The sequence below is a fragment of the Camellia sinensis genome, chromosome 10, assembly GCF_055761805.1.
Source record: "Camellia sinensis isolate YWXY chromosome 10, ASM5576180v1, whole genome shotgun sequence".
NCBI classification, from domain to species: Eukaryota; Viridiplantae; Streptophyta; class Magnoliopsida; order Ericales; family Theaceae; genus Camellia; species Camellia sinensis.
This window is the reverse complement of record NC_138970.1, coordinates 37590636-37662724: the sequence shown is the minus strand read 5'-3', so window position 1 is coordinate 37662724 and position 72089 is coordinate 37590636. Positions and strand designations below refer to the sequence as shown.

Sequence of the window (72089 nt, the reverse complement as noted above, 5' to 3'; positions counted from 1 at the left end):
TATTATTAATCAAGTTTCAGTGGTCGTTTTATTATGTTTTCCTACATTACAACCTCTAAAGAAATTCTTAAAACTACCAAAAAATATCTACGACATTGCCTAATTTGTTTGTTATTTATAAAAACTGATTTTGTCTGAAGATTTACTTCAAATCAAATTTTTGCTAACAAGTGTACACTACTTTTTCATCACTGGAAGAGAGTTAATATATTTATGTCAAAATTATATGGGAAATTCCACTATACACACCTCTTGAAAGGGGTGCATTATATGCACCGTAGTTATGTCATTTTTTCTTTAGTTATAACCAATTTTTTTTTTATTTAGTGATGACATTATTTTAGTTATAACTCATAAAATCTTTGATTATGTCTCATATGATGTTTGATTATGAATTTTTTTTTTTAGTTATGACTCCAATAATATTAAATAATATTACTTTCTTACTTAGTTATAATTTATATATGATACACACATATGTATATTTTGATATATACAGACATGCAGATATGATAATTTTTAAAAATACAAGACATGGTATTCAAACAAAAATTTTATATAAAAATCTAATTTCGAATGATATGACTGCATGAGTACCAAAATTTATAATCTACAATGGTGTATGATTAGACTTACAATGAAAGGCAAAAAGCCCACAGTCAACCACATTGTCTTGTATTAAAATTTTATACAAAATTCATTACTCATAAAATAATTTTATGAATTATCACAATCAGACACATTATTTATAAGATAAATTGCAACAATAGTCCTTATACTTAGTCCTTATGTTATTTTGGTCACTTTAATTTTAATTGAATCGATTTTTATCCTAAATTTTGTTTGATACAATTGCTTCCAATTCTTAACATTTTTTTATGAAAAATAAGCATATAAGTGGCATGTGTCATATTTTTTTAAAGTAAAATTATAAATTTACTAACATCAGTGAGTTAATTTCAACCAATTAGATGATTATTTTCAGTCAAAAATACTAATGACATTATCAATTTGACCAAATTGACACAAAATTTAGAATTAAAAGTCAAAATTGTGCCAATTGAAAGTGTAGGAACCAAAATGATACAAAGAGCAAAATGTAGGAACCACTGGTGTAATTTACCCTATTTTATATCAAAATTTTATACAAAATTCATTATTCCTAGCATTATTTCATGAAATATAGGTGTATCCTCTTTCTTGACTCTTCCTTCCTAGAGCTGTTACAGTTTCTTCAATTTATTTGAATATTTGAGTCTAATGAATCAAAATTATTCTAGAAGGTGATATTAATCAAAGCTAAACCAAAAATTATTGTAGTAACTTTTTGACTTTTTACGAAAAGAAGTGCAAAAAAATAGAGAGAGTGATGTGACAACTTATAACAACTTTTGATTTTTTTGACTAAAATAATTACTCTCCAAACGAGGCATGTTAACCAAAAGAAAAAATCAAGTGACAAATTAACTCAAGCATATATCAGTCTATTCTCTTACATAACAACGATAAAAAAAAAAAAATAAATAAATAAAACAAAAGGCAAACTTGCATAGCATTGTTGTAGATATTTTACAGTCTAATGATGTATGAATTAATCAGATATGAAAGATAAAGAAAATGTACACTTAGACATAAATAAAACACAGAAAGTTTCACAAGAGCGGCCCCAACCCTTCGTTTCTCTCTTATGAAACTTTTTGCAATTTATTTGTGTGCAAATGGCATAATTGAAAAGAAAATTTTGAAGGGCCAGCACCTAAAGAGAGTACCTAAATTACTCGATTTCAGCAATTTGCACATTGGTGGAAACCCTTCTCCCAAGTAGCATCTCCTTAATTAAATGTAGTTTGTTTGCCGCATCAACAATGGTTATTCTTTCTCTTGGTGATTCTTTAGAGCACTCAACTCCAACCCTGAGTATCAGAATTAAGCACTCAATGAATTTTTCCCTTTCTATTCGTGTCTTGGAATTTGCTTTGCTTGTTTCCTCCTCTTTTACAGTTGATATAAGTTTCTGATCAATAATCTCCATCACACTTTTTGGCAAAGCTATTTTGGCTAATCTGTGAAGGTTCAAGCCATCTATAAACATGTCATCAGTGGGTCTTTTTCCTGTGAACAATTCTAACAAGAGGATTCCATAGCTGTATACATCACCATGAATGGATACCCGTCTCCCCATGCCATATTCTGCAATGCACATATGATAAATTTTAATTTATACTTGCAAATGCTTCTGTACGTTTAAAAATAGGGGTGATATTTTGCGTAACCAGGACATTGAGGTGATATTGTTAGAGGCATCGGTACACCACCTCAATATATTGATCACACAAAATATATTTTCATAGGCATATATGGTGGATTACCTGGTGCTGCATATCCAGTAGTTCCTCTTATACCAACAAAGCTAGTTTGGCTTTTTGAAAGTTCATTGTTGGGTTGTTGTAGGAGTCTTGCTAAACCAAAATCACCAACATGGGCTGTCATGTCACTGTCAAGAAGAATGTTGCTTGGCTTTATATCACAATGTATGATCGTGTTATAACAATGGTTGTGAAGATAATCCAAAGCAGAAGCCACATCAATTGCTATGTTTAATCGCTGAAAAAGGTTTAAACTTCTTGGTTGCTTATGGGCAACACTTGTTTGTGGAGCTGGATGCAACCAACTTTCAAGGCTCCCATTTTCCATAAACTCATATATGAGGGCTTTGAAGTCATTACCTTGGAAATCAACACTTGCACAAGCATTTATAATCTTGACAAGGTTTCGATGCCTGATGTTTCCCAAAGTTTTGCATTCAGCGATAAAACTTCGTGAAGCTCCTCTATTTTCTTGATCTAATAACTTCACTGCAATAGCCTTTTCATTTGGGTGAAGAATTCCTTTGTATACTGAACCAAAACTTCCACTACCAATCAAGTTGTCTGAAGAAAACCCATTTGTTGCTTTGAAGAGCTCTCTATATGACATATCCATAGAAGAATCCATCAAACAAGATGCCACAATAGATTGCTTTCTCATCTTTCTAAGCCAACAAAGCAATAGAACAGATAATGCAAAAATTATACCAAATACCCCACTAACTATAGGAATAATTAACTTTCTTGCGTTTTTCGAAGCACATGACTGCAATTGTAGTGTAGATATACCACCGCAAAGCTTATTATTTCCTAAAACTGAAATTGCAGTTGCATTTTGGAACACTCCCCCTGTTGGTATCTCTCCCTCAAGATCATTGAAAGAAAGGTTTAAAATGCTTAGAAAGGGAAAGCTATTTAAAAACTTAGGAATTTCACCTGTGAGGTTATTATGAGAAAGACCTAATTGTTCAACGCCCTTTAGAGAACTCAAGGATTGTGGAATGGCTCCTATTAATACATTGTTGTCCAAATAAAGGTATTCCAAAGTATGACAGCTACCAAGGCTAGTAGGAATTTCACCAGATAACTTGTTGTAAGAAAGATTTAGTTCAACAAGATTTCTCAAGTTACCGACTTCCAAAGGAATAGGACCAGTTAGACAGTTTCCAGATAAGTCCAAAGATATTGACAAAGATGAGAGACCAATTACTTCTCGTGGTAAGCTACCAGACAAATTATTACAATTAAGATGCAGCTCTATCAAACCCAAGAAATTTCCAAGACTTGAAGGTATGTTTCCCTGAAAATGATTTTCTTCTAACCAAAGCTTGGTCAACAATGTTAAATTTGCAATGGAGGAAGGGATTTCTCCAGACAATTTGTTTTTACCAAAACCCAACTGTTGAAGCTTATCAAGTTTACCGATAGAGTTTGGAATTCTTCCTGTCAATTGATTGTAGTGCAAATCTAGAGCATTTAAGCTTACAAGATTTCCAATATCTGCTGGTATGCTTCCAAATATCTTGTTTTTCGCCACAGTTAAATATTGGAGTTTGGTTGAGAAGTTGGCTAAGGAATTTGGCAAAACACCTCCAAAATTGTTTTCTTGTAATTCTATCACACCCAATTTGCTACAGTTGGCTAAAGTGGAGACGAAATCAAGGTCATTGGCATCCCCGGTTCCCAAACCAGCTGTAAATAAACTCAACCACGAGAAATTCATTAGGTTTCCAAAATTAACAGCCACTCCAGGGGAAAAATTGTTCAGCGATAAGTCAAGGTATTCTAGTTTTGAAGCATTTGATATTGAAATCGGAATCGATCCACTTAGTTGGTTTCCCCAAAGATTAAGCCTTTTGATATTTGGCAAAGTGAGGCCTAAATTTTGAGGAAGACTTCCTTCAAGTAGATTATTTGGTGCCTCGAAAGCAGTCAATGATGAGATATTATAGATAGATGGAGGAATGGTACCTGTTAGCTTATTTGCCGATAATGAAACATATGTTAAGCTTTTCAAGCTACCAAGTGAGTCCGGAATACTTCCCTCCAACAAATTCTTTTGCGCCAAGAAAAGTTTGAGAGTGGAAAGGTTCCCAAAAGAAGGCGGAATTGATCCTAACAAATTGTTGGAGCTCATATGAAGCTGCACTAATTGAGTGAAAGCATCTTTAGGAAGATTTCCTATCAGCTTGTTGTTGCTTAAACGAAGGACCCTCAAGTTACTGCAGTTTGAGAGGCTTGCTGCAATTTGTCCTCCAAACAAGTTACCGTTCAAGTTTAGAACTTGCAGCCTGAATAATCTGCCCATTTCACGAGGAATTTCACCTTGGAAGCTGTTGTTTGAGAGATTAATGATTCTGAGGAAACTAAGGTTTCCAATGGAAGGAGATATAGAACCTTCTAAATTGCGGGACTCTAAATTCAAGGCAGTGACCCTTTGATGGTGACGACCACATGAAACGCCTGCCCACTGGCAAAAATGGTGAGAATCATTCCATGAGCTTGTGACTAGCATTGGATCACGAGTTATTTGAGCCTTGATTGAAAGCATGGCTAAGTAATCGGTCTCATTTCCACCTAGTATGATGCTAGTGGGTATGCACACAGACAGAAGGATAAACAAGCGAAGTACCCTAAAAGGCTTAAACATATTGACTGCAAGATTCTAAGAATTTTTGCATAAAGCTATCTTAGCTTAAGTATGGACACAGAAAGAAGAAACTTCAGATTTAACACTCACTATTTGCATTATTGAAAAGACCTGCAATATAAAAACAATGACGTAAATTGTCATTCTGCTAAATCCTCAAAGTCATCCCACTGTTCTATGCCGGTCTTTTTCCAAGTCATGCTAAAGAGACTTCAACTTGAATTGCGAAGAGAAGTTCACACAAAATTAATGTGTGCCCTGGTGTGATTCCACTATAATAAATATGGACCACACATTAATCTTTTGTGTATTTCTTTTTTTCTTTTTTCTTTTTTTTTTTTGTTCTTTTTGCGTGTAGCATAGATATTTCTATTCGCAAAAATTTGGAAAAACTAAAATGTGAAAGAACGTAAACAGAAAAGTCAGTGTATGTTCTAAATTTATTCTATTACACTCTTAATGAATATCGGCCGCACATTAATTTCTCTATACAGTTTGTGTGATTTTTTTACGTACACGTACCATTTAAGTTTCTCTTCGTCAAAAGTTAAAAGTGCATACAAAATGTAATTTCATTGTGTGATTATGGACCACACATATTAAGTAATAATAATATGTAACCTTTTTTTTTCACCGTAAGTGCAATTCAATCTGGCTCTCTTATTTTGATTTTTTTAACTACATAAATATAATATCAAGCACCGGTTCTTCTTGGTCATAATTTTTGTAGGTATTCTATTGCGTGATCATCACTGTATATGTAGACAGAAAATTATTAAATGAAGTTTCATTGTATCCTAAAAGAAAATTTATTGTAACTCGTTATATACAATCTAGTAGGTTCAAATATTGCCTTTTAAAAAGAATATTGTAACGTAACTCGAAATATTTTCATCAACCCAATTTAGTAGAAGTTCATCACCAAACTCAAGGAGGCTTTGATCTAAGATGAAGGAAAATATGCATAAAATTAACAGAAATGCTTTAGTATAATCTTAAATGAATTACTAAATATTTATATGGGTGAGACCCACATTCATGGAACACATATGGGTTTCACATACATAAATATTTGATAATTCATTTAGGATCTCTAAGCATTTCTTTAAAATTAATGTGAAATGATTTATCTACTGAATTGTTGTCGTCTGAAATTGTCCAAATTTGTTGATGCTGGTCGTCTAGCTGTACGACCGATTTCATTCTCATCTACCTCAGTCGTCACCCTGTCATCTGAACAACTAGCATCAACTACTACAACATATAAGAGTTTTAAAAACTAAATTTTTTAGTCTCTAAAAGTGAAAATTTTGTTGCAAAAGACATTTATGAACCAATTTCTATCATCATGAAGATAATCGCTAAAAGGTTCTTCCGAAAAGTCAAAAATAAACCTTTTAGTGGCAAAATTTTGAAAATGTCACTAATAAATACACTTTTAGGGACAAAATAATTTAGTCTCAAGAGGTTTTTTTTTAGACAAAAAATTTGGTCTTAAAAAGATAATAATTCATTACTAATGTCTAATTTCTATTACTAAAAATATAAGGGCGATACTTTTCGTAAAAAATATATATATATTTAGTCCCTAAAAAATTACTTTATCCTTAAATTTTGGATACTAAAATTTTAATTTTTTTTAGTGAATAAATTCAAACAAGTGAAACCAAATTTAATGTAACATCACCAAAAACTAATATATAGTTTAAATTCTATCTCATAATAATTATGAACCACAAATTAATTTTTTCTTTACACGTAGGATAGATATCTTAAATGTATTGACACAGATTGAAAAATTACAGACTTTTGACATCTTAATTGTATTGACACAGATTGAAAGATTATCAGACTTAACAAAAAAAAATTAAAAATTAAAAATAAAAACAAAAATTCAATTCTTGGAAAGACCGGCACTTCAAAAGTGATGGTACAAAAGTCTCTATATGTCCTTAAAAGTCAAGCACGTGTAGCACTCAAGTAGAGATGAACAGTATCTTGCTTGTTGTAACGAGTTACTATAGCTATCGTAAATTTTGACAAGCTGCAAACGAGTTTGATAGAATTGATTTTTTGAAGTTTATTAGTTAAAAAATGATTTTGAAGAGTTTGATGAAGATGCTCTTAGACCATGCTTGTTTACAGTATATGAGAGATGGATATGAATATTTGATTAGATATACTACGAAAGGAGTCTCACATATTTTTATTTTTATTTTTATATAGGGAGTTTGGTTAATATATAATGCAAAAAGAAAATATGTAATACCATCTCCATGATATTGTATATTCTCACTATAGTGATATAGGGAATCTTTCATTTAAAAGTCAAAAATAATTTCTCATTTTATCCCATTTTATATCATATTTTAACCAAATATAGTATAAGTGATCTTACATTATATATAATTCATCTCATATCTTATAACATATTATATTCTATCTTTCTCTTTAAGTATTACATATCATTTTCAAACTCCTATGTTCAATCCGAACAATCAAACGGGGCCTTAAGGTCTAGTCTCAATTGTCATTTTATTTTATTGTGTGAGTGGACCCTTTTTTGATATAAAAATTTGTGTACTATATATAAGTTGTAATATTTATTGGTTTGATTACCATAAGAATTAATCTAGAAATCCAAAAAATTGTTAGGATCAAACACACCCAGAAATATATCTCACACACACAGGAAACACAATATTTACGTGGTTCGGCCCAATGCCTACATCCACGGACAGAAATGAGAAGTTTTCACTAAAATGGAGCAAAATACAAAATACAGAGGAGGAGATGAAACTCACTCAACTCACAGCTCTCACTCTCTAATTTCTGATCTGTATCTCATCCTCTCCCTCGCGTCTCTATTTATACACAAAGGAGTAGGTAGGAGAGCCTTCATTCTTGACTTTTGACATGGTTGGTGGCCACCAAGCTTGACTTGGTTGGTTGTCTTCCTTTGTTGACATGAGGATCACCCCTTTCACATGGGGTGACCTTCAACAATCACCCCCTCAGCCCATGTGAGGTGATCCACAACAAAACCTGCTGCCAAGGTATCAAGCACCCCCTGATTGGATGCCCTGCACCCCCTGCTCGGGATACCCTTGCATTACCGTGCAGCTTCTTGCATGATGAAACACGGGAGCAACTAGAAAACTTCAGAGTTTGACACATCAACATCTTCAATTTTCCTTGCTCGGAGCTTATTTCTGAACAACCAGCCTTTGCTTTCTGCACTTCAGAACAACTTCCCAGCGATCTCATACGCCCGTTGTCTGTGCTGCAATCCCTGATGTTCGGTTCTGTCTCACTTGTACGTCCGTTCTGATGTTTGACAGTTAGCCCTTCTGCCAAGACACCTTCCACCGGTCTGTACAAGTTACCACTATGCAACTCCGTGCATAGTGCTTGCACCCCCTTATTGGAGTGCATTGCAAAGCTCACTTTGCGACTTGAAATTGCATCCCTCCCTTGCATCTTTTGAGAGGTTGCAAAATGTCTTTAACACGGGAGCAAAAGAAACTCTCTTCTTCACTGGCATAGTTTCTACAGACTTGGTTTCTTTGCTCTGAACTTTCTTCAAGATTGGCTTCACTGGCTCAGATCTGTGCACCTTTGAACTGCCTCCTTGCGTTCCCGTGCACCGTTTTCGACATTCCTGATGAAAGCCTTGCTCAATCATACGCTTTGGTTGCGTATGTTCTCTCTTTGTACCCTTTGACTGGCATTTGACAACACTCATCTTTGTCAAAGCTTCTCCTTCCAGTCTATACAGTTTGTTGCACAATTTGCCTTGCAACATTTCTCTATCACCTCTGCGTACATGAAGAACCCCGCTACTAGATGAGAAACAATTTCCTTTTAGATCTAGCATACTCAGGGAGATTAGATTCCTCCGTACTCCTGGCACATGTCGGACCTCAGATAAAATTACTTTTCTTCCATCCTTAGTAAGGAATCGCACTGTCCCTATGCCGACAACTCTATTCACTGTGTTGTTGGCCATCCGGATAGTGCTACCGCTGACTCTTCGATAAGTGGAGAAAAGCTTCTTATCCGCACATATGTGGAACGTACACCCTGAATCCAAAATCCAGCCAGGTGTCTCCAACTCTGACGAGATTGTAAGCAACACCTCTTCATCGTCAGAGGAATGCACTGCAACTGCTGTAGTTGAGGGACCTCCGTGTCCCTTAGCCTTCTCTTTGGCTTGTCTGTCCGCCTTTTTCTCTGGGCAATCTCTTATTACGTGATCCTCTTGATCACAGTAAAAACACCTCCTCGTGTTGTCCTGTCTGAACTGTGAACGCCCTCTGCTTTTACTTCTTCCTCTACCTCTGCCCCTTTCTCTATCTCTGCCTCTACTTTCTGTGACAAGGGCATGGGACTGCTCTCCTTCCATCTCTTTCTTCCTTGCCTCCTCGTTGAATAAGGCGTCTGTGACCATTCCCATGGTCAGCTTCCCTTCGGGTGCAGAATTACTGAGAGAAACCACCAACGTCTCCCAGCTATCTGGTAAGGAACTGAGTAATAATAATGCTTGCATCTCATCCTCCAACTCCATTTTGATTGATACAAGCTGGTTCACAAGGCTGTGGAATTCACTGGTGTGTTCAGCAACAGACACACCATTCTTCAGCTTCAAGTTTATAAGCCTTCTCATTATCAAGGCTTTGTTCCGTGCGGTCTTGGACTGGTACATGCTCTCCAATTTCATCCATAGGGCATAGGCGTCTGTCTCTTGGGCAACATGGTGGAACACACTGTGGTCAATCCACTGTCTGATTTGACCGACAGTCTTCCGGTTGGTTTTTATCCAGTCCACATCCTTGTCTCCATCTGGTTTGACCCCCTTTAGCGCTATAGGGTCAAACAAATCTCTACAATACAGGACGTCCTCCATCCGCGGCTTCCATATCGCATAATTAGAAGCGTTCAACCGAATCATCGGCCCTGAAGCTGATGTGGATTCCTCCATCATCCAGAAAGTAATCTCTGTTTGAAAAACAGGCTTTGCTGCGAAGTCCGGACTGCTCAAATTAGCCGGAAAAACACTTCGGATTGCCAAAATAAAAACTGCGAATTTTTGAAAAACTTATTTGCAAAATCTGACCGTACGGATGTGTCCGGAATACTCCAAATAGTCAGAAACCACTATTGGATCACCAAAAACGGACTTCAAATGGCTTAGATCAAGCCAAAACAATTTTAACGGTGCAGATCACCAGAATCTGGTGCGCCTGCGAAGCACCAGATTACTCCTCCAGTTATGCTGACGTCAGGCTGGCGTCATCGGCTCAGTCAGCGGCTCGGTCAGCGGCTCCGGCTCGGTCAACGCGGCTCCTGCTCGAGCGGCTTGATGCGCGCGCGTGCGGCGCGTGTCGCGCGTCAACTCACGCGTCGTCTACCTTCGTCCGCGCGTGTAGCGCGTGTCTGAGACTGTAACCACGCGCCGGGAGCCTGCACGGCGCGTGTAGGCGCGTGACGCGACTGGGATTCACGCGCCAACTTCCAGAGGCGCGTGAGGGCGCGTCCTGCCTCCGTTGGGTGTCTGCTTTATATTTCTGGACTCCTCTCGTCGAGCCCTTGCTCCTGGTATGCTCAAAATCTGATTTCGAGCAATATGATTTCTGGGCAGTTTCGGAACAACACTCTGTTTTTCCGCAAAACGCACAACACCGGCTCTGATACCACTTGTTAGGATCAAACACACCCAGAAATATATCTCACACACACAGGAAACACAATATTTACGTGGTTCGGCCCAATGCCTACATCCACGGACAGAAATGAGAAGTTTTCACTAAAATGGAGCAAAATACAAAATACAGAGGAGGAGATGAAACTCACTCAACTCACAGCTCTCACTCTCTAATTTCTGATCTGTATCTCATCCTCTCCCTCGCGTCTCTATTTATACACAAAGGAGTAGGTAGGAGAGCCTTCATTCTTGACTTTTGACATGGTTGGTGGCCACCAAGCTTGACTTGGTTGGTTGTCTTCCTTTGTTGACATGAGGATCACCCCTTTCACATGGGGTGACCTTCAACAAAAATGGGTACCAGAATTTACCTAGCATGCAGATGAATGGTGGAGATCGGATGAGTGTATTGTGGGGTCTATATGTAAAATAAATCTGAATCATATGTTAAAAATTCTAGATAAATTTTGAACATAAAATTCTGGTTTTGTAGCATGATTTTAAAGAATAACCAAATAACTTTTAACATTATAATTAATATCACCATAACCAAACACCGTAAAAGTCATGACCAAGGGTCCATAGGTACACACACGAAAACGTTATTCATAATTGAATGTAATTTTTCTATATAGATGTGGAATCCCAAAAAATGTGAAATGCAGCTCATGAGAAGGATTATGTCTAATTTGGTGCTTTTTTACATTCCTAAATTTTTGGCAAACAAAAGTATGCTGAAATTAATGTTAGTTTGATCTCAGGTGAAGAAAAAAAAAAATCATCATAACGATCACGTGTCAATGATGAATAGTATGGTATTGAAGTTTTATTCCTTATCAAGTAACCCATATATATGTCTTGTACCTGGTTTGTTTGGGAAATTATTCAATATTTTTGAAATATTATATCTGTATTTTTTAATCAATCATCATTTAATATATTTTCTCATATTTTTTAATCACTTAACATAATATCTCACATATCTACCTTCTCCACTAATCATAATACTATAGAATACTACATGTCTATATTTCAAAATTACTGAATAATCACCCTTTTTGATATGTGTATTAATATATTGGTTAGTGCTTTTAGCATTTACTGGACCCATAAATATATTGAATATGGATCACATTAATTTTTTCACAAATTATACCACTGGCCCTAGAATAACTCTTATGTCAATTTAGTCTATGTAGTTTTAATTATACCAATTTTACTTTTAAATTTTTACACATTATCTCAATTTAATCAATTAATAAATTATACAAAGGATGAATTATGTTAATAGTTTTTATATTTTTTTTTCTCTGTGTCATTTTTATTATCATAATTTCGATTAATTTGATTTTTGTTGGAAATGGTTATTTTTTCCTCAAGTTTGGTCTATTTTTTATGTGGGCCCCGAGTGTCAATTTACTCGGGTCAAAGTGGTAACGCGTTCTATGCCGCGTTGTGATTCACGGGGTATATTTGGTTGCTCAAAACCATTACCGAGTGAATGGGAAATTGAAGCCAAAGTGTGCTCCATGGAAATGGAGTTTTGGTGGAAATCCCTTAAGGTTGTAAATTGGCTTGTCCCACATTGTTTTGGTGGGAGGTTTTGAAAGGGTTTATAAGGCTTAGGGTGAGATACTTGGGGTGTGCCCCAAGGGGTACCCAAGTGTTTTAGAGGGAGAGGTTATGGGCAAAATTGGCTAGACCCATTGGACCCAAAAAATCACCACACACACGCGCGCGCCGCCGCCGCCGTCCGGGCGGCCTGGGCTTGGGCACGGGTGCGTGGTGTGTGGTTGGGTTGGGCTTCTAATCTTTTTGGGCCAAAAACATTTGAATTTAATTTTATTTTTTATTAAAATAAAATCCATAATTCAAATTAAATTGGTTTGGATTATTTGTTCATCCAAACAGGGCCCTTCCCGGTTTCAAACAGAAATAAACTGTTTTGGAATTAGTGCACACCCAAACAGGGCCCTTCCCGGTTTCAAACAGAAATAAACTGATTTGGAATTAATGCACACCCAAACAGGGCCCTTCCCGTTTTACTATCTGTTTGAATTGATTCAAATCTGTTTGAATTCAAAACCCAACAGGTATGATACCTGTTCAATTCAAAACCAAGAGCTACATACCTGTTTAATTCAAAATGAAGAGCCACCTTCACATCTATAAATAGGACCACCCTCATTTGATGTTTGCATTCAGAAATTTCGTATTTCACTTCTGTTTTCTATTCTTCATCTTGCTGCATTTTATTTTCAAAAGAAAGAGTGTAAACACTTAGTGTGTTCGTAAGGCAAACAATTAGTAGTGCTGCTATTGTTTGTGGAAGATCATTTCATCCTGGGAGATAGACGTCCGAATTCTGAAAGCACCGTGGAGAGGACGAATCTGTCTTAAGGAGACAGTGTTAAACACTGGACTTGATCAGAAAAATAATTCGAAGAAATTAAATCAAGTAAGTTATTTAATTACTTTCAGTGTTGTTTTTTATTTGTTTATTTATTCAGATTTTAATTTTGTTTTTGTAACAAAATAAAATCTGTTTTATTTTTATTTATTTATTTTTATTTCGAGTTTGATTTTTGTAATCAAACATATTCTCTCCTTTTCTTTATTTCTTTATATTCTGGTTGTTGTTTTGTACACAACAGAATTAAATCTTTTTAAATACAGTGAAGTTTGTCCAACAATTTTAACCTTATATTTTAAATTACGTTTCGTTTCAGTCCAATCGATCAGGTGGGTTATTTATTTTATTTTATTTTTTTTTGACAGAATTAGCCCACGTGCATAGCATGTGCCATGTTTGTAAGGTTAATGCTGTAAATTTAACTGTACGTGAGTTAAGGCACTAGATTTCTCCATGTCTCATAACTAAGTGAGTTAACTCACTTAAATAATAACCAGATTTTATTTTATATTTACACGGAAAGGGGAAAGGAGGGAGGAGGCAAGTCGTGAGGCGGCACTAGGGAAGATGGAAGACGGTGGCGAAGACGTAGGGAAAGGGGAGATACAACGGAGGGAAGAGAGGGCTTTGAAGGGTTAGAAACCATTTGTGTTGCTTTGAATAAAAGAAGGAGAAACAGAGATCTTTGTTTACATTTCTTCAATTCTAGTTTTTTTCTTTTCTTTTCTTTCATATCTTATCAATTCTAGTTTCTTGGCAATGTTTTAGCAATGAATCTTGGATTTTGATTGGTGAGTTTGGAAATTGGATTTTATTTTTATTTTTTTTGATTGAGTTTTGACATTGATTTTAATTTTGCTTTTGTTGGTGAATTTTGATTGTGATTGTGATTGTGATTTTGTTTTTGTTTTTGTTTTTGATGGTTGCGGGTTGTATTGTTTGGTGGTGGTGGGTGATAGACGGGTGGTCGGAGCGGTGGTCAGTGGTCGATGGTGGGTGTGTGGGGTAGAAACTGGTTGTTTGCTACAGAGGAGGAAGGAGCTGGGAGGAGTGGGTGAAATATCTATTTTATTCCCCTGAAAATGTTATATGCCATCTATGTACATTTTTCTGTTAAATTTTTACAGATGTTCTTTATTTGACCAAATTGTTACAAAATATAAAATTTAAGATTAAAATTGAGCCATTTAAAAATATAAAGACCAAAATGATAGGAAGAGCAAAGTTGATGGACTATGGGTGTAATTTGCCTTTATACAAAATTGAGGGTAAAATGATTCTTTGAAAAAATTATAAATCATTTTAAATTTGACACTAATTTCTCAATCACTTTGAGAAACATGAATATTTTGATCCTTGATTCTAACCTAGTTTTTTAAAGATTTTTGGTAAAAAAAAAATGCTATAGATTTCAAATTTTCTAGCAAATAAATGACAAAATATGTAGGGTCTACCACATCTATGTGAAACATTTGGGTTTGGGGTACCTGCTGTACTGATTTGGGGTGTCTACTATGCACTTAGCACAACAGACACTGTTGTTCAGCCCTATGGGCTTATTTCGGGGTTTATTTTAATAATCCGAATCGTTCACATTTTAGAGTACAACGAGTAGAACATACTTGTAAAAAAATTAAGTTAATCGAATATCGTTAATCATTTCATCCACTCACATTTGCATCTTCAAAAATAAATGATATTGTTATTTAAAGTATTAAAATGAATACAAATGTGAGTGGATGAAAAGGTAAACGATATCCGATTAACTTAATTTTTTTACAGGTATGTTCTACTCGATGCACTCTAAAATGTGAACGGTTTAGTTTATCAAAACGAATCCCGAAATAAGCCCATAAGGCCGCACAGCAGGCATGCACCCCAACTCCGAAACATTTGGTAATTCATTTGGTAGAAAATTTGGTATTCCCAGCATTACCCTTTTGGTAATAAGTTCCTCAATTTCAAACTTTATTGCCAAAAGGATAAATTAAAAATATTTAAGTCATTCAGGAAAAAATTCAAAATATGTAATAAATATGACAATAATACCCTTAACTTTTATCATTTTCTTACATTACCCCAACTACCACCGACTATTGTATGCCATCATCGACCACTATCGGCCACCGTTGATCACCCTAGTCGGTGACAATTTTCCAACAACAACCATAGGTCGGCACAAATTTTCCAGCAAGATTCTCTGGTGATAGTAAAATTTTACTATTTACTTTAAACATATAAATAGTGAATTTTTGCCATTGTTATCACTAACCACCACACTTACTATAATTATTACCATTATTCATATAGATATTAAATGAGAAATTAGTCAGAACATTGAATTAATAACGTTAATAGTAAAATTTTACTTTTACACAGAGTAAAATTTTACTTTATATTAGAGTAAAATTTTATTATTTTGCTATTGAACGTACTAAAATAATATTTTCGTTTGAGATCTCAAAATCAATATTCAAACTAAGAATGACAAAAAAAATGCACTAAAATAAAAATATATATATATATATATATATAGAGAGAGAGAGAGAGAGAGAGAGAAAAAAAGAAAAAGATAGAGAGATAGAGAGATAGAGAGAACACATATATTGTCTCAGATCTGGTTCAAACTAGAATAAAATCTTTCTGTCTAAAAAACAAAGTATCGTGAGGAGACAAAGAGAAAGAGAGAGAAAGATATAGATATGAGATGATGGATATCATATTTTAGGTCGTCTATCTCAAATCTAAGGTCATGGAGGCGAAGAATAACGATAGTGGTTTCCAGTGGTATGGTAGACATCGAATGCCACCTGTGGTTGAGACTGTAGTGGTGAAGACAATGGAGGGAGTGGAAACGGTGGTGGTCATGGTGGTGGTGGTGGTAGTAGTGTAGACAGTGGTAGTGGTAGTGAAGAGAACTCTTAGAGAGAGAGAGAGAGAGAGAGAGAGAGAGAGAGAGAGTTGGGACAAATTGAGGGAGAGAAAGATAGAGAGAGTGTGTGAAGGGGTAAATTTGTCACACAAAATATAAATCTAAATTTTTTTTTTCTTTCTTACAAGATTTCTTTATTTTAGAATTTATGAGCAAAAAAATTAGAGTTTGTCCTTTTCAAGAAAAGGGGCTCCAGGAAGGAGTTATGGCAAAAAATCTCAATTTTTTAAGGGTCATTATCAATTATACTAAATCAACACAATATCAAAACTCAAGAATAAAATTGATACAATTAAAATTACAATGACAAAAGAAAGTTAATTATGGTTTAAGAATAGAATTAATTATGATGTTCAAATGAAAGAAAGGAAATGCAAACGGTACACTAGATCTACTAATTTATTCATTAATCAAACGAGACAGGGAAACAAAATATACAGAAATAGAATACATAAAATTATAAAATAAAATAAAAAATAGACAAGGGGATGGGCCCCACATCTTGTCTATCTTTGTGAAACTAGGACGGAGACTTTTTCAATTTTAAAATCTTAACTTGACCATCATGTTAGGGTTGTGTGGCCATTACGAATTCTGTTTCAATAATCCAATTCGTTTAACTTGTACGGTTCTTCTTGTATATCATTTTTGAAAAAACACTAAGTCGATCCAATAATTATAATATTTTTATTTTATCACGTTTGTCTCCAAAAAAATCAATGACTAATTTTAAAAAATATACTTGTCATTTATTTTTTCAAAGACAAATGTGATAAAATAAAAATATTACGATTATCAAATAAATCTAATTTTTTTTCATGAATGATATACAAGGAAGACTATACAAAAATAACAGTTCAAATCATTCAAATAAGGTCCATGCCAAACATGAGGATGAAGTTTAGATTTTGAAATTGAGAGAAAACACTGAGAGAGGACCTTTATTATCCATTTTGAGCAGTTTGCACATTGCTTGAAATCCTTCTCCCAAGTAGCATGTCCATAACTAAATGTAGTTCCTTAATCGCCTCAACAATGGCCATTCGTTCTCTTGGTGATTCCTCAGAGCATGCGACTCCAATCCTGAGTATCAAAATTAAGCACTCATGGAATTTTCCTTTTCCTATTTGTTTCCTGGAATTTATGTTGGTTGCTTCCTCCCTGATACAAGTTTCCAATCAACAATCTCCATTACTCTTTCTGGCGAAGCTGTCGCGGATAATTTGTGAAGGGTTAAGACATCTTTAAACATGTCATCAGTTGGTCTTTTTCCTATGAATAATTCTAACAAGAGGATCCCATAGCTATATATATCACCATCGATGGACACTTGACTCCCCATGCCATATTCTGCATTACACATACAATACATATTAAATTCAATCTTCCACACCATTTATTTCTATGGGTGGAAAAAAAAAAAAAAACATACGAAATGTTTTCATGAATTTTTTTTTTTATAGAAAAAATATTTTCTTATGTTTGATTATGACCATGAAACTAATGTGCTAGAGATTATAGTAGTGGTAGTACTAGTGTGGGGGTAGTGGCAAGGTGGTTGTCATTGTGATGATGATAGGGGTAGGGCAAAGGTGGCACTAGCAGTGGGTTGGCAATGACTGTAATTGCTGGCAGTAGTGGTGGTGATGGTGATAGTGATAGTCCTATGGCGGTAGACGAGTGATGGCTTTGAAAAAAAACTTCAATCTGAAAAATATTTTTCACCTTTCAAAAGTAAAAACATTTTCTTTCTAAATAATTTTGTTTTCCATTAACCACAAAAAGCAATTTTTGTAGGCTTTCATCTTCTGTTGAACCAAAGGTTAGAAAATGCCAAAAAAAAAAATAAATAAAAATCGCCTAAACAAACTGATTATTAATTTATACTTACAAATGCATACATATATATATATAGACATATAGGTGAATACATCACTCAAAATATAAGGTATATTGTGGATTACCTGGTGCTATATAACCAATAGTTCCTTTGATACCAACAGAGCTAGTTTGGCTTTGAGAAATTTCATTGTTGCAGTGTTGTAAGAGCTTCGCTAAACCAAAATCACCGACATGGGCAGTCATGTCATTGTTGAAAAGAATGTTGCTCGGCTTTATATCACAATGTATGACTGGGATGTGACAATGGTTGTGAAGATAATCCAAAGCATAAGCCACATCAATCGCTATCCCTAATCGTTGAAAAAGGCTTAAACTTTTCGGCTGCTCATTGGCACCACCACCACCTGCTTGTGGAACTAGATGTAACCAACTTTCAAGGCTTCCATTTTCCATGAACTCATATATTAGGGCTTTGAAGTCATTACCTTGGAAATCAACACTTGCACAAACACTGATAATCTCGACGCGGTTTCGATGCCTGATGTTTCTAAGAGTTTTGTATTCAGCTACAAAACTCTTTGAAGCTCCTCTGTTTTGTTGCTCAAGTACCTTCACCGCGATAGGCATTTCATTTGGATGGAGAATTCCTTTGTATACTAAACCAAAGCTTCCTGTACGAATCAAGTTAGTCAAAGAGAACCCATTTGTCGTTTTGAGAAGATTTCCATATGATATTTTCAAAGAAGAATCTATCAAAGAAGATGGCACACAAGATTGCTTTCTCGTTGTTCTAAGCCAACAAAGGATTAGAATAGATGATGCCAAAATGAACCCAAAACCCCATAAACTATGGAAATAATTAACTTTCTCGGTTTTTTAGAAGCACAAGCCGAAAACTATAGTGCAGGTATACCTCCACAAAGCTTGTTATTTCCCGACACTGAAATTGCAGTTGCATTCAGGAACACTCCCCCTACTGGTACCTCTCCCTCGAGATTATTGAAAGAAAGGTGTAAATTCCTCAAAAAGGGAAAGCTTTCTAAAAATTTGGGAATTTCACCTGATAGGTTATTGTGTGAGAGACTTAATTCTTCGATGGCCTTCAAAGAACTCAACGATTGTGGAAAGGTTCCTTCAAATGAATTGTTGTCCAAATAAAGACGTTCCAAAGAAGTGCAACTGCCAAGGCTGCTAGGACTTCCACCAGATAACTTGTTATGAGAAAGATTTAGTTCAACAAGATTTTTCAAGTTACCGACTTCCACAGGGATAGAACCAGTTAGACAGTTTCGAGACAAGTCTAGAGATATTGACAAAGATGAGAGACCAATTACTTTTTGGGGTATGCTACCAAACAGACCATTACCATAAAGATGCAGCAGTATCAAACCTTGGCAATTTCCAAGACTTGAAGGTATGTTTCCTTGAAAATAATTTTCTTCTAATCAAAACCGGTTCAATAGTGTTAAATTTCCAATAAAGGAAGGAATTTCCCCAGACAATTTGTTGTCACTAAAACCCAAGTCTTGAAGCTTAACAAGTTTACCAATAGAGGTCGGAATACTTCCTATCAATTGATTCTCGTCCATAGCTAGAGCATTTAGGCTCACAAGATTTCCAATATCTGCTAGAACGTTTCTAGATATCTCGTTTGCTGCCACTGATAAATGCTCGAGTTTTGTCGAGAAGTTAGCTAAAGAATTCGGTAAAACACCTCCAAAATTATTTTCCTGTAATTGCAACACTCTCAATTTGCTACAATTGGCTAAAGTAGTTAAGAAATTAAGGTCATTGGCATGCCCAGTTCCCAAACCACTCTTATCTAAACTCAATCAAGAGAGATTATTTGGGTTTCCAAAATTAATAGCCACTCCAAGAGAAAATTTGTTAAGCGATAAGTCAAGGTATTTTAGTTTTGAAGCATTTGATATTGAAAATGGAATTGAGCCACTAAATTGGTTTCCCCAAATATTAATCACTTCAACATTTGGCAAAGTGAGGCCTAAATTTTGAGGAAGACTTCCTTCAAGTAAATTACTTGGTGCCTCCAAAGCAATCAATGACGAGATATTATAGATAGATGAAGGAATCACACCTGATAGTTTATTTGAGAAGATAGAAAGATATGTTAAGCTTTTCAGGCCGCCTAGGGATTCTAGAATACTTCCCTCTAACATATTCAAATGCGCCAAGAAACGTTCAAGAGATGAAAGGTTTACATAAATAGTTGGGATTGCCCCTGTCAAATTGTTGGAATCAATATAAAGTAGCACCAATTGGGATAAGGAGCCAAGCTCTTTAGGAAGATTTCCTATAAACTTGTTGCCTAAATGAAGACTCCTCAAGTCATTGCAATTTGAAAGGTTCGCTGGAATTCGTCCTTCCAACGAGTTACTAGTCAATACCAGAACTTGCAACTTGAATAACCGACCCATTTCATGAGGAATTTTACCTTGAAAGCTGTTGTTTGAGAGGTTAGCAGTTCTAAGGAAACTAAGGTTTCCAATAGAAAGAGATATAGAACCTACTAAATTACGGGACTCTAAACTCAAGGCAATGACCCTCTGATGGCGATGGCCACATAAAACACCTTCCCACTGGCAGAAATGGAGAGAATCATTCCATGAGCTTGTGACTAGCATTGGATCATGAGTTATTTGAGCCTTGATGGAAAAGCAAGGCTAAGTGATCACAACCAACAAAAAACCAAAATAGGGGAGAAAAAGGTCATTTGTCTTACAGGATTTGTGTTTATTGTTTTGGGGGGTTGCTCCTGGTCGGTGAGCCACTTCCAAACTTTCACCAAAATTAAAATATCGTGAACTGCACTAAAAATATAATTAAAAACCAAAATAGGGGAGAAAAAGATAATTTTAGTTATGTGAATTCTTTGACAAAGAACATAGGAAGCTCCTGATATAGAAAACATATGCAAAAAACAAGTAGTTCAAAGGCCACTAAGGTTTGTAAAAGACTCTTGAACTGCACTAAAAATTTAAAAGGATTAAAATTAAAAACACCAAACTTTCACCAAAATTAAAATATCGTGATAAAAAAGGACTGATAAATAGTTTGATGAATGTCTTGAGTATAATATGAATTCAAGTTTCATTCACTTGTTCCCCCCGCCATCAATTTTAGCCTTCATGGTTTAAATCTTACATATGCAAACGCATTGCAGCCTTGATGGCAAAGTCCTCTATATGACAAAAACCATTTATATGCAAATAACTACATGTTTGTGCGAAGGTATGCATCTGGGCCTCCAAAAAGTAGCAAAATTCAACTTCTAAAAGTTGTGGCAGATCATAAACATCAAACATACTGAAATTTAATATTAGATTGAGAACCATATATATATATATATATATATATATATATCAAAATACCCCACATGGAGTTGAGGTCACAAAACACAAATTACAAGCATAGCCCAATTTAATAACAAACTTAGCAACCTATGCATGGAAATGAAGATATGTGAGCATCTAAATCAGCTCTGCATAAAAATAAATAAATAAATAAAAATAAAACACAAACGTGAAGATTCCAGTAAAACCCAATTCTAGAGTCATCAAATTTAATAAAGAGCTTCAATTTTCAAACACAAAAACATGAGAAATTATAAGTAACACAATACTAATAATAGTAAAGTACCAGTACCCAATTGGCCTTTCAAAAATATATACCCATGGGCTAAAGATTGAAGAAGAAAAAACAAAGGTCAACAAAATTACCAGGTCAAGAACATCAACAAGGGATTTAATTCCATTTTCATCCATGGAATTGATATGATCCTCCACCCATTTCCCCAAAATCAAATCTAGTTCAAGAAACCCTCTTTGTCTTCTTCTGTATAACAACCTAGATGGACATATAGAGATGGAAATCACCATCAAAATCACCTGAATACTTAATACACAAATGGCATTTTTGTAAAACAAACCTGTTGAATAAACGCCTTTTGCTTTCTTTGTCGGAGAGATCAATATTTAGGGATTTAGTAGAAGAATAAAATCGACAAAACGAACCAACAAAATTCTTGAACAAATAAAAAAGAAAAATAAATTAATAAAATGAATAGAAGGATATATATATATATATAGAGAGAGAGAGAGAGAGAGAGAGATTGCCTGGAAAGAATCCCATTTGAAACCAGAATGCAAAAGTAACACAGAGCTACCAAGCATGTTACAACAAAGCCAATTGTGGAAATAAAGAACAAGAAAGCCAGTGGTGAAAACTCTGTTGACTGTTGAGTCCAAAACACAATGCTATAGAAAGCTTATCAAACATAATTTGGCAAAATCAAAACTCTAATGCTGTGTTTGGTTGATTGAAATGAAATGGAATGGAATGATCATTCCTATACAATGGTATATTCCGTTTGCAATGTTTAACAGATATGGAAATGAACAATTTGATGGAATCATTCATTTCATTTCATTCCATCGAACCAAAAACTATTTGACAGTGAAAACCTCATTATATCCTAAATTTTGAGAAATTGAAGCTATCAATCTTTAGGGTAAAGTTCTATCAATTAGAGAAAGATCATCCAAAATTCGAACAGAGAATCTGTAAAAAGAAAAACATGGTGCTTATACAAATACATGTATGTGTAAGTGTGTGTATATATATATATAAGCATGTATCTATATGTAGTTGAGAAAATAGATGTAAGGGAAGGGTTACTTGAGAGAGAGAGAGAGAGAGAGAGAGAGAGAGTCGGGCAGAGGGAGAAGGGGCTGGACTGCGAGAGATGAGAGCTTTTTGTGAGTTTGAGTTGTAGAAAAAGATCTTGAGACTGATTGCAAAACAGAAAAGAAGAAATGGAGAAAAGCCTATCATTCCATCGACTGGTTTCCTCTTGCTCCGACTCGATCGGACTCGATCTCGGTCCCTGTCTCGATCCCGATGATCTTGATCCTTCTTCACTCCTCAGTCTCGTAACCCCGTCGATTTATGCAACTCAACCGAACCATCTTCCTCTACAAAATCATTAGAATCAGAATCAAGAAAACCAAAAAAACCATCAAGAAATTTCAAACAAATCGATGCAAGAATCAATGGATTTAGAATTAGATCTGATCCCTGGTGAATCTCTCAAGACGCATGAGGAGACAGAAAACCCTAGATCTAGGACAGAGAGAGAAAACAATAGAGAGAGATGAAGAGAGAAAACAAAATGACGGAAAGAGAAATGGGGGCAGAGGGACACGGAGCACCGCTATTAAGTGGAACATGCGTGTCTTTAATTTCACTTTAGGTTTTGCACAGCGTTTTTCAAAAAAACATTATCTAAAAAACGTGGTTATAGACAAATTTTGTTGCAGTGAGAATACCGAAAATAATGACATCAACAATAAAGCAATTCAAAATAAATAAATAAATGAATGATACCCAACATTGGAAAGAGAATAAAATAATTCAGAATTTCATTAATGGTCAAAATTGTTGGGCCATAGGTCTTGCATGTTATTTATAATTATACACAAATATAATCCACTATGAAACAGTCAATAAGACAATTACTAACTAATCACAAAATAAACTTTGCACAAAAAAATAAAATAAAATCTTAGCCAAACTCAAATTTGTTTATATCAAGAAAAGAAATCTTTTTTAAAAACAGAAATTGTTCAAATAAATCTAGCCACAATCAGAAAAGAAATTGTTCAAATAAATCTTTTTGTTCGAATAAATCTTTTTGAAAAACAGTAAAATTGTAAAACTAAAAGCTTAAAAGATGAAATCTAGGAAATCATTCCATAACTGCGGCTGAGCTTTTTGGATATTTTCAATTCAAGAAGATACTGTAGTTAGTAGACGCAAAATGGAGCATTCATCTTCAGGTGTTAAATTGCTTCTGGTGTATCTGCATCATGCAACTTTTGTTTTGTGCATTAGCTTCAGCCCTGGAAATGAAGCAACATCCATATCCAAATCCCAATGCTTTCAAATATTTATCTAGAAAAGCAAGGTCAAATGTGGTCAAACTGAAATTCTAATGCTTGTGTATTAAGGTATATCAAAACCCCATTAATGCATCCAAAGCTCTCTCAGCAGGCCATTCTCTTTCATTGCTTCCAAAAAGATTTAAGCTCTGAAATTACTCAAATGAATGTTCTATATCACAAGACACACATCTCAAATGGCAATCAACAGCTAAACATGCAACCTAATTGCTTGACTATAACACACAAGGTGGACATGCACATGTTGTATCACACACCAAGATAATAACCTAATTGCTTGACTATAACACACAAGGTGGACATGCACATGTTCTATCACACACCAAGATAATAACCTAATTGCTTGACTATAACACACAACATGGACATGCACATGTTCTATCACACACCAAGATAATGAATGGAAAAAGAAGGGAAAAAAAAAGAAAAAAGTGATTTAGGGAAACATATAGAAGCAATGATGAACAATAATTTTGAATTCGTTGATTTACACATGAATGCCAGAAACAAAATCTTGCTAATTTTACAAGAATACTGAGAAGGAGAAATTCATTGTGCACATTCTTAAAAAAGAGTACACAGTAAGAAATGTTAAGCCACTTAGTGGTAATAGTTACAAATGATTGAATCTATGGTTACACCTCCTAAAGTGAAAGTTACAAACCATTATAGTTATGTTATGAACAGTCTCGTGAAAATGTTAGCAGCTCCCTACCAAGAATAAAATAATTAACAATGCTTGATTCATAAAGAAATATCATTAATCATAAGTCACAAGAATAGAACTTGGTTCAACTTAAAGCCACAAGATATGCATTTTTCTTCTAATTACCATAAGTCATAGGTGTTGGTTGAGCAGTCTCTCTCTGGGTGATTCTTAGCTTTTCAGTCCTATTCAATAAACATCATAACAATCTAAACAAAGTAAGTATGTACAACAATGTTCACACCCTGTTTTTTGCCAGATGCCAAACGTAGAATGGGAATCTGGCTCAAAAATCGTACGCCAGGGCAGCTGAGCTTTTTGGATATTTTCAATTCAATTAATGCTGCATTAAATTCAACACCTATAAACACCTGCTTGATGCTGGCCTAAGTTTTCAGAACTAATCAAGAAGATACTGTAGTTGGTAGTCACAAAATGGAGCATTCATCTTCACACGTCAAATGGTTTTTGGTGTGTGCGCTTCATGGAACTTTTGTTCTGTCATTGAGCTTAGGCCTGGAATTGCTTGCAAGAGCATCCACCTCTGGAAATGAGTCGGATCACTTGGCCTTGCTTACTTTCAAGAGTCATATTATTCAGGATCCACTGCAAATTATGAGCTCATGGAATGACTTGCTCCATTTCTGTAACTGGGCAGGTATTACTTGCAATCCTTCCAACGGAATAGTTATGATTCTGAACCTGGAAGCTCAGAAGCTGGTTGGCTCCATACCATCTTCTGTAGGAAACCTTTCATTGCTCACTGGGATCAACCTGCAAAACAACAGCTTCCACGGTGAAATCCCACCAGAGTTGGGCCGTTTGTTGCACCTGCAACATCTCAATTTGACTGCAAATTCATTAGGTGGAATGATTCCAACAAATCTGACCCATTGTACTGAGCTCAGAATCCTTAAATTGAATTATAATGAGCTCACTGGACCAATACCAGACTAGCTTAGTTCACTTTCAAAATTATTGATTCTGAGCCTAGGTATTAATAGCCTCGCAGGAAAAATCCCAGCTTGGATTGGTAACTTTTCATCACTATTGATTCTTGGACTCACCCAGAACAATCTTGTTGGTAGCATACCAGATGAGCTTGGCCATCTGTCACAACTAGGGATTTTTCAATTGTATGAAAATCAGCTGTCAGGTGTAGTCCCTCATTCCATTTACAACATCTCTTCCATTTACTACTTCTCGGTTACTCAAAACCATTTACACGGGCAGATACCAATAGACGTTGGCCTTACTCTTCCTAATCTCCAAATTTTTGCTGGTGGTGTCAACAATTTCAAAGGAACCATTCCTGTATCGATATCAAATGCCTCTGGACTCCAGATACTTGACTTTGCTCAAAACAATCTCACAGGAACTCTGCCCATGAGTTTAGGAAGGTTAAGAGCTTTGTATTGGCTAAATTTCGATGAAAATGAACTAGGATATGGGAAGAATGGAGAGTTAAATTCTGTAAACTCCCTGGTCAACTGTACAATTCTGTTTAAGTTGGGCATAGCTTGAAACCATTTTGGAGGAGAATTGCCCGGTTCAATGGCCAACCTTTCGACACAGATGGCAAAATTTACAATGGGTTCCAATCTAATATATGGAAACATCCCTTTTGGGATTGGAAACCTAGTCAACTAGAACAATCTAGCAATGGAAGATAACCTTTTCACCGGTAATGTCCCTGATGTTATTAGAAAGCTTCAGAACTTACAAGGATTGTCATTGAATGGTAAAGATTTATCCGGGCCAATTCCACCGCTATTTGGTAACTTAATGAGCTTACCCAAGCTTCTTATGGAGGAGAATGGCTTTGATGGAACTATACCTTCAAGCATCGAAAACTGCTATAACTTGCAAACACTAAATCTGTCCAGGAATAATCTAAGTGGTACTGTACCCATACAAGTTATCGGTCTCTCGTCCCTCTCAATTTCTTTAGACATTTCTTATAATTCTTTGACAGGTCCAATACCATCTGAAGTGGGCAATTTGATAAACCTCATGGAGTTAGATGTGTCAATGAACAACTTCACCGGTGAAATACCCAGCTCCATAGCTAGTTGTACTAGTCTGGAGATCCTCCATATTGAGCATAATATGTTTCAAGGAACAATTTCTCAGTCTTTGCATGCTTTAAGGGTCTACTAGAGATAGATCTTTCACATAATAACTTGTCTGGGAAGATCCCAAGCTTTCTTGGAACATTCTCTCTCAAGAAACTTGATCTTTCTTTCAATGATTTCGAGGGTGAAGTGCCTAAAGAAGGGATCTTTGCGAATACAAGTGCACTTTCAATTATTGGAAACGACAAGCTTTGTGGGGGTATCCCAGAATTACTTTTACCAACATGCTCTAAGAAGCTTCATTCATCAGGAAATCTTCTTGCCCCCAAAGTACTAATCCCTGCAATCACTGCAATCATATTGATATCTATTATGTTTTGTTGTTTGGTTGCATATTTAATGCTGGAAAAATCAAGAACCAGAACTTCAATTGCATCTTCTTTGGAGGGTTTGAGATCAGGAGTTTCTTACTCAGAGCTCATGAAATCAACTAATGGCTTTTCCACGAAAAATCTGATTGGCTTGGGAAGTTTTGGTTCGATATACAAGGGTCTAAGTGGTGATGGAAAAGTTGTTGCAGTGAAAGTACTAAACCTGCAACAAGAAGGAGCTTCAAAGAGTTTCATAGACGAATGCAAAGCCTTGACAACTATACGACACAGAAACCTCCTTAAGATCATAACTCTGTGTTCAAGTATGGATCTTGAGGGTAATGATTTCAAAGCATTGGTATTCGAGTTTATGTCTAAAAGAAGCCTAGACCAATGGTTGCATCCAAGGGATGACGACGAGCAACCTCGAACAAAGAGTTTTAGCATTGTACAGAGGCTGAACATAGCCATTGATGTTGCTTCTGCCTCGAATTATCTCCATTACCATTGTCAAACACCAATTGTTCACTGTGACCTGAAGCCAAGCAATGTGCTTCTTGATGAAGATATGACAGCCCATGTTGGAGACTTTGGATTGGCAAAGTTCCTCCTTGAAGCATCATCATCAGCCATCCCCTCAAGTATGTCTGTTGGGCTGAAAGGTTCACTTTCAGTTCAATTGGATACTCTTCATACCGTTACATCGTGACCATAACAATTCGTCTCCTCTATCGCTATTTAAACCTTGACATATAGATACTGTGTCTATGCAATATTATAAGGAACAAAATATTCATTTACCATTGACATAAAGAATATTTGACACTTGACAGTACTGTTGAAATGCAAAGTATGGTACGGGTGGCCAAGTGTCTATACTCGGAGATGTGTACAGCTATGGGTATTCATACTGGAGATGTTTACTGGGAAAAGACCAACCGATGACATATTTCAAGATGGTCTCAGTCTTCACGAGTTTGTCACAATGGCTTTTCCTAAACGCATCATGGACATAGTAGACCTGTCATTGCTCGTTGGAGGAGAAGAAAATGATGATGAAAATGGAGAAGTAATACGAGAAAGAGAAATAATCAAAGAGGATGATACCCACACAAGTGCAAGAAGAAGAGAAGAGTGTTTGGTTGCAGTGATATGAGTTGGCCTGTCATGTTCAAATGCAGAATCAGGAGAGCGTATGACAATGGACGATGTTGTGAACATAATGCATGTGATAAGAGATTCGTTTCTTGGGTTAAAGAACCAGAATTGGAGAAGAATAAGATAGGTCTTGAATTTCAAAATTTTGATCCTTGATTGATTTACTTTGCTATTGTATCTTCATATGATATGCATGGAATAGTTTGTAATTGTGTTATTATGAATGATATTAGAAGTTTGCACTATGTCATAAACCACAAAGAAGAAAATATTTTTTGGGCAATATATTAAAGAAGTTGATTTAAATTTTACTGTAACATGTTTAGTGAAAAATCCACAACCTCTTATGAGTTGTGAGTCTTGTGATTGTTCTTTGGGCTCAATATTTGATCAAACCAATTTGGGACTGCGAAGTCCTATAATTTTGGATTCCAAATACTCTGATTTTGAAACTATTTTTAAAATATGTGTTGTATACATTATCACTGCCCCTTCATCTTCTTCCACATCTACCCTGCAACATCAACAAACCAACCAAGCACATCCCAAAAACCAACTCTTGAAAGAAATACTAAAAATGCAGATCAATTATTAAACAAATACTAGTGGTTAATGATTCGTGAGACCTCGTCGACGAACCACATATAGAGGCGATTGTGGCCTGTAAAAGGGTTATACCTCTTGGGGATTTTTACAGGATATCCATCCATGGACGAAGAAACCTTAATGGAGACGATTGGGTCGAAATATGACATTTTCTAGGGTATGGAAATGTGAAATGCTGAAGCTATCAACCCCAGCCCCATCTCTCTCTCTCTCTCTCTCTCTCTCTAGATTTTGATTGGTGATCGAATTGTAAGGGGTTTGTGTAGCATTCTGTGTGTTCGTTTAAGGAAGGATTGACCATATTTATAACCAATAAATGGCGGGTAAATGTTGGTGATTGATGGAGGTGAGTTTGGTAAACAGAGAAGTTAGTTAAAAAGTCAGTTTTTTTTTTTTTAAAAGATATATAGCAAATAATAAAAAAAATAAAAAAGCAAATAAAAAATAACTAGATCGAAGTTACTAAACGCATCCAAAACTTCATTATACCGTAATCTTCAACTTGAAATCTAAAGACCCCACCTCCGCAGGTCAAGATGGGACATTAAAGTTGAGATGGTCGCCTAACATGAAACGAATGCATTAAACAACGTTGGTATTCTGATTGTAAGAAAATTTGAATTAGATCTTAAAATTTTAGGCGCGAGGGTGAAAGTTTGGGCGCAAGCCAAACATCAGATCTAGAAGATCAGAAAGAGAGAGGGGCAACACCAACACCGACACCGATAGTCAGAGGTAGATCTGAAAAAGATGAGGTAGATCTGAAAAAGATAAGGTAGATTTGGTAAGAATGGATGGAGGCAGGAAGGTGGCAAATCTAGTGACAATATGGTGGTGGTGGTGCTGAAAATGGTTGGAAGGACAAGCTTCCAAAATCATTAAGCAAAAAGACAAAGAAAATAAGAAAAATTGGATGGAATGAGGAAAGAGGAGACCAGCGGCCCCCACCTCCAGCAGTACACCCAATAAAAGGCTTAGGGAGGGAGGTTTAGGGAGAGATGCTCTAAGTTTTGAGAGAGAGAGAGAACAAATTACTTGAGAAGGGTTTTAAGGATTTTGTTAGCATAATTATATTCGAACATTATACTTTATCTTAGTGCACACTATTAATGCTGTTAGAATATTAACTTTTGAACAAAAATGAAAGAGAGATTTATTTATAAATCTCATTTAGTGAACTTATAGCCCAATAAGTCCATAAAATTTTCTAGTGTCCATCAAGTCTCATATATTTAGACCTGTATTCTAATAGGTTATTTTTTCCATATTAGAATAATTATGTGGATTATTTTACCTTTATAGACTTTTATTATAATATATATATATATATATATATATTATACTATATATTTATGGAAGAGAATATTAATTATTTGATATATTTCATTTATAGTATATAAAAAATTGTATATAGAATATGGAAGATTATTATTCTTAGTGTTTTCTTTGCCTCAATATGAGGAATTGATCAAGGATCTTCTTTCACCATTTTTGCATAAGATTCTACTATGGTAGAATATTTGAAAGAAAATGTTAGTTACAGACCGATGACAGAGATGATGATGAACTCACAATAGATATGATGGTAAACTGGCGATGAACAATCATTTTTTTGCCACTGTTATACATAAACTGTAGTCTCTTCATCGATTTGTATAGTCACCAATATTGTATAGTTTATTCACCAGTATTATACTGGTGTTGATTATATATAGATTTTTCTAAAAATGTGCGTCAATATATATATGAACTATTTAATGTTTTTTATATATATGTATTGTCTGATGATTTTTTGCATATTGTTTGTCAATATACTTGTTGGTTGAACAATTATTTTTGTTACCATTGAACCATCAGAATAGTCGATTCACTCTTTTCAATTTTGTTTTCATATTTTCATGTTTCAGTGTGAATGTTCACATTAGTATAAATTTAATTTTTTTTAAGGTTAGTTGTATATTAATTGTAAACTATAAACATTCACATTGTATTGTGGTATGAGTTTTATTTTTTTGAATGTTTTTTTTGGGTGAATAATATTTTTTTGAATGTTAGTTGTATATTTGTTGTTTTTGTTACTATGCTTGTTGGTTAAATAATTATTTTTGTTACCATTGAACAATCGAAATAGTCGACTTTTATTTTCTCGTTACAATGTGAATGTTCACATTGTAATGTGTTGCAATTAGTGTTGTGATCAGCACATCATTAATCAATATTAATATTCACATTCAGGAATAGTCATACAAGCGCAAACAACAATGTGTTAATATTCACATTCAAAAATAGTCATACTAATATAAACAACAATGTGTTATTTTGGTCACAAACGTATTATGTATATAGAAATGTGAATATTCACATTCATTTTGTAATACAAATAGGTAATCGCATCCAATATTAATGTTCACACACTCATTTAACATTGAGTGTGTGTATTGTTCTATGAGGGGATGTTATTTACCAGCATACATTTGTAATATAAAAGTTCCCATTAGCATTTAATGAGAGATTTTTAGAAGGTGGACAATTTAGGATTTTGAGAATGTAAGAGATTTTCTCTATGGAATGAAGGACTATTGTTATTTTTTATTATGTATTGATTTCAAAATGGAAACATTCACAAAAACTAAAAAGGGTGATTTGGTCATATTATATTAAATAGGACCTAATTGAATACTAAAAAAGAAGATGGGTTAGATAGAATAAAACACTTAGAAATCAGATTTATCAAAAAATTACCTTCGAATATCAACTTCTGGAAAAAAAAAAAAAAACAATTGTTCGAACAAAAATTCCGTTTGATTGTTGATAGCTGAACATTTCTATTTTGTTTAGAAATCGATATCCAAACAATACAAATTGCGTATTGGGTAAATACCGGTGTGTAAATCCCATACCATACCTGAAGGGTAAAAAACCTTAAAAAACATATTGTACATTTTGAAAATGTGAATTGTATTGACCATGTTTGGTTTCAGAAAATTGAATTCACTTTTCAAAAAATTGAGTTTTTTTTTTCATATTTTTTTTTATTTTTAATGATTTTTTAAAATATTTTACGTAATTTTATTTTATTTTTTACAATATACTTAATCTAAATACTAGGTCTTAAGTGGGACCGGTGTGACCCCTCTAGTCTTCCTAGAAACTTTCCTAACCATGTTCAATTCTAGGATAAGTGGTAAGATCAGTTTTGAATTAAATTTTAGACTTTGAGATTTTCTAGTGTTAAGTTTAGTTTCTGGAAAAACTGAATAGTGAAATTCTGTTGTGATTTTTCAGAAATGGCTTCAAGAGATGATAACAGGAAATGTTGTTCCACCTAACAACCTTAAACCTTGCGAGGTTCTTAGAGGAATATCTATAGAGATCAAATGTGATTAAAGGCAATCATAAGATTGCATGATGACATCTCTGAATTTATCAGAGGCAATTAGAATGTTATCCTTGTGTCAATTATAGCATGTATAATTGATATGTGACTTTGCTTGAAAGTAAAGATGAGACAATCCGTTAAGGTGGGTGAACGTATTTTTTGAATTTTTATAATTCTAAATATTTTCTTAAATTGGTACTAATCACAAAGATAGAAAACTGGTAGTTCCTAGGAGGTGTTAGACCACTAGCTACACAATTACGAGATTGTGGTTCCTAGTAGTAAAAGAGTCTACTGATCATATGTCAAGACATGATGATTCCTAGCAATGAAATGGTCTACTGATCCTATGTCAAGACATTGTAATTCCTAGTAGTAGAGTGACTACTGATCACATGTCAAAACATTGTGATTCCTACTAGTAGAGAGTCTACTGATCACATGATGAGAAATGAGTGATTCCTAGTGATAAGACTACTGGCCATGATATGAAGTTCCGAATAGTAGACTATGGATCGCTAGGTTAGTGATTCCAATTAATAAGGCTATTGACTTTAGAGTGACATGTTGGACCAAACTATTTTGGTGCCTTGAATTCGAGAAAGACCTAATTCGGTTAATTACGGTCTAGGAATATGTTTTTTTATGATATGATTATGAGAGTCTCATAATCATTATGACATAAAGAATTGTTTAAAGATGCTGTATGAATTTTTGAAATAACCACCGAAACAATAGCATGAGAAATTTGACGACACTATATTGTCAAGTGGGTATTGACAAAATGTGTTTATGTCAAAAACACTGACAATAATGTCATTTTGTGTCTGTGTGTAGGTGACATACTCGTTGTTGGTAGTTATGAGAAGATGTTCAATACTACCAAGTGGATGTTAAACTCTAAGCTTGACATGGGCCTTGTAGATGTATATCTGAGAATTAAGATTTCCTGACCATTTGCTGGTAGTATACTTTCTTAGTCTTATTATTTTGATAAGAGTCTTGAGAAGTATAAGTCAGATACAAGCATGTTAAAGACTTCGGTAGCTTTAGTTTCCTTTTGACCAAGAATATTGAAATATTCTCAGGTCATTAGAAGTTTAAAGTATTTGATAAGGTGTATGAGGCCACGTATAACCTACTTATTTAGTAGGCAAAATAGATACACGGGTAATAAGGTACTTACAATGAAGTCGGGATATCTGATATAAAGACTACAAATCCATTAGTGGATTTGTTTTCACTAGTGGAGGTACAGTTGTGTCTTGGAAATCTTCCAAGCAGATGTATATCACGAGATCAATGATAGAATTGGAGTTCAGTGATTTAGATAAAGCTACCGAAGTAGTTAAATGGCTTTGTCATTTTCTTAAGGATATTCCATGTTGATCGAAACTTGTGCTAGCAATTTTATATACTTTGCGACAACTAAACAAGTATTGGTAAGGCACAGAGTAATACGTATAATGGAAGGTCTAGACATTTTCGTTGAAGACATAATTCCATACGACAGCTACTCTCTTGTGTTGTCACTATAGACTATGTAAAGTCTAAGGACAAAATTACGGATCAGTTAACCTAAGGGTTAAATGGAGAGTTAGTAAGAAGTCGTCAAGAGGAATGAGGTTAAGGCCTTTAGCGAATGTTACCGAAATGGAAAACCCAACCTAGTTGACTGGAGATCCCAAGATCTAGGTTCAAGGGGACAACCTAATTTCATATAACGGGTGAATCACAGTGGAGGGAAATCCTCCTACCCATTTCTTTATACAGTGATACCCTATGGGGTCACTACAAAAAAATCAAGATTTAGTAGTGGCCAAAACTGTTGCTAAAAGCAGGAAAAAGTGTCGCTAAAAACTAGAATACCTTTACCCGCGATTACAATAGCGATGGCCAAACTGCTGCAATAGCCCCGTCAGCATATCCTTATAGTGACGCTTTCTGCAAACGCTGGTATAGTTATTTTTATTGTGACGGTCGATGTAGTGACAGTTATAAATGTCACTATATCTTGAATTTACCAATTACTTGCTAACTTTATAGCGACGGGTTGACTGTCGCTATATCCTTCACCTTTGTGACATTTTGTGAACCGCTGCTATATTTTGACTCTATTCCATCAGTTTTATAGTGTCGCTATAGCCATAGAATTCGTTTTGAATTTTATTTACAGCGACGGTTATTAACTGCTATTGTAGGCTATGTTTTTTTTGGGGGGGATGAATCAGTCATAAATAAAATGACAAAAAACTGCAAGATACAAGGGGTATACCCTAGGAGCTAACCAACTATACAAAGACACATAAACCAAAACACATAAAAAGACAATCTAAATAGCGAAAACCATCCTGTTCACAAACCACATAAGCAAAGAGAAAATGAGAGCAAGAACAAGGCAAACAAGACAAAAAAAACCTAAGAGCAACATAACCTGGTTACACTGAAAAGATCCAAACAATAAAAGGAACTAGAAACAAAACCGAAAAGGCCATATTATAGAGACAATTTGATTAAAAAATGATCAAAACAGACACCATAGCCCCTAAGACAACAAACAACATCAAACTGTGGGCAAACTGTTGACAGTAAACACCAACCATAGCACCATGCACCAGCAGCAATGACACCAGGCATCAAAGTAAACAACAGCAGCCAACAAAAAAGCCAACAACCTGCTCACATTATATATCTATAACAACACTATTTTATTCTAATGGCTCAATACTCAATAATTGTAAAAGGTAAAAGAGTCTGCATTTTCATAATCCCAAAATATCCAAAACAACATAATTAAAAGGTTCATTACATAAGTCTATAATACAAAAAAGATCCAATGTTTGTAGCAAACTAATAGCTCACACTATAATCCAAAAGATAAACTTGTCACATAACAATAGTACTCAAAAGTATTACTCATAACGCCATTTTATAAAGACCTCCATGAAAAATGTTCAAATCGAGAAATGACGTCCATTGTTTGATACTTTCAAATTGTCATATTTCCTGCAATAAAAATAATTGAATGAGCATAAATATCATTTTCAATTTAAAAATCTATAAAGAAAATTTAGACTACAAATAATTCTTGACAAGTCTTACTTATTTATTTATTTTTGGTAAGCATGTGGTTTACATATCAAAAAATAAAGATTATAGTGAAATTGAAGATCATATTTGCAAGAATAGGAGGATAAGCAAGATCTAGACATAAAATTCCCCACAACAATATTTTTTTTTGACATCCATTCATTTTAATCTCATTTTTCCCTAACCTTACCCAAAAAGGATTTTTTTTTTAAAAAAAATTCTTTCAATTTAGTTTCTTTTTCTATCTTTTCTCTCTACAAATTCAAGATTCAAAAATTTATAAACTGCACAATTTTTATTTTCTCAAACACATTATGAAATCTTCGATGCCAAATCACTTGTACAATGCCACATGATCCCTAGTCACAAGCCTTCAAGATTCATATTGTGTTTTCATTTCAATAGTTTGTATAGTCATAAAGCAACTGATCATAATAATATTTTTCAACCCTTTGATTTTTCTCATAAGTAACAAAAGGTGTTACTAGTCTTTCTTTCTTTTCAGGTGCAAGAGAAGGTGAGCTTGAGATGACCCAACAAAGTCCAAAGGGCAAAAACACTGATGACAGGGAAAACAAAAGTGGGATAGGAAGAAATATTTCACATGCTCTCTCTCTCTCTCTCTCTCTCTCTCTCTATGTGGTGTATGTCCCATAAGCATAAAATCAAGTACTTATTATTTTTTGAGACTATAATCCAAGTCATTGATATCCCATCCCTACAACAATGAATCCCTTAATTTGGCTAAATTGTAAGCAAAAAAGAAAGTACATAATATTACCTTGTACCAAATCAAGGGTTGGTTCTTGGGTAAAGTGGGTTTTGACACCCAAACTGAAGACCCTCAACCTGAGAGGCGTAATTCTTCAACTTTCACTCCAGTCTGCACCAAAAAAGACAAAATGAGAGTGAAAAGCTAAGGGTGTGTTTGGTAACGTTTACGTTTTCAGTTTATATTTATAAAAATTTTATAAACTGATTTTTGTTTATTTTTTGTTTATTTTTAGAAAAACATAAACTATAAACGCGTTTGGTAATTGACAAAATGTTTACAAAATTTAAAAAATATAAAAAAGAGTGAAAAATGACAAGTAGTGGCAAGTGGCGGCGAAAGACGGTGGTGGCAAGTGGCGGAGAAAGACGGTAGGTGGTGGGTAGTTGGTGGTAGCGGCAGGTGGTAGCGAGTGGGTGGTGGTGGTGGCGGTGACGAGTGGTGGAAAGTGGTGACGTGGGTGGTGGGTACCTGGTGGTGGATACCTGGTGGTGGGTGGTGGCTGGTGGCTGGTGGGTGGGTGACGGTGGCGAGTGGTGGGTGGTAGCGAGTGGGTGGTGTGGTGGTGGCGACGGTGGCGGTGGCGAGTGGTGGGTGGTGGTGGCAGGTGGTGGCGGGTAGGTAGCGGGTGCTGTTAGTGGGTGGGTAGATGACATTGGTTGGTGGTGGGTGGTGGCGAGTGGGTGGTGGTGGTGGCGATGGCGGGTGGTGGGTGGTGGTAGCAGGTGGGTGGCAGATGGCGGGTGGTGGTGGGTGGGTGGTGATGGTGGTTGAGTGGGTGACGATAGCGGGTGGTAGGTGGTAGCGATTGGGTAGTGGGGGTGGTGGTGGTGGTGGCGACGGATGGTTGGTGGTGGTGGCAAGTAGGTGGCGGATGGCGGGTGGTGGTAGGTGGTGGTGGGTAGGTGGCGGGTGGTGGTGGCGGTGGCGGGTGGTAGGTGGTAGCGAGTGGGTGGTGGTGGTGGGTGGTGGTGGCAGGTAGGTGGTGAGTGATGGTGGTGGGGGCGGATGGGTAGGTGACAGGAGGCTGGTGGTGGTGGGTGGCTGGTGGTGGTAGGTGGTGGATGGTGGTGGCAGGTGGGTAGTGAGTGGTGATGGCAAGTAGGTGGCGAGTGGTGGTGGCGGGCGGTGGATGGTAGTGACGGGTGGTGGGTGGTGGATGGCAGGTGGGTGGTGGGTGGTAGTGGTGGTGGTGGCAAGGGGTGGGTGGTGGTGGCAAGTGGGTGGCAGGTGGGTGGTGGTGGGTAGTGGGTGGTGGTGGCGGGTGGTGGGTGGTGGTGGTAGGTGGGTGGTTAGTGGTGGTGTCAGGTGGTGGTGGGGGGTGGGGGGTGGGTGGTGGGTGGTGGGTGGTAGTGGCGGAAGACGGTGGTGGAAAATGATGGTGGGCGGTGGCTAGTGTTGGGTGGTTAAAAAAAAAAAAACTGAAAATTCAAAATGGAAACACATTTTTTGTGTTTTCATTTTTTGGCCAAATTTATAAACTGAGACCACTGATTTATAAATCAAAAATTTTACCAAACAAGTTTTTATTTGAGTTTTTTAAATTTTTGTAAATATAAACAGAAAACTGAAAACGTAAGTGTTACCAAACGGCACCTAAATGTTAGTGCATTTAATTCTTCGATCAAATCAACCTCGTAGCATTACAAAGCCGAAAATATGTCGGATCATATACTCTAATCAATTAGAAATAACAAAAAATTGTTGCATTAAAAATGACATTTCAATTTGCCAGTTCAATTTCCAGTTTCTATTGGATTACTATTTAGGAATTGAATATAGAAGGATATTGTGAAAATCAAAACAAGCTTACCTGATATGTCCACTGCCGTGAGGATAGATTAATGGTAGATCCATTATTTAGACCTTTCAGTTTCATCGGACCAGTTACCCCAGCACCCCATTTGTCAAAGAATGCTCCATAGTTCTGAACAATGTTAATAGGGTTCTGTTAGATAAAAATTACTTTCCAGTAATATTTAGACTGTCTAAACTAATCCTTCTCATGGAAGCACCATTGAAGAATATAATCTAGATTCTAGATAACAATCTCATTTTTTATGAATGCTAACATAAATCTAAATCGTGACGGTCAAACCTAAAGTCCAACTGTCAAACTCAAGAGATCGATTCTATTCTTTCCAGGGACGAGTGTGATGGGAACCTCAATGGCAACCTTAGCATTGCCTCTGTTGCCTTCGCCACTCCCTACAATGAACCATTTGACTTTTTAGGCACTATAGACAGATTGATTTGGTAGCCTTACAAAATTTATATCTTGGTGAATACGGTTTATCTAATAAGCATCCCAAATGGTTCAAAGGACATTTTTAATGAAGCAAAGGAGAACCCATAATATGTGAGTGTACCTTTTTGTGCGATGCCCAATTTACCCCTCCCAGACCTCCCATCAAATGGGGACTAAACTAAGTGTAGTTTTTTTAAAAAATAAAACAATGTCTGGACACCTTATGGTATACTCAAAAGAGATAAATCTCCATTACAATTATGCCACATAGTGATAAATCAAAATAAGATGCAATATATCTGTATCCCTTGCAAGGTAATCAAATAAGTCTATACCTCCACAATAATTGACAGGGTATAAGTTAGTAGAAGACACAAAGAAGAAACATCAAATATAACCTCCAAAAGAGATAAAAACAAAAAAGAAACAATTGCCTTAAAAAAAAAAACACCGTCCAAAAAACTCATGTCATTGCAACATCTTTTAGTTCCCATTACCTGCAAGTTTCCCGTTAATAAAAGCATGAAGGACATGGCCAAGTGATTCCACATGAAGAACTATTTGGGACCCACCTTGACTGTTAGTGCTGCAAAAGTATCCAGGAATTGTTATTACGATATCAAACATATCAAAGCCATTGGATTCAGATCACAAATTTTTTAAAGAAAAGGTTTTTAATACCTTAGTGAATACCAAAGATAGTCACTCTTGTCAGCTGTAGTATTTATTTGCTCTGCTAACCCAAGTTTCATAAATGCATTGTTACTTGAGATACCAACTGGTTCATTAAACCAACTCCAGCCTGACAGGAATGCTTCAGAAGCACCAACATTATCATTCAATGATTGACGCGTGAATTGTGGAATTGTAGCCACAGAATTAATCTGTCACATAAAAATAACAAATTAGCTTATCTTGTTATTGGAATAAAGAGAAATTCATATTTTACAACCCCATATTTATTAAAATGGAAATTTGGTTTTTAATTTTTTTAAAATAAAGAGAGCATAAGTTAGCTGTTATGGTATGAAATGGAGTTCCATCAAGATATTGCATCATCTGATTGTGACCAAATTTCTAGCTCTTTATACGAATGCAATAAATATGGATAAAAAAGCAAACCTTCATCACACACTGTTTTACTTGAGCTAATATTAAAAAATAAAAAAAAATGAAACCCTTCTTCAAAAACATGCTGACGTAATTTAAAACCAACAAGTATATTAAAAGGAAAAGCTTGTAGCTAACAGAGTTCTTGTGTAGTAGCACGGTAAAATGTAAGACATAATTTGAGCAAATGAGGCAAACCTTTACAGTATTAAGCACTACATTTTTGCAGTCGGGTAAGATGCTCACAGACCATGCTGGTAAATTATATGAATTGCCATCGAAATTCACAGTTGCATCAGATTGGGAATCCACATTGGCAAGAAAAGCAGCACATAAACTTGACCCATTTTTATATATACCTGCCTGAAATGGGGAACATCCCTTTTTAAGAACAACAAATTCTATTCATAAAGTATACAGCATGAATTATAAAACAAAATTTTGTTGACCAACATCATTTCTTTTTCCTTAATATGGGCAATGATTTTTGAATCTTGCCAGTCACTCGCTTCATGGAAGCTCTGGAGTTATCACTGGGCCCAAGACAATTTCAAACCATCTACTATGATATACATAAGCATTTTTTTTTTTTTGGGTTTGATTGAGCAGATAAAATTTTGTTTTACTATAGAAACATTAGATTGCTGAAGAACCACAGTCAATCACAGAGGAGAAAGTTCCCTGAGAAACCGGTTAACGATTAGAGAATTATAGGTATACCTCCAAATTTGGACCAAGGGAAGTAATTGTTGGACCAGTGCCAACCATTGCTGGTTCACAAAGTTTTATGGCTTTATGCACATCTTTTAGGTGGCCCCACTTAGGTTGTCTAAGAAGTCCTGCAACATTGGGGAAAATTTTAAAAGCCTTTTATAGATAGAAGACATGCTTCAACTATTAAAAAAAAAAGAAATAAGAAAAGCCTCAATTATGGGTTGATACATGTATCTTTCAGATTATAAAATAACAACATTCTATCAACATCTAACACTTCTAGATTACAGCATTTCATAAACTGGAGTATTAGTTTGGTTGCTTATGGGATGCAAATAATTTATTATTGATAGAGGAAGAAAATCATACCATACTCATCAATTGGAGCATCATAATCATAACTTGTAGGAATGAAAGGTCCACCAGTGGTCCGGCCAAAGTTAGTCCCACCATGGTATTGGTAAAGCAATCAAAACATATTTAATATATAAGCTTGCATTCTGATTAATTTAAACCAGATTCAAAGCAGACTGTGAATCATAAGTACCAGGCAATTGTCATAAAAACTTGTAACAAGTATAATAGCTTTCAAGAAAATAGAATTACCATATAATAATTTTGGAAGGTTCCCCCTCGCTGGAAGAATCGTGCTACATCAAAAGCAATGTCTTCCACAGGTCTATATGGCACAACACCGCCAAATGAAAGAAACCTAACATTCCAGATAGCCGTAATGGTTGAAAATATAGAAGCATTAAAAGAAAAGAAAGCTGAATGTTGATAAGATCAACTTCTGATCCAAACAACCAACATGTTGTGAGAGGCTAAGATGGAAGACATCTTACCATCCAGTCCAATTCTCAGTCCACATTTTTGGTTTAGTGGCAGAATTGGGGGTGAATTAGTCGCAATAAAATCCATTGCAAGTATTGATCTGTATGCAGTCAAAAGAACATGTGAGCTGGTAAAAACATGTAGTCATATTTCAAAAGCATTAAAGATCAAGTTCTGTAGAAGTTAGTTGTTGATGCTAACAAGCCACACAAATATATTGGAATGAAACTCACAATAGAGATTGGCAACTGTTCCATAAAATAGTAGACTCATGTGTGCACTAGTATTTGATAACTGGGTTCAACAATGGGTAGGAGATGGAAAGTTATAATTTGTTGAATTTCAATTTGGGAGGTCTGCTTGTTTTTTTCTATGTTCAACTATATCAATTGAACCTTCACATCTATAATGACCAATTTCATACTTTCAAATTTGCTTCATAGTTGATATTGAACAGGAAATTGGTAAGAATGGCCATGAGTTGTTTATATTGAAGCCATAAATGTCTATTTTGATGCAGCTTTACTAAAGTAAATCAAACTTCTATGATTGAAGAAATGAAAGGAAAGAGTAGTAAGTTCACTAATTTTGTTGTTTCATGTATCCCTTATACAGATAGGTCCTTATTGTCTTTGGATTATTGTAGTAAAAGAGTTCGGGTATACATAAATGTGTAGGTTTCAATAACACACTGGAAGCATTAAAATGAGTTGGTACATGTCCTTGAAATATTATTTTTAAAGCTATAAATTCTTATTTGGAATAATTCATAGTCAACTATGTTGGTAACTCGGTCACATTTTTCTGGTAAGTGGGATATCAAAAGTACCTGAGGCATGATATAGATGATTGACATCATGTAATTGACATACTTGATGTGGATAAAAAAAGTTAACAGGCAATGTTTTTCATGCAATATTTCAGATACAAATGAGATTTTGAATATTTGGGATAATAAAATGGCAACACTACAAAATAAAGCAAGTACTTTGGGGCTAAGAAAAACATAGCTGTATGTATATATATATATGTGTGTAAGGGGCAATATATATGATTGAAATATTTATCTGGAAATATCAACTATATTGGGTAATGATGTCTATTAATGAGCATAAGACTAGGAAATACAACTGTGCAAAATAAGAAGTGGCTTTTTGATGAAATGTCATGGGTGAACTCAGTCCCACTTAATTGGAATAAAACATAGCCCTAATAGGATGGACTAGTTGATCAGTTTCAATATTACCTTTCCATATACTTGGGATGAGGAATGAATGAGGACTTATGAATTGTCTCTATCATGATCTTGTGAGCATCTTTATTACTATGATTATTATGATCATTATAATGATTGTTGTTGTTAAGATCATGTTCAAACCAATAAACAAAAATGTAGGCATTATTACTCCATTGTGGCATTTTATGAAACACCTAGCATACATAATGAATCCTCAAGAATGAGATTTTATTATGTACCATCAACAACAATCCATTCACTTCACTAATTATATTAGTTAAAATATGAATATCATAGACGATCAAAAATCATAATACCAAACATGTTAATCAATCTATTTTCTAAATTATTTTCCCAAATCAAAATCATTCAAGATGTTCATGAAATCATTCAAAGTAGAGAAGTTTCGGAGATATTAGAAGCACTGAATAGAATGGCAAGTCTTAGGTTAACAATGAATTTTATTCACCCAAACTTGACCGAAGACAGTAAGGGAAACGGAGAAACAGAGACAATAGAAGAAAGAGAGAAGGGTAGAGAGATAAATCGAGAGACAAGAAGAAAGAGAGGGATAGAGAAAGAGAGCAAACTGACCTTGAAATCAAAGTGATGCTATAGCTTGATGTCGTCAATACGCTGCGGGGAGGGTGAACTTTGATGCTTCGCCAAAGAAGTGTTGTGGAGTAGGGTACACATTGTGAGTTGAACAGTTTATTTTTGGGCTGAAATTCTATTATGTTATTCACCCCCCCCCCAAAAAAAAAAAAAAAAAAAAAAAAAAAAAAAAAAAACTAATTTCCTGGTAGGGATGACAATTTGAAACCAGCCCAACGGGGACCGGACCCCCGGTCCCCGATAAGAGTGGTTTTTCCCCGAAAAATACTCCCGACGGGCCGGGGATGGTATTTAAAATTGAATCCCCAATCAAATTCGGGCCGGGGACGGGGATCACTTTCATAGCCCCGGACTCGGCTCGTCCCCGGCCCCGTTCCCCTCCTCGTTTCTCCTCGAAAATCTATTATATATCTATTATATTATCTCTGATAATAAAGCCCCCTCCCTCTAATCTATTATATATCTATTATCTATTATATATCCCTGATCTCTCTTCTCTCTGACCTGTTTCTCTTCTCTCACTCTCTCTCTCTCTCTCTCTCTCCTCTCTCTTCTCTCTCTCTTTCTATCTTTCTCTCTCCTCAGACACTATGCAGTCGGCTCCTCCTCTCGTCGCCTACTCCTCCTCCAGGCTACTTCTAACTCTCCGTCACTTCCTCCTCCTCCTCCGTCGCCTTTCGCGGCCTCCTCTCGCCGCCGTCTTTCTCCGCCAGGCCACCGTAAGATCTGAGAAGATCCGTCGGCTCAGCTCCTCCCTCCCACCAGATCTGTCTATTTTTTTTATTTTTTATTTTTGTTAATGGTGAACCCCTGTTCCATTTCCACACCTATCATCAAAACCCCTCTTCTATTCTCTCTCTTGTTTGCATCATTCATCGCATTTTGGGTTTATATTTATTTGTTTCTTTCTATCACTGTTAATTTTCTCATTTTCTGTAATTTTCTATTTGGGTTTCCGAGAAAATGTAGGAAAGGAATCTAATGTGAAAAGTGTCTATATTCTCTGTAATTTTATCTTGTTGAACTCCATTTTCTTCTTCTCTTTTTTTTTTGATGATGTAACCGTTGATGATGTTTTTGTTGATGAAACTGATGTTGTCGATGATCGATGATGTTGGTGTTGATGACCGATGATGTTGTTGATGATGATAAGCTAAACAGAGACGGGGATTTTTCGGGGTCGGGGAAACTCGATCCCCGTTGGGGGGTGGGGCCGGTGAGGGTGAGTGGTTCCCCGTTGGGGATCGGGGCCAGGGACGGGGAAGTTTGTAGTTTGGGGGATCGGGGACGAGGAGGGTGATCCTCGGCCCCGCCCCGCCCCGTTGCCATTCCTATTTCCCGGGAAATCAGAGTTGAATTTGGTGGGCCTTTAAATTACTTGACTTTTGTGACGGTTGAGTACAACCCGTCACTATAAAAAAACATATGGCAGCGTTTTAAGAAAAAAATGCTACTAAAAATTTAATTTTTTGTTGTGGTCAATAGCTGCTACAATAGCCCATTTATAGTAACATTTTTCAGGCTGCTGCAATAAAAAACGCTGCTAAAACCTGATTTTCTTTTAGTGGGTGGAAGGTTAAGTTAATGCTTTTAATGACCTAAGTACTGTGAATAGTCAACCGTGGTATGATGAGATATTTTATGTAGGTCACCTATGTGAGTGCAAAGTGGGGCCGCTTTCTTTAAGAATTGATAAGGCTGAATTCTTTAAAAATACTCTCTGAACCAAGTTAGTGTTCTAGGGCCAAACCGAACATACCAGTGAGAACAAGAATAATGGTTGGAGTAACTCGTGTGTGAGGTCTGTTGTCTCAGTTTACACAAACGGCAGAACAATTCAAGACATCACATTCACAGTCAGCCAGTAAATCTAATAGGCTTTCACTACAAAAGGTTCAAGGGCAACAACTACCTTTTTTGATGCAGGGTTATTCCACGTGCTCTCTCTCTGAGTCTTTGTTGTAAAGAGTTGTTCATTTTTCTTTATTCGACCAATTTTATTCATGTGGGGGATTGTTGGAAAATAATGATTTTTCGACAACTTTAATTGGAAATTAAAGTGGGACCCAAGCGCCGATTGAGGTGGGTCTGAGTAGTTTTGTATTATCTTAAGTGAGAAAATTGCTATACAAAAATAATGAGCTGAAACCATTGAGTTGTAAATGAAAATTGTCTCATAAAGTGGGTATTAATAAAGTTGGTTTTAGATTTGGACTTAGTCTTAGTTTAGACTGGGCCTAGGCTTGTGCTTGTGCATATGCTGGGTTTAGAGCTTAGGCTAAGCTATGTTGTGTTGAGCTTAGCTTGTGTTTATGTTTGAGAATTGAGCTTTGATCGGGTTGTGATCCAACATTAGTATCCATTTTGTGACCCATCTAGTTGGTTTATTCAACCATCATTATATTGATTTGTATTTATTAAGGCCTCGTTTGGGAACAAGCTAATTTAGTAATTTTTTGGCTATTTGGCTAAAAAAGTAGGTAAAAAAATTTATATGTTTGGGATGACTTTTTGACTAATTACGAAAAGATGTGCAAAAAGTAGAGAGAAAAGAGAATCTTGACTTTTCGGTATGAGTTGTTGGCTTTTTGGCTAAAATGGTAACTTTTTGACTAAAAATGTAAGTCTCCAAACGGGGCCTAAGTATATGGAAGGTTTAGACCTTTGTTTGATGATGGAGTTGATGACCATATTAGTGGTCATAGGTTTTCAACATTTGTAACTCTAGACCTAATGGTTAGAGTTGATGGCCTTGGTTAATGGCATTTGATGGCCCTATTGATGTATAGCCTTCATGGCTAGGGATTCCCCTACTTATATAAATAGAGACCTTTCCCCTCTAATTTGGAAGAAGAGTTTTGGAGAGATTTTTGATAGAAAATGGAGATGGTGTTTTGAGATAAAAAGTTGGAGACGTTTTTTTTTTCTCCAAAGAAATTTTTTTCCCATCTTCTTTTGTTAGCTCTTCTTTAGTTCTTGTTAGAGAGAGTGCAACCATTGTTAAGTTCGCCGAAACTATTTAGAATGTGCTTCTGCATTAGCTTGTTTCGACCATCGTATCCTAGGAGACAGACACCGACGTACCTCCAGCACCTACCAAGAGGCGGTGAATTTGTTTTAAGGAAACTGTGGTATCACACAAGCTTCAGTTTGTATCCCTTATCTTTTGTTCTTCAAAGTTTTAAATTTAAATAATTTCTCGTATATTATTTTATATGTCCATTTGAATCCATCTTGTAATATGTTCTACGATGTAATCTAGATTATTCTTGTGTTTTTTAGTTCTATAGCTTATTGTATATTTCATTCTTTAATAATAATAATAATTGTTTTGTCAATTCTATTTAATTCATTTTATATATTTTCTTGTATTATTATGAAAAAATACCAACAAGAGACTGTGAGTACTGAATTAGCAAGCAGATGTTGACCAGAACGAAGTGGTTTTGGAGATTGCCCAGATTCAGTTTATGGAGTTGCTTAGTCTTCAAATTGAGGTTGACATTGAGAGAGATTAAGAGATTATGATCTGTGATGGGAAGCTTTGAACAATATTGTTCAATAATTTTAGATCAGATTTTCAACAACTTTCATTGAGGACTAGACAAGCACTTTCAATACATGTGCATTTGTTGATAATTTTGAATTTCAATTGCATTTTGTTTTATATTATAGCAAACAGTTTTCTTATCGCAAATTATACTGTAGTTTGCTATGTGTCCATTAGGTCGAAACCATTCTAATTGAATCAATTTTAAGGTTGGGTTTAGTTTTTTTTTTTTTTTTTGAACATTTTTTTTCATTATAGTAAAGTTTTTTTTTTATTATAAAAAAAATCTTTTCAAATTTAAGTACCAGTGAACTCGACTGACTTAAAAATGATAAATAATAAATAATAATTTGAAAAAAGTTTATTAAAAAAAAAAAAGTTGACTTTTAGTGTTTCTTTTTTACCTTTTTTTTTTTTTTGTGGTCTTTGTAACTACTTTTTTATCTTGTTTTATATATATATATATATATATATATATTTGAGATCCTTTTAAAATAGATGGACTTGAAAAGGAAAAGAATTTGACACAAATTTTTTAAATTTCACGAAAGTAAAAAAATTTAAAAATTCTAATTTGTCAATTAATGGACAAAATAGTTAATTTATTTCTAATCTAACATACTTCATTGAGAAAATTGGTTACCCATTTTGTTTATCTAGTTTGGTGAAAAGCCATAGAAGACATTTTGTTTCTAATTTTACCCATTGACTTTTTTTTAACTATTTGACTTTTAGTTGACTATCTGTTCAAAGTTGTATCTATCTGTTCAATTTTTTTTTGTCTATCTGTTCAATTTTTTCTATGTAAATTTTCTATCTGTTCAAATTTTTATGTGTAAATTTTCTATTTGTCCAAATTCTATCTGTGCAAATTTTTTATTTGTCCAAATTTTACCTGTCCAATTTTTAATCTGTTCAATATTTTCATCGGTACAAATTTTCTATCCAAATTTATTTGTACAAATTTTCAAATATTATACTCAAACCCTATCTGTTCAAATTTTGCAATGAACAGGCCTTCCTTAACCTCACTTCTCAATTAACTAGTGTTTTTTGAAATCTATGTAACTAGACAGTTTGGTCAAGAATTCTCTATATACCAAAATACTCAACAGTCATATCTAATTCATATCAAAATGAACAATGCTGATTATTGTACTTTGTATATTAACATTTAAAAAGAAAAAATGCATATTGTATTTTTTATTTTTAAAAAATTGAACAATTTGATTCATACCAAAATGAACAATTTGATTCATACCAAATTGAATATTGTATTCATACAAAAATGAACAATCTGATTCATACCAAATTGAATATTGTATTTTTTATTTTTTAAAATTTGAATATGATTCATACCAAAATGCAATATTGTATTTTTTATTTTTTTTTTAAATAAAAAAATTGAAGCACCGAAGGCAACTTCATCAGAATCTTCTTCTGCATTCACATGTGACTACATACCTAGACATGGATTCACACTAAGAAAACTCAGAATACAAGCAATACGAAGTAATTTCTTCGCAATACGCAAGATCCATAGAACACAAAGCCAGATCCACACCATGGTTACGAGATGAGACCTGTACCTTGATCTAAAAGAAGAGAGAGAAGACACAGAAGCTTCGAGATTAGAGAATCTGGTTCAAATTATGGTTTAGGTTGGCGCAGATTTGAAATATAGCTTCCTCGCTTCTGGCTTGCCATCGCACACAAGTTATACCTACAGCGATTATTGATCTGCAGATTTGGATGCTCAATGAACGGTGGTGCAGGACAACGGCGAACGACGACTGATTGGATCTAAGATTGGAGCGTTTTAAAGAGAGAAACAGAAAATGAGAAGAGATATGAAGGTTTTAGAGAGAGGAAACGAGAGAGAGAGAGAGGGTCCAAATCAGCGGCGACGGAGCTGGTCGGCGATGAAGGAAATCGATAGAGACGGAACTGGTCGGCGGCAAGGATGAAGAGGAGAAAGAGAGCTATGGGTGCTCGCGGTTCAGTTTTGGACAGTTCGATTTGTGGTTTGGATTTGCCTGCATATGTGCAGTTTGGAAAAAGTTAAACCTACAACCGCTCGCAATGCAAGTTGCGGTTTGTATGGATAGGGTTCGTGGATGTGCCGACAGTTTGCGGATTAAATTTTTTTCTTTAAAAATTTATTTTTGGGCATTTTTTTCCCATTTTGTAAATATTTATGTCATTTTCCTCTAATTTTTTAAAATATTCAATATTAATAATTAATGAATTAAAGCTTATAAAATTAAAAACACAACAAAATCAATTCTTAACACAAGCAAATTATTCAAAATCTTAAACTTTTAAATAAAATCATAAACTAACACGAGCACATCTTTCAAAATTCTAAACTAAATCATTAAAATCATTCACTACCCAACAATACAATTAAAGTAAAATCATTCAAAATCCTAAACTTATCTAAAAATAATTCTTCATTAACTTTTACATTTATCCAAAATGTAATAATAAAATAACAATAAATTGTTGTCAAACTTCAGCAAATTCAAATCCATTAAATAAAATAAAAACATTTGTAAACTCGTAAACTCCATCATAAATTTTTTTTTTAAAAAAAGTCTAAGTGCGAGCAGGTTCTTATGGGTGTGGGTAAAACCCGCAACCCGCAATAATGTCATATTTCAAATCGCATCCGCCCGCATTGTGTCTGCAAAACCGTCCATTTGTATGCCAATCGGTTCGGGTCGGACGGGTTGTGCGGTTAAGATAACCCTATACCCAATCCTAAGAGCTAAGGTTTGGAGAGAGAGAGAGAGAGAGAGATTTGTGCTATGTATGTGATATATATAGGGGTGTTTTGGTCATTTTTTAATGCCCGGACTTTTGGACAAAGAAATTCTGAAAATAGATTTTTGGACCGAGTGCCCTAATTCATTTCCTTTCAAATGTATTATTTACCATTGATTTCTATCTATTTTCTTAAGAGAAATTAGCATATTACCCGTGTTATACACGTATATAAATAAATAATTAAAAATTAGTTTTTAAATTAAAATAATAATACAAAATTTATTTAAATTATGTAGTAAAAATTATTTATAATCAATTAAATTTTATTCATTTTTATTAGAGTTACACATAGGAGAAGATTTTTATTTTGATGCCATTAATTGTGTATTCTAAGTTGTTAATGAAAAATTGCATGTCATAATTTAATTGATAAAAATTAAAGAATAAATTACAAAAATTATATTTACTATAAAATATAAATACGTTTCATTTTGTGAGTTTCGTAATTTTAATTTACCATATAATAGTAATAAATTACATTTGTTAATATATTAATTTTTTTTCTTATTTTGTAAAACCTAAAAATCTGTCTACTCAAAATTATGAAAATTGATTAGAATTGACTTGTGTGTGTTGGACTATACATTAGGAGTGACCTAGAAACTACTCTACTCAAAAATTATGCTAATGTGACCTTCACCTAATCATTCAATATTATCCTTATCTATTCGTAACCGATATGAGTTAGTTTGAAGGTTTCAATATTGGATTAAATATTAAAAATTAATTTAGAAAATCTGGTTCGAGTCAAATTTTTTTTTCCCCAACAATTCTTGGTTTAAGTCGTAATACATCATATTTCAATAACTCAATATCATAAAAATAAATAAATAATCTTAATGTTTATGGTACTTTTTATCAATCAATAAAAAAAAATCTAGAGAATTACATTTAAACAAATTGTAACATAAAATTTTTACTTTAAAATTGTAAGACCTACACATTTTCTTTGACTCTATAACTAATTTTTGAGATAACAATTAAAATAAATTTCAATCATTATTAAATGGAGAGACATGTGTGATAAAAGTTTATAGTACAATTTTAAAAAATAATATTAATTCAAAATTTTCACTATAAAAAATATGTACCTATCTTTATGTTATTATTATTATTATTATTATTATTATTATTATTATTATTATTATGTTATGTTTGATTCATAGATTTGGGTAGGAATTTGGAATGAGAAATGAAAAAGATATGTAAAATATAAATGAAATATAACTACATTTTACCTAATTTCACGTACCTTTTCATTTTCCTTTCAAAATTTATATTCAAAACCTTGAACCAAACACATCATCCATGTTGGAAAAGAGTTTTGGATCCTTTATTATGTTAATATACCCAATCTAAAAAAAAATCTATATAATATATGGTGGGAGCGAGAAGCAAATTCTTAAACTGCTCTCTAGAAATTGCTTGCAAATGACACAATTATCCTCGATCAATCTCCCTACAACACTTACCTCTTCAATTCTCAATCTGTTACTACGCCTAATCCACAGGTGTACCCCATAAGTTTCCCCACTCAGGTGATGCAACTTGGCTTCAGCCCATTTCGAATGAATCCGATTAATCGGTTTTTGCAGGGGAAAAGGAAAAAAAAAAAAAACCTACCCAGTTCCAGTCTGCCGGATAAAACGCCATGGGTGGCAAAACAGTGGAATTTAAATGTGTACTATCCCGTCCTGTTTCCATTCTCCAAACCACCCTCGAAACCAAGTAAGGTCCATTATGCCCCCACCTATTCCCATCCAAATTGGATTCAAATTCCTCCATGAAGCAAGTATTTTTGTCAAAAACAAGCACTGCATTATTCAATCTAGTCCAGCTCCCAGTGGCATCAATGCTCTGCGCTTCGATTGAATTCCTCAACCCAGAAAAGTCCTTCAATGTTATGAAATCCGTGTCCAAGTGAACACCTCCATACTAGTATAGAATCACGAGTCTGATCAAGTTTGACAGGTTTTGAGCCAATGGAATTTCACCTCGATTTTGTTCACCGCTCTTGATTCTATCAAACCAAGCTAGAGCCGGTGTGTCACCTCAATCCTCGTTAACCGTGACATTGAAAGGAAGCACCAAAAGTGTATGATCTGTTTCCATGTCTTCTTGTTGAGCCTGTTGTTTCACCAAATGTGGGACTTCATGGGTTGAATAGCTTGACATCAATTTTTGTGGGTTGACATGAGTGGTATGGAGTGAGAGATTGGAGATGGAACTATTGGAAGAAATGATGACCGAGTAGATTGTGGCGGCGGAGATGCTGGAGAGAAAGATGGGCAATTTGGCACGGCCAAGTCTCCAGAATCGAACATTTTTAGAGCAAATTGAACTGCTTGTCCTTCTCAACTGTGGCAAGAACTTGGAGGGAAGAGAAGGCATAAGATTGAGACATGGGTCTGTTGAAGCTTTGATCATATATTGTTTATTTGTATGAGATTTGAATATCTGAAAACGTGTTTCTGGTAAAACTAAAGAGAGACGGTTACTTCAGGGGAAATTTCTGACACTTCATAGAGCTTTTACAATTTCTACAATTTGAATGGCTTGATTTGAATATTTGTGTTTGACGAGTGATTAATTATTCAGCGTAGTGATAGTACTCAAAGCTAAACCAAAGTGATATATCAAAAGCTTATTTATTACACAAAAAATGGAACACAAAGTTTCACAAAAAAACAAAACAAAAACAAAAGGGTGTGCCCAACATGTGAGCTCCACCTTCTGTGGAATTTTCAGTATTTCATTTCTAGGCAACTAACATAAGTTAAACGGAAAATTTAAACGAGGGTTGTGAACACCAATGTAAGATAAAAAAATATTTGAAACTTTCTATATTCTTTAACTTTTCCTTGAAACTACATAACAACACCGAAAGAGAGTACCTGAATTACCCCTTTGAAGCTATTTGCACATTGCTTGAAATCCTTCTCCCAAGTAGCATGTCCTTAACTAAATGTAGTTCCTTAGCTGCATCAACGATGGTCATCCGTTCTCGTGGGGATTCCACAGAGCACGCAACTCCAATCCTAAGTATCAAAATTAAGCACTCAAGGAATTTTCCCCTTCCCATTTCTCTCCTAGAATTTTTGCTGGCTGTTTCCTCCTCTTCTACCACTGGTACAAGTTTCTCATCAACAATCTCCATCACTCTTTCTGGAAGAGCTAACTTAGCTAACTTGTGAAGGGTCAAGCCATCTTTAAACATGCCATCAGTGGGTCTTTTTCCTGTGAACAATTCTAATAAGAGGATTCCATAGCTGTATACATCCCCACCGGTGGACACCATGCTCCCTGTGCCATATTCTGCAATACACGCATAATACATTTTATGTTCACTCTTATACATTGTTTATTTCGATGAAAAATATTTTCCACGGTAAATGTTTTACAAATGGAAATATTTTGTTTGATTGACCTTCAAAGTAATGTGCTAGAAGTAGTGGTTCTAGTATTGAGAGTGGTGGTTTGATGGTGGCGGTGGTAAGCCAACGATGGCAGTAGGGTGGTCATGGTTATAATAATGGTGGTGGTAGTAGTGTAGCGGCGTCATCTAGAAAATGTTTTTCAGCTTTCAAACATTGAGAATTTTTCCGTCTAAATAATTTTGTTTCTATTAACCACAAAAAATATTTACTATTGATTTTCGCTTTTCATTCAACCAAACATCAAAAAATGCAATATTTATATATATATATATATTTTCCAAAAAGAATTTCTTCCAAAACTAACACAACATTAATTTATACCTACAAATACACATATATAAATACATCGAGATAATATTTGTCTAATTGGTACACTAAGGTGGTGGTTTTAGGAGGACTTGTACACCACCTTAGCTTACCAGTCACACAATATTTTCTCTTATGGTAGATTACCTGGTGCTGCATATCCAATGGTTCCTTTTATACCAACAGAGCTATTTTGGCTATGAGAAACTTCATTGTTGCGATTTTGTAGGAGCCTTGCTAAACCAAAATCACCGACATGGGCAGTCATATCACTGTCGAGAAGAATATTGCTTGGCTTTATATCACAATGTATGATTAGGACATGGCAATGGTTGTGAAGATAATCCAAAGCAGAAGCCACATCAATTGCTATACCTAATCGTTGAAGAAGGTTTAAACATTTTGGTTGCTCATGGGTAGTACCTGTTTGTGAAACTGGATGCAACCAACTTTCAAGGCTTCCATTTTCCATGAACTCATATATAAGGGCTTTGAAGTCATTACCTTGAAAATCAACACTTGCACAAGCACTTATAATCTTGATGAGGTTTCGATGCCTAATGTTTTTTAAAGCTTTGCATTCAGCCCGAAAACTTTTTGAAGCTCCTATATTTTGTTGGTCGAGTACCTTCACTGCAATAGTCTTTTCATTTGGATGAAAAATTCCTTTGTATACTGAACCAAAGCTTCCTATACCAATCAAGTTATCTGAAGAGAACCCATTCGTTGCTTTGAGGAGATCTCCGTATGAGATATTCCCAAATGAATCCATCAAAAAAGATGCCACAAGAGATTGTTTTCTCATCTTTCTAAGACAACAAAGGATTAAAACAGATGATGCCAAAATAATACCCAAAACCCCAAAAACTATGGGAATAATTAACTTTCTTGGTTTTTTAGAAGTGCATGTTGGCAATTGTAGTGCAGGTATACCCCCACAGAGCTTTTTATTTCCCGAAATTGAAATTGCAGTTGCATTTTGGAACACTCCCTTTACTGGTACCTCTCCCTCTAGATCATTGAAAGAAAGGTTTAAATTCCTTAAAAAGGGAAACTTTTCAAAAAAAATTGGAATTTCACCCGAGAGGTTATTGTGTGAGAGACCTAATTCTTCAATGGCCTTTAGAGAACTCAAAGATTGTGGAATGGCTCCTCCTAATGAATTATTGTCCAAAAAAAGGTATTCCAAAGTATCACAACTACCTAGGGTGCTAGGAATTTTACCAGATAACTTGTTATAAGAAAGATTTAGTTCAACGAGAGTTTTCAAGCTACCGACTTCTGGAGGAATGGGACCAGTTAGAGAGTTTCGAGACAAGTCCAGAGATTTTGATAAAGATGAGATACCAATTACTTCTTGAGGTATACTACCAGACAGATTGTTACCATAAAGATGCAATAGTATCAAATCTATGCAATTTCCAAGACTTGACGGTATGTTTCCCTGAAAATCATTTTCTTCTAACCAAAGCTGGTTCGCCAATGTCCAATTTCCAATGGAGGAAGGTATTTCCCCAGACAATTTGTTTTTACCAAAACCCAGTTCTTGAATCTTATGAAGTTTACCGATAGAGGTTGGAATAGTTCCTGTCAATCGATTATAGCTCATATCTACAACATTTAAGCTCACAAGATTTCCAAAGTCTACTGGAATGTTTCCAGATATCTGGTTTCCTGACACTGATAAACTCTGAAGTTGGGTTGAGAGGTTCACTAAAGAATTGGGCAAAACACCTCCAAAATTATTGGCGTCTAAACTTAATATCCTCAATTTGCTACAATTGACCAAAGTCAAGATGAAATTAAGGTCATTAGCATCCTCAGTTCCCAAACCATCCTCAAATAAACTTAACCACAAGAGATTCTTTAAATTTCCAAAATCAACAGCCACTCCAGGATAAAGTTTGTTCATTGACAAGACAAGGTGTTCAAGTTTTGAAGCATTTGATATTGAAAGTGGAATTGATCCACTTAAGTGGTTTTTCGCAATATTAACCCTTTTAATATTTGGCAAAGTGAGGCCTAAATTTTGAGGAAGACTTCCTTCAAGTAGATTTACTCGTGCCTCCAAAGCTGTCAATGATGAGATATTATAGATAGATGGAGGAATCATACCTGATATTTTATTTGAGGAGAATGAAAGATATGTCAAGCTTTTCAGGCTGCCTAGTGAGTCCGGAATACTTCCCTCCAACATGTTCTCTGATACGGAGAAAAGTTTGAGAGAGGAAAGGTTCCCAAAAGAAGGAGGGATTGCTCCACTCAAATTGTTGGAATTCATATAAAGTTGCACCAATTGGTTCAATGAACCAAGCTCAATAGGAAGATTTCCTATGAACTTGTTGTAACCTAAACCGAGCCTCCTCAAGTTGTTGCAGCTTGAGAGGTTTGCTGGAATTTGTCCTCCCAACAAGTTATGGGTCAAGTTTAGAACTTGCAGCCTGAATAGCCTGCCCATTTCATGAGGAATTTCACCTTGAAAGTTGTTGTTTGAGACATCAACAATTTTGAGAAAACTAAGGTTTCCAATGGAAGGAGGTATAGAACCTTCTAAATTGCGCGACTCTAAACTCAAGCCAGTGACCCTTTGATGGCGATGCCCACATAAAACACCTTCCCACAGGCAGAAATGGAGAGAATCATTCCATGAGCTTGTGACTAGCATTGGATCATTAGTTATTTGAGCCTTGATGGAAAGCAAGGCTAAGTAATCAGTATCATTTCCAGCAAGTGTGGTGGTAGTGATGGTAGTGGTGGTGGTGGCGGCAACCAAGGCTGTTTTTTGGGAAGCTTTATTCAACAAAGACATGCACACACACACAATGATAGCAACAGTGGAGACAAATGATCGAAGTTCACTCAACAACTTAAACATATTGACTGCAAGATTATTCTATGAATTCTTTTAATAATATGCAGTGCAGTCACAGCTCAAGTGTATTTGATACAATAAGAAAGATTCTCAAATTTAACAATCAATAAATATTTGCATTCTTGGAAAGACTTGCAATCTGATAATAATTGTATGAAAGTCATGCTTGCTAAGTCCTCTAAAGTCATCCAACTGTGACGGTCTATTTCAAATACTTGGTAAAGACTGCAAATTAGATCCCCCGGATTAGTCGCGTTTAATGGGCGGGATCCCAAGTTATCAAAAAAGCCAGCAAATTGGACACCCAAAAAATGACTATGAAGGTTAAATTCATTTAGATGTCATCTCACCAATGAATACAGAAACATTAAAAAAATTTACCAAGAAGTTAATAGAAATATCAATGGAAGGTCAAAATTCATTCTATACATAGATAAAAATAATACCAATTCAATCTCTACCACGCAGTTACAATATGGGTAAAATTATTGTATAATTTTTCTAGGCATTTAGACTTTCTATAATGAATATTGTTCACAGATTAATTTTCCGTGACCAACGGAGGTGGTGGTGGGATGGAAAGGTGCCTTCCTTCTGCACAATTGAATGGAGCTGGACTCCTGGGGCACGACTAGTAGCCCACACTACAACATATAAGTGAAAATTTTGTTACAAAAGACATTTAGGGGTCAATTTCTATCATCATGAGGATAGTCACTAAAAGGTCAAAAATAAGGTTTTTAGTGACAAATTTTTGAAAATATCACTAATAAATAGACTTTTAGGGACAAATAATTTGGTCTCAAAATGGTTTATTTTTTTAGACAAAAAATTTGGTCCCAAAAGGATAATAATTCATCACTAATGTCCAATTTTTGTTACTAAAAATATAATGACACTTTTCGCAACAAATTATTTGGTCCCTAAATTTTAGTTTCTAAAATCTTAATTTTTTGTAATGCCATTTTTCAAACGGTGAAGCTGATTACACTATACTCCGATCGTGACTCTACCTCTTGTGCTGGGGATTGGTGTATTCCTCTCTTATCCCAATAGTTGGCCCATTTCTTTGGGTTGGATTAAATCTGACCAACAATTGGTTACTCAGGGATCAAGGCCTACGAATACTATGATACCCCACCAAGCGTCCTTTTTTGAAGTTCAAAAAATTAAATTAAATTTCCGTGCAATTTTTCTTTTTCTTTTTTTGCAGTGCATGTGGCATACCTGTAATAAAAAGCTTTCACATATTTCCTTCTCGTTTCTAAGTTTACCCAAATTCATAATTAAAAAACAGACATAACGAATATAATTAAAACATTAAAATTTTGTATACGCTTTTATATATTTTTATATGACCACATAGCATTAAATTTTCTTTCCTTGAAAAGTTAGGTTCACAAAAAACAAAAAATATTTGGTTACAATTTTTAGAAATTATTTTAAAATCAATTTTCATTTGTCTTTACTAAATTTTGAATAAATTATCTTTTGCACCATTGCATTTTGTACCAAATCTCAATTTGGTCTTTACATATGAAATCGTGACAATCAACCCCTTACACTTCTGGTGAAATCTCACTTTGATCCTTACACATGAAATTGTGATAGTTAACCCCCTGCACTTATAAAATCATGACAATCAACTTTATGCACTTCTAGTCAAGTGTTCTTACTTCATCGTATAAATTTTTAATAGAAGTCAGTAATGTAATAAGCATATGATTACAAAATGAGGGTAAAATAGGAAAATTACTCAAATTTCCCATCTATACACATTTTTCTTCCCAAATTTTAACTATATTCAGTTAAAACAAATTGTGAATGATTAAGGAGATGAACTAGGATTTTGCAAAAATTAGAATCATAAAATTTTGTTTTCCACAGTAACACAGATGTCTATATATTCTTCTTCATTTCTCTTTGATTTTTTTGCTCCTTTTTTTTTTTTTTTTTCCAAAAGTTTTATTTTCCTACCTCTTCGTCTCAATTTTCAGCATATGAACATATGTGTATATATATATATATATATTGTATTTTCTAACTCTCACATACTTATCACATGGGATAAAGTGTATATTCGTGGAAAATATGGATTATTTTCCTCTCTTACCCTCATTTCGTAATCATATGTTTGTCACATGACTAGGTTATGTTAAAAACATAAACAATGGAGTAACAAAAGGGCAAACTAATACTTGACCATAAGTATAAGAGGTTGATTGTCATGATTTTATATGTAGGAACTAAAATGAGATTTGACCAAAAGTGTACGAGATTGACTGTCACGATTCCATATATAGAGACCAAAGTACTTTTTGGTGCTAAGTGTAGAGGTGCATGGTGTAATTTACTGCTAAACTTTTTTCATATTTTAGTGTGTGTGTAGATACATAAAGATTAGATACATCTAAAAAAATTTTAAAAAAAATTAACTAAAATATGAAAAGAAATACTAAAAACAAATGAAAACCCAAATAAAAATGCACACAAAAAAGTGATCAATCAAAAAAAAAAAATAGGTCAAAGGGATGGGAAAAAAGAGGTCCAATCTTTATTCTTTGAATAATTGAGTTTGAGTAATGAGTAGTGAAGCACTTCCGCGAAGGACGGAGGAGCAATAGTCTAGTCTTTCAAGTCGTCTGCCACGTGGCCATGTGAGAGCCTAGAGATTTTAGGGGTGGTTTGAAATATTCTAAGTGAGTGTTTGGGAAATTGATTTTTTTACAAAGTTTTTTAGTTATAGGATATTATTAGAAAAAAAAAATTTTGTGTTTGGAAAGATAGTTGGGTTTTTTTGTGGTTAAATGTGATGTTTGTGAAAGAAAAAGTGAAATGATTATGAGATTTGATATGATATTTTGTTTGGATTTTTTTTTTTTTTTTTGGTTTTTCAACCAATTTGTCTTTTAGCAAAAAACTAACCAAAAAACTCCAAGAAAATCCTTCCCAAACACCGCCTAAATAAGTACACTTTTGACTTTTTATAAATAAAAAAATAAATGTGTGGAAAAATAAAGGAAGTAATAGAAAAATAGAGAGGTGATGTTAATAGATGTTGACTGATGTGACCCAAATAAATGTATATATGAAAAAAAATATATATTTTTTTAATGCATGTTAAACACCTACTTACTTAATAGCAATTCTACAACAAATATTCATTTTTAATATTATTATTATTATTATTATTATGGTGTACAAGGAGAAATGATGCTATGAGTGTCATCATAGTATTCGTAGGCTTAGACTTATTTTTAAATATTATTAAAGATTTGAATATTATTATTTTTATAACTAGTTATATTTAATTATTTATATTTTTATTAAGTTCTTTTGTAGGAGTGTTATTATGTATAGAATTATTCTTCTTTGAATGTTAGTACTTAAAAAATAAATAAAAAATTGGTGGTATTATATACATTAATTAGTGTACCAATATTAGTTATGACATTATTATTGACCCCACTCATTATACAAATTACAAATACTGAAAACCTCTTAAATCATGTCACATTATCAATTGATACATTAGTTAGTACACTAATTGATACATATAATATTATTCATAAAAAAATAATAAATAATTGATAGTGTATGTGAACGACGGGAACCGAGGGTGCTGCTGTGACTAAGTCACAGCAACAATCCGTTGTGCTTCCGTGGAGGATTTTTTTCGAGTCTTTTTTGGTGATCTGAACCCGTTTATATTGTAGGTTATGTTAAATAGATCATCCATGCAAAAAATCAAATTGATTAGAAATCTAGAACTTTATAACAAGAGTACATTTGTTTTTAAAAAAATAAACAGTTGACACTATCTTGATAATTTTTGTAAAACAATTTGAATATGATCATGCGGTTACGGATTTCTGATTAACTTGATTTTTTGCATGAATAATATGCTCAACGAACCCTATAATATAACGGTTTGGTTCATCGAAAAAGACTCAAAAAAAAGGCCTCATAAGCTCACAGCAGATCGCTGATGTGACTTAGTCACAACAGCAGCCCCAGGTCCGAACGACGGAGGAGTGAGAGTCTAGTCTTTCAACTTGAGCCCACATGGCCTTGTTGGAGCCTAGTGTAGAAATTTTCCGCTTATGGTCCCATTTGGTGTAATTGTTGAAATAAATTATAAATTATAATTTAACAGATTATAGATTATGACTTTAATAAAAAGTTGTTAATTTGTTTGATGTAACTGTTGGATTATAGATTTAAGTTGCTGAGTAGTGTTTATTAAATAAGTTGTAAAGTAGTTTTTTTAATTAACTTTTATTTTTTATTATTCACTAATTGTTTACATTTCTCATAAAAAAATATATATATTAATAATCTATAGTCCATTTTGGTCTTTTTCTATTTTAAAAAATAAATAAAAATTTAAGAATATAACCGTAAATTAACATGTCCACAGCAAAAACTGATAATTAGAAGCAATGGGTGAGCAGCTTCTCAGAATCAACTTTTTTGAGTTAAAATAAGTTGTTAGAATCCGGAACTATTTAAAATAAGTTTCACCAAACAGTTCAAAATAGTTTTTCCAAAACTAGAAGTTATAAATTGGATCAAAAAAGCACAAACAAACACCCTCAGTATATAATAATATCCTTTCTTTCTAAAGTTTTTTTTTTTTTTTTTTTTTTTTTTTTTTTTTTTTTTTTTTTTTTTTTTTTTTTTAGCAACTCCAATGTATTATTTGCAGGACATATTCGGAAAAGCGGAGGTACCATTTGGTTCAATATTAAATTATGTTTAGATTAAAAAATTAAAAAAATATAGAATAATGCTAAAAGACCCAAAATATTTTATCATATGTCTCACGTGAGTATCGAACTCATATGAGACCCGCATAATGTAGGTCTCACACTCACGCGAGATATTTTATAGAATATTTGGTAAAACATTTGGGATCCCTGATATTTTTCTAAAATGTATTTGATTTATTAATTTTTAAAATTCTTTTTTTTTTCTCTCCTCTCTCCTTCTCTTTTTTTTTTTTTATTAATGTGGGGATATATTTTCTAAGTACCAACACATGGCAAGGTGACGCCAATGTGTCAGCTGAGGTGCCACGTGTCCTCGTCATTATGCCGAGGTTATCTCGGAGTTGCCGAGGTTATCTCCCAAGATATCAGAATTCGAGATAAACGGATAAGGGACAAGAGTCCTAGAATGAAGAGAAGACTTTAGTCAAGATGAGGATAAAACTCTTAGGGAATTTATCTTTATCTCTTGAAGAGTCCAAAGTAAGTACTGAATTAGAGTCCATAGAAGTCAGGCTTCTAGTGGGACTAGGATTGAGTAAACTATAAAAGAGAGGCACCCCCGTGGGTCTAAGGTACGCAATTTATGCTTTAAGCAGTAAATTTAGCACTTGATTATCTTTGAGAGATATACTGACTTGATCGTCGGAGTGCCCCCGGGTGGAAGAGCCACCGCCGGAGCCTTCTCTTTCTGTTGCAGGTCAACCAGGTGCCATCTATTCTGCCGGTGCTCTCCAGCTGGTTACTAAGCGGGCAGTGTGGTCAGAAAATCACTCACACAATTTGGCGCCGTCTGTGGGAAATTAGAAGAATAGATGGCTAGTAACGGACAGAAGGAAAAGATTGGGAACGACACTCCTGCTGGGAGTGGCAGACCTATTGACCTTGATATCGAATGAGACAACCACAATGCAGAAACTTGTGACCAGGGCCACGGAGAGAAAGACGTCGGCCAAGAGGGCGACACTTCGAAGAAGACAGACCAAAGCTAGTGCTATAACGAAGATAACCTCCAGGTATGAAGGGATAGGTGCCTACAGAGGGATGAAGAAGTAAAAGAATTGGCAAACAAGTTGGCAGACCTGCAGTCGGTCGTCAACTTCATGATGCAAAATAATGTCATGCAGCCACCGTACCCGCTGCAGGACACGCCAATGCCAGCAACTAATACCCAGAAGGGAGGAAGGAAAACAATCCCCGAAGCCCCTCAGCACACCAAGAGCGAAAGGCACTCTCACCGACCTTCCAGGGAAGTCGGACGAGAGGAGCCGAGACGAGAGGAGTCCCGAAGGACGTATCACACGAAGGACCTAGAGCCCAAAGAACATCGGCATGTTCAAGGGCAGGCGCTCTGCTTTGACACAACCCATGGAGAAAGATCAAAACGGGCCCACCACGAGGCCGAAAGTAGTGTGCCGAAAAGATTGAAGTCCAAAGATAACCAAGCTCCAGGGAGGAGTAAAGAAGACTTGAGAGATTACCTCAAAAGGAAGCAACAGAATGCTGAAGCCGAGGTAACTTCCCCGGTTAAGCCGAGGACACCATTCTCGGTGGAACTGGACAAATTTGAAACACCAAAGAGATTCAGTATGCCGAGGTTCCAAATATATGGTGGTAAGTCAGATCCCAACTTTCACGTTGGACTATACCTGAATTCAATGGCATTATATAGTGGGAACGAGCCGTTGCTCTGCAAAGTATTCCCCTCATCCTTCGGGGAGATTGCATCAGATTGGTTCCATAAACTACCAAAGGGAAGCGTAAAGACTTGGGAAGGCCTGGCCGAGATGTTTGTGACCAGGTTTGTGACGAACAAACTACAGCCCTTGAGGGTCGACGCACTGATGGCTTTAAAAATCACCTGGGATGAAAGCCTTAGGGCCTACGCAAAAAAGTACTACGAGGTGTTCAATCGAATACCCGAATGCAACCAAGAGGTGGCGGTCGTGTCTTTCAAGAACGGCCTGAAAGATGACTGCCCACTACGGAAGTCTTTGGCAAAGACGTTGCCAAAAAGCATGGAAGAACTCATGGCGAGAATCAAGAAGTACGCCAGAGCCGAAGAGGATACGTCGGGAAACAAAGAGACAAAGAAGGAGAAAGGAAACGGTTCGCCGAAGCGAAGCCGAGGGAACAATGGATCGATCAAACAAGAAACAGAATTGAGGGCTAAACAGGCAGTGACTACTGTGTTCCAAATCCCGATCCACAAAGTCCTGGATCAAATACGAAACCAATCCTATTTCAGAGCACCGACAAGAACACAAGGGGAATTTATGGGAAGAAACGTCGGTAGGTGTTGTGCTTACCACAATGAAGAAAGGCACCCAACTCAGGGTTGCAGAGCCCGAAAAGCACACTTAGAAGACTTGGTGAGGCAAGGCCATCTGAGGGACCTTGTCCATGAGGCCAAGACAAGGGAAGAACATGCAAGATTGCCTCAAGCACCAGCAGCTCTGCCTCTCCCAGCACAGCAACCACAGGCAGGAGGACCACGGGTGGTTAATGTAATTCACTCAAAGGTGAACGAAAACGACATACGAGGGGAGACCTAGAAGGTAAAACACCTACAGCACGTGAACCAGGTCGAACATAAAAGACCTCGGCCTGAAGAATGTCAGGGATCGACGATAGCCTTTACAGAAGCCGACCTAGAGATGGTCCAGCATCCACATAATGATGCCTTGGTAGTATCCCTCTAGGTTGGGGAGTGCCAAGTGAAACGCATCCTAATTGATCAAGGCAGCTCTTGCGACATCATGTACGTTAGAAGTTACAAGGAGTTGGGCCTTCATCCGGATGACTTGGAGCAATCCAATGGCCCGATGGTCGGCTTCAATGGAACGCCGACGTGGCCACTGGGCGCAACAAGCTTGGAAGTACAAGCCGGCACTAAGAAGATCAAGACAGAATTCATGGTGATCGACACGCCCTCGCCATACAACATCATCTTGGGAAGGCCATGGTTGCATGCAATAGGGGCAGTTTCCTCAACGTTGCATCAATTACTATGGTTTCCAACAGAGCATGGGATTGAAGAAGTCGGAGGAGATCAACTGCAAGCAAAAAATTGCTCCATGGCAGCAATGAAATCCACCTGTAACATTCGAGAACCGGAAAAGGCAGAGATTGAAGACGAGGACATGAAGGTCCTAGATAATGTCGGCAAGGAGCCTGCCGAGAAGAGTAAAGAAGCACTAAAGAAAGTCCTCGTCCAGGAGGATGATGAAGAACGCTTGTTTCTTATCGGCTCGGGCTTAGCCGAAGAAGAAGAAAGAGAACTGGAAACTTTTCTGAGAGCAAACATAGAGATATTCCTTGTTATTTTTTGCCGACGTCATCAATAAAATCTTAGCAGAATTCTCCAAGACTTGTGAATTGATAAAAGATGCATAATGTTGTTTTTGAATAATGAGAACCCAAGTGGAACTCAGGTTCACATTGGGGGCAGAGAGAAGACAAAATTGTTTATCTTCACTTATTGAAATTTGTAGCAATTTACAAGTTGAAATTAAATCGAAGTAATGCTTAACGCTTGTTGAAATTTGTAGCAATTTACAAGTTGAAGTTAAGCCGAGATTATTGTTTATCTTCACTTGTTGAAATTTGTAGCAATTTACAAGTTGAAGTTAAGCCGAGATTATTGTTTATCTTCACTTGTTGAAATTTGTAGCAATTTACAAGTTGAAGTTAAACCGAAGTAATGCTTAACGCTTGTTGAAATTTGTAGCAATATATAAGTTGAAGTTAAGCCGAGATTATTGTTTGTCTTCATTTGTCGAAATTTGTAGCAATTTACAAGTTGAAGTTAAGCCGAGATTATTGTTTATCTTCACTTGTTGAAATTTGTAGCAATTTACAAGTTGAAGTTGAAGTTAAGCCGAGATTATTGTTTATCTTCACTTGTTGAAATTTGTAGCAATTTACAAGTTGAAGTTAAACCGAAGTAATGCTTCACGCTTATTGAAATTTGTAGCAATTTACAAGTTGAAGTTAAACCGAAGTAATGCTTAACGCTTGTTGAAATTTGTAGCAATTTACAAGTTGAAGTTAAGCCGAGATTATTGTTTATCTTCACTTGTTGAAATTTGTAGCAATTTACAAGTTGAAGTTAAGCCGAGATTATTGTTTATCTTCACTTGTTGAAATTTGTAGCAATTTTCAAGTTGAAGTTAAATCGAAGTAATGCTTAACGCTTATTGAAATTTGTAGCAATTTACAAGTTGAAGTTAAACCGAAGTAATGCTTAACGCTTGTTGAAATTTGTAGCAATTTACAAGTTGAAGCTAAACCACAATTATTGTTTGGCACTTGTTATAACTTAAGAAAAGTTTACAAAATAGAAATTAAAACAGTATATGTTAATCCTTATTGAAATTTGTAAGCAATTTACAGGACAAGTACTTGCCGAGGTAAATCGTCAGGTGGCATAACCGAGGTGTGTCATCCCGAGAAGATTGCACAAAGAAGGAAGAGTACATAAGACATGCAAAATATTCTAAGTATAGAATCATGCAAGAGCAGTTAGAAGAAGACAAAGATACAAGCATTCAGAAAAAGAAAGTTGAGTTAGCATTCACAAAACAAGGAGGCACATCGGCCATATACGAAACTTACATCATCTAAAGAAACAAAGAAGTACAAGAGTACAAAAGACAAGAAAAGGAAAGACATGACATCAGAACTAAGATTCCCCAACATCGGCAGCAGGCGGGGTTTGGACGTCAGAGGACTGCTGAGAAGATACCTCGGCCACCTTCTCCGCCACGATCTCGGCATCAATTTGGGCAAGGGTCTCATCAATACTCTTATCAGCAAGAAGTGAATCCGATGATACCTTTGGAGGAATCACATCATTGGGAACCTCCTCAACCTCCTCGTCTTGAGTTAAGTCTAGGACTTGCTCATTTTGAGGAGGGGACTTGGACGCAGTAGCCTCCTTTGCTTTTCTCACCAAGGCATCATCCTCTTCCTCATCTTCAGATTCTGAATCTTCATCGGACTGAGCTGGTGGAGGAAGTGGAGGGAATGGAAGAGAAATATCATCGGCATTCCTCAAAGGCGAATCATCAGGGACATTGAGTTTCTTTAGAAGGGACATCCAACCAAGGGTGAAACCCTTGTTGCATGCCTCCTTCACCTGTTGTTCGTAGGCATCTGTGACGTCGGCCATGCCTTGGGCATACGCCTTCTCGTCGGCGTCTTTATTTCGGCTTCTTTGGTGGCCAGTGCCTCCTGAAGCTCCTTTTCGGCTTGGACCATTTTTTCCTCAGCTTCTCTCTTTTGAGACTCAGCCACTTTCCTGATGGCCTCAGCAGCCTCAGCCTTCTCTTCGGCATTGGTCTGAGCTTTGATTGCAGCCTCGACTTGGTCCTCCAGTTTTTTCATCTTTGATTTAAGACGTTTGTTGGTCTTTTGGAGGGAAAAGAACTCCCTCTTCATCTCGACAAGCCTCTCCCGATTCTCAAAAGATTGCATTGAGAAAGAGTGGGCATGCTGGATGGCCTGAAAGAAAACAGAGGTATTAGAGAATATTCAAAGCACGAAATAAAGAGAAAGAAAGAAAAGAATTACCAAATAGAAGACCTCTACCCGAACGGAGTGCTGAAGCATTAGAGCGTAATTCTCATACTCACTGTACTGGGTGTTTCGCTCCAAATCGCCTGGTAACAGCAGAGCAGTGCTGAGCGCAACGCCGACATTAATATCCTCGGCACTGTCACTTTCCATAACAGGCTTGTCTTCTAGAGTAATTGAGGGGGCCCAGGGGGCATTAGGTTTTTTTGATCCCAAGGTTGTTGCAGAAGAAGACCTCAGCTTTTTTGGTTTTTGGGATTTTGGTGATTGAGACTCAGAACGCCTCTTCCCAGCAGAAGGCTGAGATTTATCACTCTCAGCCAACTTTGAGATAGGCAAGGTGTCTTCAGATTCAACCTGAGCTATCTTAGCCTTTGGTTGAGCCTTCTTTATTCTTTTCGGCTTCGGTGGAGGTTGGGTTTGTGCTGGTTGATCGTCAACAGATGATGGAATGCTAGCCAGAAGATCTTTTGCAACTGGTTTTAGGCAGCCCATCTCGGCAGTAAGGACAAGTCATCGCCGACGTTTTCGTTCGGCTATTGGGACTAGGTATGGAGCCGAAGTTAATGGCTGATCAGCTGGATCGAATGTTGATCCTTGATCTGTTTGTGATGTGGATGCAGTCAATGGAGTTGTAACAGAGGGTGGAGAAAGGCTTTTCTTCTTCCTTTTGGGAACGTCGGGCAAAATTGACTTATACGTTGCAATAAAATTGAGAAGCACATGCGCTTTCCTTTTATGGACTGGCAAGTCCAGAAGTTTCTTCAAATCCTTGCTGGGAACAAAGGATTGGCGAAAATCTTTTGGTGGCTTACGGACAGTTGCAAGAAGAACAGACATCAGAAACAGACAAAGTATTTAAGACTTTGAAAGAAAACAGGCAAAGCTGAAAGCTGGGCTTTTACCCTTGCCCTCTAAAACTGATCGAGGAAAATGGTAGAGATGGATATCCTCGTCTGGAGCAAACTCCCAATTTCTCGAGGTAATGAGATAGTCGTCTCCAGCCCCCTTGTTGGAGTCTGGGAGGTCGGCTACGATTTTGAATTCTATAGACCTCGGCTTAAGGTAATAAATGTAGCCTTTTTCTTTCAAATTAAGAGCACACATGGTATAACAGTACTGGATATCGGCTAGAGTGATCCTAGCGTTTTCCTGTTTAGCTAAGGCTATGACACCATGGATCACTCGATAAGAGTTAATGTCCAGTTGCATGGGGTTCAACTTATAGTAGTGAAGAATCTCGCGAAAAAGGATGTTTAGTGGAAGCTGGAGTCCGCACTCAGTGAAAGCCACAATGGGAAAGGGCATTGAATCATCTATGGGCATGATGGAGTCATCATCTCCAGCCAGCCTCAGATGGACATCGGCAGGAATGGAGAACTCTTGCCTAAAGTACTCAAGTTTAGTCGGGGTGTCTACCCTATGTCTCCACATACCCATGATACCAGCCTGAAATTAGAAGAGTTGAAATTCAGAAAGAAGATGTTTTTTGAGGATTGATGGGACCTCGGCAAAAACCTAGGTAAAGTACTAGTTTCAGTTTTTTCCTAAATTATGGGTTCTGCACAACAAATCCCAAACCTAGATCTATGAAAGCAAGGGTTGAAGGCACGGATCTGGAAGACAGAAAGGCAAAGATGTGCTTTAGAATCAAGAACAGGGATGGGCTATCAAGAGCATAAAGAATACGAGAAATAAAGGGTCAAGAACAGTAACAAGAGTGCAAGAAAGTGGTGAACAATATGTATTCAAGATATGGGCAAGATCACAACCATTTGAATAAAATATGTTCAGATATGTGATTCGCAAGATTTGAAATGAAAATGGCAACAAGTAATGAAGAATATCAACAGAATTGAAAACGAAAGGAACAGTGGCTTACTAGAAAAAAGTGAAGCCGGCATGAAGATTGTCGAAGTCAGACGACAGTTACAGATGTAACAAAAACGACGAAAGCTTCACAAGAAGGGAGAAAGGAAGGCAGTTGAAGAGCTTGAGGATTGGAACAATGGCGTATTCAGGAGCTAGAGAGAGAAAAAACGAAGAGAAATCGAATGCAAAATGGGGAAATGTTTTGTCAAAAATTTTAAACGGCGACAAAACGAAGCATTGAATGCACCTGGAACAACGCATACCTCATACGGTGCACACAGACGCAAGACGGCTTGCAAGCGGGTCATAGGCACGGTCCAATGAGATGAAGATGCGTGAATGAAACGGTTGAGTAAATGATGCGTGACAGCTCACACACGTGAAAGAGTTCACTGGAATTCTTGTTCTCTGAAGAAAACATGTCGGCCTGAAATGAATGATCTCGGCTGAGGAGTTCTTGAGCCGATGTACAGGAAGAAGTACCGATATAGGTTCCATCACCTCAAAATGTCGAGGTAACAGAACCTAAGGGGCAGTTGTGGGGATATATTTTCTGAGTACCAACACATGGCAAGGTGACGCCAATGTGTCAGCCGAGGTGCCACGTATCCTGGTTATTATACCGAGGTTATCTTGGAGTTGCCGAGGTTATCTCCGAAGATATCGGAATCCGAGATAAACGGATAAGGGACAAGAGTCCTAGAATGAAGAGAAGACTTAGTCAAGATGAGGATAAAACTCTTAGGGTGTTTATCTTTATCTCTTGAAGAGTCCAAAGTAAGTACTGAATTGGAGTCCATAGAAGTCAGGCTTCTAGTGGGACTAGGATTGAGTAAACTATAAAAGAGAGGCACCCCCGTGGGTCTAAGGTACGCAATTTATGCTTTAAGCAGTAAATTTAGCACTTGATTATCTTTGAGAGATATACTGACTTAATCGTCGGAGTGCCCCCGGGTGGAAGAGCCACTGCCGGAGCCTTTTCTTTCTGTTGCAGGTCAACCAGGTGCCATCTATTCTGCCGGTGCTCTCCAGCTGGTTACTAAGCGGGCAGCGTGGCCAGAAAATCACTCACACAATTAATAAATCAATTAATCACTTTTTTTTCTCTTCTCTTTCTTCTCTTATTCTCTCAGATTCTACACATTCTACACATCAATCAATCAATCAAATTTTCTCTCACCTCCATCGATACAAGTCATTCCAAAATTATTTTCAAAACTCATCAAAACTTTTTTTCAACAACTCATCTTTTAAAATACAACTCAAAATTCAAAACTCCTTAACCAAACAGAACCTAACCTTTTTTGATAATATAATAAAAAAAAATTAAAATATTTAATCATATCACTCTCTCTATTTTTTTTGGGAAGCTTGATTCAACCAAGACATGCACAAACACAATGATAGCAACGCTTGAGACAAGTGATCGAAGTTCCCTCAACAATTTGAACATACTGACCGCAAGATTATTCTATGAATTTTTTTAATAATGCAGTCACAGCTCAAGTGTATCTGATACAAGAAGAAAGATTCTCAAATTTAACAATTCAATATATATTTGCATTCTTGGAAAGACTTGCAATCTGATAATAATTGTATGAAAGTCATGCTCTAATCTTGACAAAAAACAAAAAACAAAAAACAAAAAAGTCCTCTTCCAAATGTGCCGGTCAATTTCAAATACTTGGGAAAGATTGCAAATTGGACACACAACAAATGAATGTGAATGCTAAATTCATTTTAAATGTCATCTCACCATATTCACAATGAATACAGAAACACTACAAATCCAAAAAAATATGCTCAAAAATTATCTAGAAATATCAACGGAAGGTTGAGATTCATTCTATATATAGACTCACATCAACTCAATCTCTACCACACAGTTACAATCTGGATGAATTTCTAATATGATTTTTTTGGGCATTTAAACTGTGTTATGAATATGGATCACAAATTAATTCTTTGTGCACTTTTTTTTTTTTTGGTATTTTTTCAGTGCATGTAGCATAGACATTTCTTTTTGCAAAACGTTAGCACATAAAATGCAAAGAAAAGTAAAATGTGTTGTTTAAATTCATTATAAGTGTGGTCAAAATTGATTACATATGTGTGGTTGGTTCCGCATGTGATAAATTTTTTCTATCTTTCTTTATCTTTCAAAATTTATTCAAATTCAAAATTAAAACACAAGCATAACGAATATGGGTCACACATTATTTTTTTTTTAATATGTTTTGTATCTTTTTATTATGTGTACATATACATAGCATTAAATTTTCTTCTCTTAGAAAGGTATACCTATAATGATTATAAGGAAAAATTACGAAATGAAAAAGTATAAGGAAAAATTAATATCTGTTTTGTATTCCTTGTTAGTGTGATCTTATCATACTTATAATGATTATGACACACACATGTACAGACAATACTTACATACTCACAAAAACTCGAAAGTCAAATTACTGAACTAGAAAGTCATATATGATGATTTCATGGGTGACAAAATAACAAATAATAAATAATTGAAAGTAAAGCACTTGTGTGAATGACGGATGAGTAAGGAGAAATTATTCAGTAGATCTAGTACACTAAATCATTATGTGATATTTTTGGAAAGATAGTAAAAAGTTAACTTTTGATTTTTTATCATGTTTTTTGGCTTTTTAAAAATTGATTTGGGAAGATAGTTAAAAGTTGCTTTTGACATTTTTGGTTAATATTTATTTATAATGTAACATCACAATAAAATGACCAAACTATCCTACCTAATTTAAAAAATTTACATTTTCACCTATGTATAATCCTAAATAATATAAAGATATAATCGTAATTTTATATATAACCTTTTTTATACTTGCCATATGACTCCAAAGCTAAAAAAGCCATCTAGCATTTTTAGCCAAGCTGCAAACGCAGCTTTTAACCTAACTTGCCAAAAGACCACTATGTTGATGCAACGTGTTATATTAATAAAATTTTAGTTGTAGTTATTTTTTGAATTAATGACACATTCACAAAATTTTTAAAATTCCTCCATCTGTTATTTTTCTCCACTATTAATTTGATATGCCGAACCCATGAAATAACTTCTCAAGAGCGAGAGTCTAGTCTTTCAAGTCGTCCCCCATGGCCTGGCTAGAGCCTCGAGATTTTTCTGCCTTAAATTTTTTCTCTCCAAAGTATTATTTGAAGGACAAATTTACAATAGATGTATAGTATGCACTAAATGTGTGACTAAAGATTGTACTACCTCATAAAAATTTATATGAAGAATGGCTCATTTGTTTTTACTCCAGGTACCTTTGATATTCATTAATAAAATTTTATTTTTGTTGATAAAAATAATATTAATAAAAATCATAAGCAAGTTATAACTCAAACTATTTTGAAATTTAATTCACACAATTTCTTTTATAATTTTGACCACTTTGAATGATAGCAACACAAATTTGCATCGTAATCACATCACTTTAAGGCATAACTAACACTATTTACTTGGTACATAACCAATAACCAAGTTATATATATGACCCAAAGTAATGATAAAGTTTTGATCAGAAATCAAGACCACGACCATAACCATGACTATTTCGATACATGTCTAACACTACCAACTCATAACCAACATCACTATGCAACATAACAAAAAAAAAAAAAGAAAAAGAAAACCAATGTGACTCAATATCCAAATTATAACCAAAATCACTTTGGAAAATAACTAACACTACTTTCTTTATAGGTCTACAATTATTTTTTTTTTAATAGATAAATACATAAACAAAAATAGCTATTGCTTAACTTTTTTTAAAAAAATCCTACTTGGCTACAATTCTACCAAAACTATTGCCTAAATTTAAAAAATTCAAAAGTTAAACTTGATAGTTGTAAATTTTAAAAAATTAAAAGGAACACCTATTAAATAACCCTTCGGTAAGCTTTTATAAGGTCTTACTAATGACAGCTTTAAGGTTGTAAATAAACACCACATAATGTCAAAAAATTTATAATCTCAATACATATTTTATATGTTTTAAAACACTATTATATATTTGTACACATTTCAATATACTTTTT

At 35.4% G+C, this 72089-nt stretch overlaps 3 protein-coding genes and 2 pseudogenes across 7 annotated transcripts; 1 reads left to right on the top strand and 4 right to left on the bottom strand.

The window, feature by feature from the left end:
- Positions 1-1566: 1566 nt before the first annotated feature.
- On the bottom strand, positions 1567-5395 carry LOC114321412 (receptor kinase-like protein Xa21). Its single transcript, XM_082893352.1, has 2 exons — positions 2370-5395; positions 1567-2190 (listed from the first exon to the last, which is right to left on the bottom strand). The coding sequence occupies exons 1-2, from the start codon at positions 5014-5016 to the stop codon at positions 1775-1777; spliced, it is 3063 nt and encodes a 1020-aa protein (XP_082749478.1). The 5' UTR covers positions 5017-5395; the 3' UTR covers positions 1567-1774.
- An 11051-nt stretch (positions 5396-16446) lies between these two features.
- Positions 16447-23131, bottom strand: LOC114321338 (putative LRR receptor-like serine/threonine-protein kinase At3g47570). 5 transcript variants are annotated; one of them, XM_082891264.1, is made up of 5 exons: positions 21854-23131; positions 21645-21771; positions 18393-20730; positions 18030-18323; positions 16447-17415 (listed from the first exon to the last, which is right to left on the bottom strand). In XM_082891264.1, the coding sequence occupies exons 3-5, from the start codon at positions 18532-18534 to the stop codon at positions 17207-17209; spliced, it is 645 nt and encodes a 214-aa protein (XP_082747390.1). In that variant the 5' UTR covers positions 18535-20730; positions 21645-21771; positions 21854-23131; the 3' UTR covers positions 16447-17206. The 5 variants fall into 5 exon arrangements, with proteins under 5 accessions (XP_082747390.1, XP_082747392.1, XP_082747389.1 ...); XM_082891266.1 differs by having other exon boundaries at positions 18030-18257; XM_082891263.1 differs by having other exon boundaries at positions 18030-18578; positions 20648-20730.
- Positions 23132-25026: 1895 nt separating this feature from the next.
- LOC114321383 (receptor kinase-like protein Xa21) lies at positions 25027-28512 on the top strand (annotated as a pseudogene).
- Positions 28513-35177: 6665 nt separating this feature from the next.
- Positions 35178-51606, bottom strand: LOC145789070 (beta-galactosidase 8-like; annotated as a pseudogene).
- A 205-nt stretch (positions 51607-51811) lies between these two features.
- Positions 51812-55926, bottom strand: LOC114259174 (receptor kinase-like protein Xa21). The gene is made up of 2 exons (XM_082891261.1): positions 53070-55926; positions 51812-52494 (listed from the first exon to the last, which is right to left on the bottom strand). Exons 1-2 carry the CDS (start codon positions 55795-55797, stop codon positions 52079-52081), a joined length of 3144 nt encoding a protein of 1047 aa, XP_082747387.1. The 5' UTR covers positions 55798-55926; the 3' UTR covers positions 51812-52078.
- Positions 55927-72089: the final 16163 nt, after the last annotated feature.

Coding starts and splice junctions, on each gene's coding strand:
- LOC114321412 (XM_082893352.1), bottom strand. CDS start 5,016: ATGTTTAAGCCTTTTAGGGTACTTCGCTTGTTTATCCTTCTGTCTGTG. Junction 2,191..2,369: donor TACTGGATATGCAGCACCAG/GTAATCCACCAT, acceptor TGTGCATTGCAG/AATATGGCATGGGGAGACGG.
- LOC114259174 (XM_082891261.1), bottom strand. CDS start 55,797: ATGTTTAAGTTGTTGAGTGAACTTCGATCATTTGTCTCCACTGTTGCT. Junction 52,495..53,069: donor CATTGGATATGCAGCACCAG/GTAATCTACCAT, acceptor CGTGTATTGCAG/AATATGGCACAGGGAGCATG.
- LOC114321338 (XM_082891263.1), bottom strand. CDS start 18,534: ATGCCTATCGCGGTGAAGGTACTTGAGCAACAAAACAGAGGAGCTTCA. Junction 17,416..18,029: donor TATTGGTTATATAGCACCAG/GTAATCCACAAT, acceptor TGTGTAATGCAG/AATATGGCATGGGGAGTCAA.